Raw genomic sequence first — 72089 nt, 5'->3', positions numbered from 1 at the left:
AGTATCATGCCCCAAATTAAGCAACTTGGAAAAGGCAAAGACTAAAAGCAAACAGGATTTTTCCGTTACTCAATATCCATGGTTAAAAAGATGCACATATATCTATCCATAAAAGTGAATATGATGGTTATAGCTAATTTCAAATTTAAGCTTAATTTCTGATATCCTAAAAGAATATAAGTACTATTATAAGATTATTAATTGCAAAGTAATAATTACAGCTAAAATAAAAATTGAAAAATATGTTACTGTTGTATAAATTTTAAGTTTTCCTGGTGTTTTCTATATCTTGATCAGAATTTAATATGTCTGAAATTTGGTACCGATGCAATGTCTAGGTTTTATGTTTTGTGTTATAAATGATAAATCTGAATCATTTTCTGTGGGAAGAAATGTTAGCTAATTTGGTAAATAGCTGTTCAATTAATGCTTAAAGATGCATTTGCAATTTAGTGGATAACAAACTTTAACAAAAAGCTTATTGTAAAATAGCCTCAAGTTCTAGTATTTCCATTTAAAATGAATCACATCTTCTTTGAACATACTATCTTGTTAGTTTATTCAATGGAAAAGAATATATTTTTTGCCAAAACTTTATATATATGTGCACAATTAGGTAAAATACTTGTGCTTATATTTGTAGCATGCTTTATAGTTTCCAAAGAACTAGTTTAATTACAAATATCCTTTATTCTAAGATTTTAGAAAGGTGAATTTCATATTGAAACAATTAATGGGAATGGAATGAGTGGAAAAATAAAGATTTTTTTTCCAGGCTTTTTGCCATTTGGTTAATTTCCTTGCTTTGCTGCATAAGACAGTGTGGATATTCTTATATTATCTTTGGAGGTAGGTGTTTGAGACCTACACAAAGTGAGGAGAAGTGTAATCACTTTTTTGGCCCATGGGTTAATTTAGGAGGATCCCTTTGAGCAGGTCTATGAGTGTAGTACTCTGAGAAAAATCACTGAAATCATGGTTGGGGCAGGACACCTGGCTCCGTCATTACATTTGCCCTCAGTCAAGTTATTCATCTTCATTACACAGTTCCCTCCTCTTCCATCTGGAGATACTGAACCTACGTTTCAGTGTGATTATGAGAACTAAATGAGCTATTGCTTATAACACAGAATGCTTGGTACAAATTTATAGTTTTGTGAAATTTTAGCAGAAGTGGTAGTTGCGACTGAGTTATATAGAGGTTGGCAATAGGATTAGGCCAGGACAACTTCAGAAACCAAAGCACCAAGGCAGCTTCCTTTGGAGGGAGAAGAAAAGATACATCAGGCTCTCATTCTTTCATGTGGTATAGAGGGCTGAACACTAGTTTCGGCAAAGTCAGCATGGGGCAGGAAGGAGTAAGCAGGAATAGGAGTGCAGATGGTCAGAAAGTGGAGAATGAGATTAGAGACCTCTAGAGAAAATAGTGAGGTCGGCCCAAATTCCAGGACAGAGAACGTTTTACTCTGTGCTCTGTTTTATACACTCTTCTTGTCTTGTCATGAGTGCCCCTTGACACACAGGTACTCAACAAAACCAGAAGGATGTCAGAGGGCTCAACGTCAACCACTGCAGCTGCAGGCAGACAAACAAGGGCCACCAACTCTCTTGCAACCTGTTGAGACACAATGATCTAGCCATGAACTAAAAGTAGAGTAGAAAAAAGAAAGAATTAAATATTTTTGGTCTGCTGAGCTACAACAAAATGCACAGTCAAGCCACTGGTAAAACAGTAAGAGAACTAAAGATTGCCTTTTTGGAAACACTTATTAAAACAAACGGATAGAAACAGGCTGTAAAGCTAACACAACAATTTGGGCACCTTTAGAAATCTGTTGTGTGAGTGGTTGAATTCTACCTTAAGATTGTCTTTTGTTGAATCAAACCAGGTTCTGTTTGATGTCCAAAGCCATGAATGCAATGGAATAACTGATTTCCAACACCTCCTGTTTCATATTGACTTGTCCATTGCTTACTTCACTGAGGAACTCTTCTAGTATGCTAATGCTGCCAGAATGCAAAACACCAGAAATGGACTGGCTTTTATAAAGGGGGTTTATTTGGGTGAAAAGTTACAGTCTGAAGGCCATAGAATGTCCAAGGTAAGACATCAACAATCGGGTACCTTCAATGAAGGATGGCCAATGGTGTCCTGAAAACCTCTGTTAGCTGGGAAGGCACATGGCTGGTGTCTGCTCCAAGTTCTGGTTCCAAAATGGCTTTCTCCCAGGACATTCCTCTCTAGGTTGCAGCTCCTCTTCAAAATGTCACTCTCAGTTGCTCTTGGGGAATTTGTCCTCTCTTAGCTTCTCCAGAGCAAGAGTCTGCTTTCAATGGCCGTCTTCAAACTGTCTCTCATCTGTAGCTCCTGTGCATTCTTCAAAGTGTCCCTCTTGGCTGTAGCAAGCTCACTTCTTCTGTCTGAGCTTATATAGTGCTCTAGTAAACTAATCAAGGCCCATGCTGAATGGGCGGGGCCACACCTCCATTGAAATTATCCAGAGTTACCACCCACAGTTGGAATTTCCATGGAAACAACCTAATCCAAACATTCCAACTTAATCCCCATTAGTATGTCTGCCCCCACAAGATTGCGTCAAAGAACATGGCTTTTTCTGAGGGACATAATATCTACAAACCGGTACAGGAACCAATTTTCTTTGCTCATTCCCCATTAGAATTCCTAGTACCATGAAGTCTTCAATGCATACGTTAATCAAGTTTTGAGTCCTTATAGTTCAAATATATATACATATGTATTTATATTTCTTTGCTTAGCCAATATATTGGGAAACCTGTGTTATATTCCTCCAAAGATATATTTGTTTGTAAGCCTATTTTGCTCACTGGGTTATATATTATGGAATTTCTCTTAGCATACGTGAAGGTTTTATATAAGGAGGAGAACCTTTACCTGTGAACAGCTTAGGTCAAGAAAGGCAGTAAGTTCATATATTTGAAATTCCAAAGTTTCAATATATTATTGATCACTAATGCCATCTCTTGGAAAGAAGCCAAGATTGGGAAGAATACAAACATTATTCAAACTCTGAAGATTCATAAGCTACCATGGGGTGAATTTCCTGGCCACGTGTTCTCGTTCAGTGATCTGGGTGTTTGTGCATGCACCATACTTTTAACTGTCTTTGCTTTAGAATATATTTTAGTGTATTGTAAGAAAAGTCAGCCACCTTACTTTTATTTTCATCTGTAGGATTAGTTTTTTTTCTTTGTCTGTTTGTTTGTTTGTTTGTTTTTTTGGGTGAAGTTTTGAAAAATGAAATTCAGGCTCCAGAAAATAACCCCCTTGGGGTTGTTATACAAACTGTAATATATCTATACATAATTGATTCCAGGCATTTAAAATTTTCAATTTTGAAAGTTTTAAAAATTGTACCTTCTCAATTTTAGCTTCAAATGACAGCCAACATTTTGTTGATGATAGAAATAATGTAATTTATATGTTTGACCAATTTGGCATTTAAATTCTAAACTTATCAAGTTTCTGGACACTAGGTGCAATGTCCATGTATCTAAGCAAAACATTCTTTCTTGGAACTCAAGACCAATAATCTTAAACTTTTGTCAAGTTATTCATTGATACACCCACATTGGCTATCTTCCTTTCTTTATTAGCCTTTAATTACACACTAAATTATTTCCACCTAACCCAACAATTTTTAGGCATTCCGGGAAATGGGTTCTGAACTTCCTTTGTTGTCACTTGCTCAAATATTGAACAGACTTCATGCAGTTATTCAATCATTGAAACATGCACTCCCTCCATAATGAAGTAATAGGAAGTCTTGTTTCTCTTTGATGTTTGAACTTTCTGCATATTCAGGGCCTGTGTGGGTCTCTTTACACCCAAATCCCAATTGAGTCCTTCAAATCCCTTCTGCCCATGTAACTCACAGATGCCTATAGCCAGTGGGGCCACCAGGGCATGTATAACTCAGATATTATTGGGGCTTTCTTGTTAAAAATCAGCAAGATTTAGAAAGTATTTCCTTTTATAATTTGTATTAAAACAAGTTTTCCTTAGAAGCAGCATATTATTTCTGAGCAAATTAAGATTAGAATGCTTTGGAATTCTGCTTTGCCTTGGAAGTGGAACATTTTTGTTCTTACTATTAAGGAATCTTTTTCAGGAAATCTGACATTGCAGTTGTTTATTATGTATGTATTTATGCTAACTGTATTCTTTTCTCTGTCTTTCCTAAAACTCCATATTCTAGGCTCTGGAGTATGGGAAAAAAAATTTTCCCAATATTCTTTTTCAGTTATTTACCTCTGAGATTGCCAATAAAGAAGGCTTGTAAATAAAGGGAAAGCAATGGGAGTGGAATAAAATATTCAGATGCTCCACTGCTGAGAGGAATGCAAATGTTTCCTTTGGCACCTGGTAACAAAATATATTGTGCCCCCTCCTGTGGGAAATTTGGGACTGCCCACCATTTCTGAAGGTCACATGTATTTTTAGATGGTCTGATTGACTAGTCCTTGACCAAATTTTAAGTCCTTGGCCAAATTTTAATTGTTCTTTTTACATGATGGATTTTTCCTTTCACCTGACATCTGTGTAGAATTTAAAAACATTTTAAGGACATATCTAGTTTTTTTGGTTTTTTTTTTTTCAGCCATACTTTCTCTCAAGCCAACTAGTTGGGTTTTGAGGTAAATAGAGACATATATTAATAGACTTCATTTCAAACTGGAGGTAACTTAGGTGGAGACATTTTCTTAATGCTATGCAGACAGTCAGTAGCAGAGCCAAGGCCAAAGCCCTGACGCTTGTGCGGGGAATGTCTTATGAATTTTGTTAATATTTAAAAACTGGAAATAAGCATACATTTGTTTTTTACTTTCATTTCTGTAACAGGTATTCTTTTCATATTTAATATATTCCAGGCACTCTTGTACGCAAGAGAAATGAGAATCTCTTCCTTTTCAGAATATGTGATGTGGCTGAAAATTTAATATGGAAGAGAAGTTAACTAGCAATAACCAGCAATAACTGAATGATACGGAGATCATGCCACAGGACTTCAAAAATGCAGCTAGAATGTTTTGTTCTGTCTTAATCCACAGAGCTTTGTGGAAGACACCAAAGGAAAGTTGAGTGTGAAGGATGGCCAGAATCTGGATGGGAAGGCAGACAGTGTTTTCCAGTGAAATGCCATGAATAAGGATATATCATAATTAGATGTGCTTGCAGAAATAAACTTGTTGACAGCATTACTGAGCATTATAGTGTTAGGCAAGGGCCAAATTATGGAGAAGGTGAAATGTCTGACTGAAGATTATGGAAAGGGTTCTGCAAGCATTTGGGAGCCAAGCAAGTCCTATGAGCACAACAGAGACACAAACCATTATATATAAGCCTTTGGAGGTTGAAGATTGCAACAAGGAGGGACAGCAGGTGTTAAAATATGACAACCCCACCTTCAATTCTGCTTTAAATTTTTTTGTGTGTGGTGGTAGTGTTTTGGGGGGAGGTATGGAAGGACAATGCTCTGAAATAGATAATTATAAATAAGGAACACCTACACAACTTCTCCACCACTGATAGTAGGGATATGGGTATACAAATAGCCCCCATTTGAGATGATTTCAGTGAAAGTGTCCTCATGGTAGAGACAGGTTTCAGATAGGGCAAGAAGGAGAAGAGTTCTGTCGAAGAAATTAAGGATAAAGAGTTTTTCTTTTGTGAGACCATGTATTCCACCAGAGGTTCTGGGGAAATTGTTTTGAAAGATGAGAAGAGGCGGGAGATGTATCATATTATTAGACACAGAAAGCTGTATTTTTGGGGAATAGAGAAAGGGGCTACAGTTTCTTACTTGTTCTGTGAGGCCAGCATAACTCTGAAACCAAAGCCTGTCAAGTAAATTACGAGAAAAGAAAATGGCAGAAAAATATGTCTCATGAACATAGATGCAAATCTATTTACATTGTTAGATGAAATACAGTAAAATATAAGAAAGATTATACAACACAACCAAAAGCTCAGTTGAACAGTCAGAAACTCAATGTAATCACTACATTAACAGAATAAAATTTTTCCTCCTTGGTATTATCTTGACTCTTAAACATTTGCTATTCCATGGAACTTCTAGAATTAGATTGACAAGTCTACACTAAACAAACAAAAACCAAACAAAACATAATCATGTTGAAATTTTGATTGGGTTGGTGTTGAGTTTATAGACTAATTTTGGGAGCCGTGTCATCTTTACAATATTGAGTTTTCCAATCTGTGACCATGGAATACCTCTGTATTTATTTGGGCCTTTTAAATGTTTTTCAGTAAAGTTATATAATTTCCTCCATAAAAAATAATCTCAGTAGATACAGAAGAAAGTATCTGATAAAATTCAACTACTGTGTATGACAAAAACCTTCAGCAAACCAGGAATAGAAGGAAATATTATTTTTATTAAAAAAACCAGCTACTAAAAACCAAAAAAGCCATGGCTAACAACATATGAAATGATGAAAAATTAAATGCTTTCTCCCTGAAGTTAGGAATAGTAAAAGCACATTTATTTCTACTTCTATCAAGCCTTTTACTAGAGGTGAGTGCAACAGGGAAGAAAAATGTAAAAAGATTGGAATGGAAAAATAAAAATGTATTTATTCACAGTTGACATGATTGGGTAAGTAGAAAATCCAAAAGAATATACAAAGTAATGATTAGAATCTATAAGAAAGCTTAGTAAGTTTGTGACATACTAGGTCAATATTTCAAAATTTGTTGTATTATTGTACAGCAAAAATAAAACATTAGAAAATGAAATTTTAAAACCATACTATTTACAGTGACATAAAAGAAAAAAAAAATCAATACCTAGCCTTAACTTGAATAAACTGTGTTCAAGATTACAAAATGTTCCTGAAGGAAATTAAAGACGACTTAAATAAATGGAGAAATATGGTGTATGGAAGACTCAGTATTGTTAAGCTAGAAATTCTTCTCAGAGTTGTCATTGGGATTCAATGAAATCTCATTTAAAATCTTAGTTGTTTTATGTGTGTGTGTGTGGAAATTGACAAGCTGAATTCTAAATTTTAATGGAAATGTAAAAGACCTAGAAGAGCCAAAACAATCTTAAAGAATGATAACAATTTTGAGGACTAAGAGTACAGTTTTTCAGGACATTTGTACAATCACCATAACAAAACAGCATTGTATTGGTGCAAAGATAGGTACATAGACCAATGGGACAGACTAGAGAGGCCAGAAATAGATCTACACTTATGGGGTCACTTGATTTATGCACAGTGTGTCACTGCAATTGTGTCAGGGAAAAGACTATCTTTTAATAATTGGTGCTGGAACACCATAAAACAAAATAAACTTTTTATACCTGGGTGCAAAAGATAAAACACTAAAAATCCAAAGAATGTCCTCACAATCTTGAAGAAGGCAAATATTTTTAGACAGAATAAAAATGAATAAATGACTAAAACAGTAACCCCAAAAGTTAAAAAAAAAAGATATAAAAATTTTGTTAAAATTAGGAATCCCTTTATCAAAAGACCAAAGTAAAAAGAATTGAAAACATGATCCACAAATGAAAAGACAACTCAACAATGCAAGTATCTGCAAAATACATGTGTTTTAGTTTGCCAGGTCTATTATGACAAATGACACACACTGGTTGGCTGAAGCAACAAGAATTTATTGTCTCATCCTTTTGGAGGCCAGAAGTCTAAAATCAGGGTCTTGACAGGTGATGCTTTCTTCCAGAGTGGGTGGGCATTCTGGTGGTGGTTTGCCACAATATTTGGGTTCCTTGACTTGAATCTCAGCCTCTGTCCCATGGAGAGCAGCTTCATTCCCTTGCTTTTTTCTGTCTCCTGGCTTCTACAAATGTCTGGCTTCTACTGGTTAACTGGGTCCAAATTTCTGTTTTTAATGTCTTAAGTCACATGGATTAAAGCCCACCTGATTCAGTTGGGCTACATCTAGATTGGATCTTCAAAGATCCCACTTGCAAATGTTTCTACAGCTTAACCAATAATAAGAGCTTCAAAGGTCAGAGTTACAAATGGCTTTTCACTCCCAGGAATGTGGATTTACACATGTGTTTTGTTGGGGGGTACAGGTTTCAATCTGCAACAACCAGTATGCAGAACTTTTTTAAAGACATAAATAAATAAAAAAAATATAAATAATAGGGTTTTTTTAAAGGCACAAAATTCTTGAATAGTGCACCCTACAAAAAGCAAATAAGTGACTAAAGAGATGTTCAGAATTGTCACTCATCAGAAAAATTCAAATTAAAACCATAATGAAATATCTCTTCACGTATACTGGAACAGCTGAAATTAAAAATGTAATCGTTCCAAGCATTGGAGTAGATGTAGCCTAATAGGGTCTCTCGTACTTTGCCGGTGGTAGTGTAAATTGATACGGACATTTTGGAAATCTATTTTGCTGGTCTCATAAAGCTACATATAATCCCGTTCTAAGACCCAGTATTCGTACTCCTTGGAATATACTGAAGAGAAATGTACATATTCCACAAAACACATGCACAAGCAGTTTTATTCATAATAGCCCCAAATTGAACACAGCCTAATAGCCATCAACAGAAGAACAAATATATAAATGTTGGCATATTTATAAAAGGAAATATCATACAGTAATAGAGTGAACCAATGATACAGACAAAAATGTGTACGAATCATACAGACATTACATGAAGTGAAGCGAGACACACATAAAACAAACTGTGAGTTTTCCATTTGTAGAAATTCAAGAACGCAAATCTAATCTGTGGTGATGAAAGTCAGAGCAGCGGTTATCTTGTTGAATGGAGATATTGGTTGGGAAGGAGAATGAAGGAGCCTCCTGGTGTTCAGGGCTTATTCTGTATCTTGATCTCTGTATCTTGATCTCTGCAGGGTTACATGGATAAATATAAATGCAAAAGTTCCTCAAGCTGAGCACTTAAATACTTTATGTACTTTATTTTATGTATGTTTTAAATTCATATTAAAGTATGTGCCTCCGATTCTTAGAAAATAATTTCTATTCACAGATTTCAAGAAGTCCTTCTAGCATAAAAATTCAGTTTTCTTTTAAAGAGTAGAGGCAGATATGAAAATAATATATTGAATTATTTGAGGAACATGACATGTCACTAATGTAAAACAAAAACTGGAAGCATTCAAGAGGTCAAATTTGTAAACTCTTTCTCCCAGAGGGAATATCAGAGCTCAGTTCTTATGGGAGATTTTAAGAATTTCTCTCTTATCAAAATCGCCTGCTGTTCCCAGCTCCATATAGTTAGCTTCAAAACTAAGGCACAGGCAGTAGTAAGAGTTCATCACCTCACAGCAAGCTGTCAGCTGCGAAGAGCTGGTGGCATCTATTACACAGGCGTATTGCAGTTGGTTAGGGAAAATATAGAGAAAGAAGCAGATGGTGCCAACATCAGATTTTCCTTGAGAGAGGAGAATGTTTCACTGGTTCTCGAAGCACCTCCTTTCTTAATACTGTTAAATGGTACACATCTGGGCAGATTCCTTTTGTCCTTCGTAAGCCTCATAAAAGTTCTGCTGCTTCCCGTTGGCAGAAAAGCCTACCCTAATTTTTTTTTTTCCTAATCACCGGGCTTTTGAAAAATACTGTCAATCTAGAGTTCTCCCTGACAATCTTCCAAGGTGCCTAAAAGCCTTTATTGAAGATGGTATCATTCAATTTCTTTCACATTAATTTAAATGTACTAATATAAAAATACCCCAAAGCAGGATTCTAGACTACATACTTTTCTAGCATTATCCACCTAGTAACCAACATGGAAACTCCTGGAAAAGATCCAAATGAAAATACATGTTACCTTGGCATAAATGGGGATAAAATGATGTAGAGACAAAGCACCTAAGGGGAATGGTCTTCAGTGGAGTAACGCAACTCTTGGCAGTTGCGAACTGAATATCGTTCCTGGGCTTTTGGGGACGGGGAACCACAAATGTGAAGGAATTGAGGAACAGGGCATCATTTCCATATTTTTGTTTGTTTGTTTGTTTGTTTGCTTAGTGCTGAACTAACAAACACATGCACCTAAACTTGAGTTTTCAAAGACAGCTGAATAGAACACCAGTGTCTCTGAAGCTCTATTATATGGCCAGCCAAAAAGAGATCCCATGGTCAAATGAGTTTGCTGACTATAAACCTCATCATGGCAATGAGTATGGTAATGCTTACAGTGATCATTTAAATTATATTTCAAATTGGAACAATTTTAAAGAGTAAAAGGGGGCATTACCATTGATTATGCTGGGACAATAGATGTAAACCAGGACTGTCCTGAGCAAACTAGTATGTATAGTAACCATACTACTGCTTCAATTGAAATATCCAAAATAGATACACAATATGCAGCATTACCCATGTTAAGTTCATTTGTTTACTTCTATATACTGGGCACATACAATGCACCAGGAAATATCTGAGACCTTGGAGTGTGGTAGCCAGCCCCCAAGATGCCTCTCAGTGAGCCCCAAATCCAGGCATTCATATCAAATCTGTACAGTCCCCTTGTACAGAGTATGAAGGTTGGCCTGTGCAATAATAGAAACATGGCAGAAATCTCACTTCAAAGGTTAGTCTGTAAAAGACGTGGTGCCTCTGTGTTGGAGGTCCCCAGGACCTCATACCAGCTTTGGTGATTTGCTAGAAGATTTCAAAACACTCAGCATATGGTCTGACTCATGGCTAAGACTTATTACAGTAAAATGAATGCTGAGCAAAATCAACAAAGGTAAAAGGTACATAGAGCGAAATCCAAAGAGAAATGAGGCACAAGCTTTCGAGAGTCCTCTCTTGGTGCCATCACACAGAATGCCCGTAATTCTTCCTGCAGTGAGTTGTGACAACACATGTGAGTGTTGTGCAGCAGATGAGCTCATTAGAGAGTCAGTGGCAAGTTTATTGGGAACCAGTGACACAGGCACTCTCTGCTTACCATGTACCAGAATTCCAGTTATGTGGAAGGAAAATGCATGTTAAGCATAAACCATATTGTTTGTACAAATAGGTTAGGCAAGGTGAGCCACCTGATCAGTTAAGGAAAGTGTCATATCAATGTAGGGAACACTTTGTCATTCCTGTTCCCAGATGCCAGCCAAGGGCGAGTCTTGCAAACAGGCCTCTCCAAGAGATTGTAATCTCAGACCGGTTAGATTAACACTTTTCTGTAAAGTCACTTTTTCTCTCTCTTCAGTTACTTGGGAGAGAGCCAGCTGTCATGTGGTTAACCTCCCTGTGACATTCAAGGAACTGAGGCCTGCCAAGAACCACATGATTGAGCTTTGAGCATGGATCCTGCAGCCCCAGCTGAGTTTCAGATGACCGAAGCCTCAACCAGCAGTTTGTGACATCAAGAGAGACCCTGTGCCATCCCAGAGCTTTCCATCTAGGTTATGCCCAGATTCCTAACTCTCAGAAAATGTGTGAGGTAATAACTATGTATTGTTTCAAACTATGAAGTCTTAGGGTGACTTGGTGTGCAGTGTGGTGGGCTGAGTAATGTTCCCACCCCCAGTGATGTCTATGTCTGAATCCCTGGGCCCACTGAATATGGTACGTGACATGCTGAAAGGACTTCTGCAGGTGTGATTGAATTAAGACCTTGGAGATGAGATTATCCTTCATTATCCTCTTAGGCCCAATGTAATTGTAAGGGTCCTTTAAAAAGGGAGGCAGGAGGATCGGAGCCAGGGGTAGGACATTTGACCAATGAAGAGGAGCGTTGGTGCCTGTGCCTGAGAAACCCTTCACCGCTTACTACCGACTGTGGAAACAGAGGAAGTGGCCATGAGCCAAGGAATATGGGCTTCCTGTAGAATCTGGAAAAAGAAGGAATACAGACCTGCTGACATTTTGATTTTAGCCCAATGAAACTGATTTCAGACTTATGACCTCCAGCATTGCAAGGTAATAAATTTGTGCTTTTTTAAGCCTCGAAGCATGTGGTAATTTTTTTTATAGCAGCAATAGGGAACTAATACACAAAGTAATAGATAACTAATTCATGGGGATACATCAATGAACAAAATTCATAAAGTCCCTACCCCCAAGGAACTGCATTCTAATGGAGAAGCAAAGAATAAACAAATAAATGGGGAAATATATATCAGATGACAGTTAATGCTAATAGGAAAAAATGAAGGTAGGTAGAATGGGGAATGCCTTATAAAAGCTGGTCATCAAAGACCTTGAAAATGAGAGGACACAAATAGAAAACTGAAGGAAGTGAAGGAACAAGACTTGTGTGTCTCTGGAGGAAGACTGTTCGTAGCAGAGGGGACATCAAGAATAGATAACTTGTCTGGTGCAGTTTGGGTATGTTCTAAGAACTTCCAGGAGGAAAGTATGGCTGGAAACGAGGGAGCAAGATAGGAAATGGCAGAAGATGAGATCAGAAGGGGAGCCAGAGGGTCCCGGGGGACCACTGTAAGGATTCGGTCTTTACTCTGTGTTAGGTGATCAGATCTATAACCATCATTTATTGAGAAATATTTGGAGAAATGTTGCATTAAGGAATGCAAAGTTACCCACTGCCTCAAATGCACAGAAAATCCTTCATGCTCCTTTTAGGGAGCTATAACTGAATTGGAGGAGGGAATGCAGAGAAGAGAGGAAGGATATAAATCATATACCTGCCTTTGCTATTTGAAAACAGGGGAAAAATTAATGTTGAAATTATCTACATGTCTTGATTACCGTTTTATTTTCTGGTTTTTTTTCTCATCATTCCTTTAGTGTGTTTGTCCTATCACTACCAGTCATAACACTGCAGTGAAGGGAGTTTATAGGGAAAAGGAAATAAAAAATGAGACCTTTTTTCTTAGTTTATAAGAAGAATCTTCACATATACATGGGATTACATAAAGTGTATATTGCTGTGGGGTAACAAATTACCCCCAAAACTTTCCAGCTTAAACAGGGGGCATTTATTATGCCAATTTTTCTGTGGGTCAAAAAAAGACCAAAATAATATATCAGCATTTTTGGACTAATCGAGAAAAAGAGAATAAACAAATGCATAATATTAAAAATGATAAAGGAGACTTCAAAAGTCTGTAGGAAATATACATCATTAATAAATTAGAAAATTAGGGTATTAAAAAATCAAAAAGAGAATTGTAGAAAGAAGCAAAATGAATTTTAAAGAGAAACTCGAGTGTTGCAATGTCAGAAAAATAAAATGTGTTGTCTCAATAGAGGGTAATTTGAGGGACTGTTGTGTCTTCTTGCTACTTTTTATAGCACTTGACTCAGGAAAGGGATTAATATATTCACCCCAGAACTGTCTCTGGAACTTTACAAAACTTGGGGAAGGAAGTCAAAACATTGGAATTGGCATGCATGGTCTGGACATCAGAGGATCTGTTTTCTACTCCTCATGACTATAAATAATTGTTCTAAACTGGCTTCATTCACTCATTGATGGAAAAAAGATTTTGGATCTCATGATGTCTGTCATTCTGTTTAGCTGTGTAATTAGGCAGAGAGTCAGTTTCTGTTTTCTAAGATGAAAATTCAAACATCATTGCTAAAAAAAGGAAAGAGTGTGATTTAACTTTATTATTATCCTTTATATGGAGAGGAGTGTTTTTCCCCCCACAGCAAATGCTTTTTCCTATGCAGCTCAATCTTTTGGAAGCATGGAAGAACTAGGGGGAAAATCACTGTACAATTTTAAAACAATTGTTTACACATTCAGATTTCCCCTATCTTACTGTTCTTGCTTGATAAGAAAGACGTAAATCGAGTGAATGTCAGAAAAATTATAATATAGTATGGCTGTTATATATAATACCCTAACTACCCAGAATCACATCCCTTTGTGCATCATATCATATTAAAAATCATAGCCACTGAAGCACAGTTAGCAGGAAAATTGTCTTCATCTTTGTTCATCAAAAGCATTTACATTTGAACTACCTTTTTCAGGGCAAGAAAGACTGGAAATGAATTAATCTGAGAAGATCTCATAGGTATCACAGGATCATCATTCTGAAAAGGTTTCAGTATCATTTACCATATTTTGGCAGTGGGGGAATAAGGCCCTGACTTAAGGTCACCTTGGTAGAGCAAGGGCTTGACTCCAAGGCTCAATCAAGCCTGCAGACCATTGACCTCATCTAGTCCAGTGCCTGCTCATCTTTGACAGTCTGCAGTGTGTCATGCCACTTCTTATTGTTATTTTTATTACACATTGTTAGCATCATGAAAGTTCAGCAGGGCATTGTGCTGGTTTGAATCTACGATGTCCCCCACAAAAGCCATATTCTTTAATGCAATCTTGTGGGAGCAGACTTATTAGTCTTTTGATTAGGGTGGGACATTTGATTAGTTTTTTCCTATTGAACTGTGACCCCATGCAACTGTAGGTGAGACCTTCTGATTAAGACCATTTCCATGGAGTTGTGACCCTTCCCATTCCGGGTGGGTTTTAATTAGTTCACTGGAGTACTTAAGAGTCCTTGGTGAGAGAAGGAGCTAAGAGAAGCTGAGAGAGATATTTTGGAGAGAAGCTAAGATATGTAATCCAGAGTTGCCCCTGGGAGAAGCTACGAGCCGACACAGACCCATACACTTGGAGATACAGTCAGAAAGATGTTTGGAGATGCTAAGCTAAGACATGAAGCCAAGAGTTTGCCCAGAGAAACTAAGAGAGGACTCCCAGATACCTAGGGAGAAATGCCCCAGTAGAACCAAGCAGAGAGCTGAGAGAAGCTAATAGAGATAGAAGCCTAGAGACATTTTGAAAACAGAACCCAGGAGCAAAGGACCAGTAGACACCAGCCAAGTGCTTTCCCAGCTGAGAAGGTATTCCAGATGCCATTGGCCTTAATTTGGACATTTTTATGGCCTTAGAACTTGTGCCAGTTTGAATGTATTGTGTCCCCCAAACACCATTATATTTGATGTAGTCTTGTGGGGCAGATGTTTTGGTGCTGATTAGATTTGCTTGGAATGTGCCCCACCCAGCTGTGGGTGATGACTCTGATGAGAAATTCCTATGGAGGCATGGCCCCACCCATTCAGGGTGGGCCTTGATCAGTGGAGCCATATAAATGAGCTGACTCAAAGAGAAGGAACTCAGTACAGCTGTGAGTGATGTTTTGAAGAGGAGGAAGCTTGCTAGAGAGGAATGTCCTGGGAGAAAGCCATTTTGAAACAAGAACTTTGGAGCAGACACCAGCCACGTGCCTTCCCAGCTAACAGAGGTTTTCCAGACGCCATTGGCCATCCTCCAGTGAAGGCACCCAATTACTGATGTGTTACCTTGGACACTTTATGGCCTTAAGACTGTAACTGTGTAGCCAAATAAACCCCCTTTTTATAAAAGCCAATCCATCTCTGGTGTTTTGCATTCCGCAGCATTAGTGAACTAGAACAGAACTGTACACTTGTAACCTAATAAATCCCTTTATAAAAGCCAGTCCGTTTCTGGTATTTTGCATAATGGCAGCTTTAGCAAACTGGAACAGGCCTCAATTAATAAATACAGAATAAAAACAGTTAGGAAATCACCATTTTGCAATTATTACTGTAGCAAATGATATATGCAAGAATAACCATTTTATGCTAAAACTAATGGGTGAAAATTTAATAAGGAATAGAATGGTTGCATAGCATGAAAATATCTCCTCAGAAGTTAGCCATTAATAGAAAAGGGAAGTAAGTAACCTCATAGAGGACAAACCTGAGAGATTCCACCTTAACTTTGCAGCCCCAAATATGGGGCAAACTCACCTGAGATGCCTTCCAAGATGACGCACTTCCATCATCACTTTCCTGATGTTCGTGACAAAAAATGTGTAGCCTGAATCTAATCATGAGGAAAAATCAGATTAACCCAAATTTAGGGACACTCTAAAAACAAGTGCAATATATCCTTCAAAAATATCAGTGACTCGAAATACGAAGAGAAGCTAAGACTGTTCCAGATTAATGGAGAACACTAGAGACATGACAATTTAATGCAGTTGTGGGATCCTGGAATAGATCCTAGATAGGGAAAAATGTTATAAAAGATAACCTTGGGAGAATTGGTGAATGATCTGATTTTGATCATTGTTGTTGTATAAGAAAACATTATTGTTCAATATATGTGAGTGTATGTGCGTATGCAACTTGGATGAATATATGAAGAATGTCAGCCCAATTTAATACATATAGCCATTACTCATTTCTTTCACTAGTTCAATATTCCGTAGTATGGCATGATTCACTCTTTAGTCAAACATTTCTCTAATTGTTTGAAATTCAAGTTGTTATTTTTTTTTCCACTACAAGCAAATTGCTGCAATAAACATCATTTTACTGGTGCTTCTTTTACTCTTATAACAGAGATTCACAAATCTGATATGGCTGAGTGAAAACACTCGGTACATTTCTAGAGAGGTTGCTATATTATTTTCCAAAATTATTGTAACAGTGCACAATCTCCATGTAAAATACATGAGATTTTGGTTTTCTTGCCCATTGAAATGCATTGGAGCTTTTCAAACATTTTTATTTTCTCCGTATATCATTTTATAAAAATGGAACTTCATGATTAGTTTGTGTGTGTGTGTGTGTGTTATCCTGATTCACATATTTTTAAATACATTTTCCAACTATGGAATAATACATGTTTAGGGCAGAAAAATATTATGTACAATATCACCACAATAGTTGTAAAATTCATCTGTGCAGAAAGTAGTTAGCTTAAACCATGATCTTCTTGCGGTAGGTACCAAATTTTCTTTTCCTTTCCCTCCTTTATTTTAAATTCTCATGTGTATTCTTATATATTTCCTAGCTTATTGTGGATCCCTGCCTGGTCGAATGAATATTTGCATTAGATAATAAATCTTTACTAAATTCTGTAGCACATAGCCTGGGTGACCTATGCAAAAATTCTCTCCATTTCCCTTGATACCAAATGCTTACTGCATTGAGGTCTTCATCTCTTAGTGAAGAGATTAGTTAATCTTGGGAATCCTTTACCAATGATTATTTTAGTGGTGGGCATATAACATACTTATGGCCTATGAATTGTGAGAGAAAGGAAAATGTAAGTATTTTATGGGGTGTCTAAGAAAATTTTATTAACTCTTAAAATGAGACACCTGGGAAGAAGCAGACTCCTTTTCCTCTTGATACTGTCATGTTTGCAAATGATGCCTGTAAGTCTGATAACTGTCTTTTACCCAAGAAGAAATCCACCATATTAAGCATGACAGAAAAGAAGGATGGAAAAAAAGCTAGATTCTTCATGACTTCATTTTGCCATGACTTAAACAACTCTAGAGCTGCCCTGTCTCTGGTCATTGGCTAAGTGAATTAACACATTTTCAATATTGTTTTGGTCATTGTTGGCTAGATTTTAACTAAAATCATATACTATGTAATCATCGTTATGTTAGGCATGAGTAATAAATTATTGAATTTGACATGATGTGGCTCTCCTGCAGTATGAATTCTGGAGGTGTTTCTCAGTATATTCAGAGTTGATAGGATCCATATGTCTTGATGCAAATCCTGGATTACAAATTAGGATCTAACAGTGATTAATAGTGAATGTTACTATTTTCAAACTATGAAAATAGTACAGACTATAGGTCTGTATTTTGGTCAGAAGCTTGATGGCCTGTTTTTGAGAGAACTTTCTTTACAATTTCATCAACAGCTTGTTGCTGAGAGACAGGAAACCTTGGGCAGGTTTCAGCTGTTGTTTCTGATGAATGCATTAGCTCTGTGATGTGATCAAATAACACATCACATCTATACATAATCCCAATAAGTCCTCAGTGGATTTTTGTAATACTTATCAGATAAGCAAATCATAGATTGCTATTGTAAGTCCTTTGGAAATGCCCAGCACTGCCAGAGTTAAGCTGCACTTTGAAAGAGCTTTACTTATAATGTCCTATGATAGGAGTACGTAAATTAAAATAAATATAATGGACCTAGTATACAATTAACATTAATCCAATGTAGTCGGTTACAAAAGACATCATCCACTCCATGCATTGGGCAATGATTTGAAGATTCTAAATCTCAAGATAAGAGATTGAAGGAATTCAAGATTCAAGATGGAAAGATAAGCAAATAAAAGTTAGTGGTTTTGATGTTGTTCCCTTTATTTAGACATACAAAGAGTGTGGATATCCAATCCTGAATGATAGCTAAAGGTAAATTTGTAGTGTTGGGGGAACATAGTTCAGATATTCCATAATATTACCAATTAGGTAGTTTGCCAGGAATTGCAAAGCATAAAACATGGGGGTAGGTAAAAAATTTGGCACTATAAATTGCTTCTTAAAGAGGGCATAACTTAAAAAAAAATTGAAACTCTAAAAATATTAAACATATGTGGTGTGAAATGTGATTTTTAATGAGTTTTCTCCTAGGTAATTAGAATCATGGAATATTGCCAGCTGATACAGCTTCCCTAGTCTCAACACTCAAGGAAAAAAATCTGATACTTCAGGTAAAATTCTTAAACAAATTTATATCACAGTGTTTATTTAACAGAAACTCTGCTTTCACACAAATACAGTTTCAAGCTGAAACAGTACACTTAGTATGTACTTTGGGGTAAATGTAGGTAGTAACAAATATTTAGGGGTGTGTAAGCATTAGCTTCTCCCCCAAAAGCTCCTGTATAGATTATAAACAAAGCAAGTGTCAGGACAAATTCTACTATACAAACAGATACTTTTTAACAGGACAAGCAAAAACAATCTTGCAGTCTCTTATGTAAACTCAGTAACATTCCAGTCTCAGTCTTTCTGATACTCCAAATATGTAAGACTGACCTCAGGAAAACATGTAAGTTTGAGGCAAACATGATGGTTTCATGATGTCAAAACTGGGCTGACCATCAAGTTGGACTGAGGCAGCCAAGGGATTCTATTAGTGGCTCAAAACAGGATCATTTATCAAGAAGTCAATGCTGAAGATTCTCTTGTCATTATATGCCCTATTATTCAAAGTCAGGGAGTATATATAAATGATTTAGTTAATTGTCTTGTCTTGACTAGAAGATTTCATCAAATAAGAGCCTAAATCTAATGATATTAAGCTTGTAATGTCATTTATTTCTCTAATTTTTCCTAGTCTTATGTTAATGAGAAAGTCTTCTGTTAATGATATAGGTAGAAAGAAAAGGTGTCCCAAATGGTCTGGAACAGAACCTTCTAGGGGGTTTTGATTCACAAATTTCTTCTGAAAAAATATGAACACCCCTGATAAAATGCTCAAGTAATTTTTTGAGAACTTTATTTGGAATAAGATTTGTTCTGAAGATATTGGGGAAACTGTCTTCATTCCTACATGGCTGGCTATCGATCAGGAGTCCAGTGATTTTCACCAGACTTTCTTTTCTTTTTCTTTCTGGTCTAATGATGACTAGTTTTCCTGTAAAAATATCCTAACAGGAATGCATCCTTAAGATAGCCTATGAGGGGCTTTTTCCAAGTGATACTATAATAAAAATTTAACATATACTCATAAATAAATTGTCTAAGAAGTTATCTTTTGCAGAGATTATGATGGCTGAAGCACTTTTAGTAGCTTCCCTGGGAGTGTAGCCTTTTTTCTAAAATATTACCCTTGGAGTGTATGTTACTGATTAGAGCTAGGCATGTGGTTTCATCTAGCTAACAAGTACAGAATATTACAATATGTATGCTAACAATTTTTAAATAAATTATATATAATTCTACTTCTAGTAAGAAGGAACAGGCATATTTTCCCCTATACCTCCAGATAAATATAACTAAAAGCCCTGGACATCAAATATAAAACCAACATAAGAAATCTCTAAAAGCTGAAGAGAAGAACGCAGGCTGGCTAGGGATGTTGTGACCCACGGAATGACTGTGGTAGGTTTGCTGGATTTTCTGTTTGCCTCATAGTGTCTACACTTGGTGCTGGAGTAGCCAATAATTCAGAAATATCAACAAGTGTGGATGAAAAAAGCCCCAACAAAAGCCTACTACTTCTATCCAAAGATCCAGGAGAGGGGCCTCCTAGCAGAACAGGAAATGTTAAGAAAATCCTGGCCTTTCTCCAGCCAGACACCTCAGAAAATAACAAGGCACCCCAGAGCTCTGCCATGATGCATCAGTGAAGCCTGAGTGGGTAGCACAGACTTCCACCCCTGCGAGTAGTAATAAGCCCCCCATGTAGTGGCAGTGGGGACAATGTGGAGAGCCTGAACTTCCACCTCCCTGGGTGGTAACAAGTTGCCCCCCTCTCCCTACCTTCTGGGGTGATGTGAGAGGAGACCTACTAGGGAGCCATGACTATTACCCCCACCCAGCAGTGATGAGACCATCCCCTATTTCTCTGTGTTATTGGTGAAGGAGATGTGGGAAGTGGTAATAAGGGCACTGCTCCTACCCTCCCTGCCAAGGTGACAGCAGTGGAGTCATAGTGAGGGCTGGATCTCCCACATCCACCCCTGCTGCTAAGAGAAGGCACATTCCTGGGAGGCAAAAAGGATCAAGTGAGGAGCCTGGACTTCTGCCCCTACTTGCTAGTAAAGAAATGGCTCAACCGCTCCCCCTGTCAGAATGGTGACAGACGCAGCCAGAGAAATCAGAAGGTTTAAATAAGATCAGAGTCTCAAAATACACAATATTCAGATATCATTGAAAATCGTTCATCACATCAAGACCTCAAACCAAGTATAAAAGGGCAGTCAATAGATGCCAACAGCGTGATGACAGAGACGTTAGAATTATCTGACAGAGATTTTAAAGCAGCCATCATAAAAATGCTTCGAAGATCAATTCTAAATATTTTTGAAGCAAATGAAAAAATATATAAAGTCTCAAAGAAATACAAAGGTTGGACTCAACAGCAAAATGGAAGATACAGAGGAAAGAATCGGTGAACTTGAAGGCAAAAGAAATTACTCAAACAACAGAAAAAGTCTCAAGGACCTGTGGGTCTATAACAAAAGATCCGCTACTGGTAGTAATATCACTAGTTCTGGTCTTAATCAGTCTTATTTATTCTCCACCCATGAAACACAAAATCTTGTCTCAGAAGGCAGCTAGGAGGCACCAAAGTTAATTCATCCCAATTATTCCAATCTACCAGGAGGAAAGAGACAAAGATATCATTGTTCATCTGTTCAGAGTTCATTTTTTAAAAATTCAGTTTGTCACGGAGGAGAATGCTAAATGTGTATGTATTCAAGTAGAGGTTCCATAGTGACCTGCAAATGCACAAAGCAGAATTCTTTCCTTAAATATTTAACTATTTGCTAATAGAAGTATCATTAAATACATTAAAATGCATGTTCTTTTTTTTGCTGCATAGGAAATTAGTGCTTTTTAAGCCCAAAAGCCTAGTGGCTAAACCAACAATTTATTATTTTCTGCCACAGTTCTCAGCCCGCTAGGGGTTTTTTTTTTGAAAGAATGAATGAATGACTTCAAGTCAATCCCATAAATTTCCTCTTGATTATATCTTCCATTCTTTTATTTGAAGCCATTTGGTTAAGTATTTGTGGAACGAATAGACACATTCGTGTACCTGAGGATTGATAATTGTTAAAATACAGCAACGTTTCTACCAGAGCCTTCCCTGGTAGTCAGAGTTCACAAATAAACTACTGACATAAAAGTCAAAGTTGCCTGTTGCTGTAAATAAAAGCCCATATGCTTTGCTGAACACCAGGTATTTCAGTTTATCATTGGATAGCATTGTTTGTACCATCCAGAGAAATAAACCTAAGTTCCATGGTACTATCTTTGACTATAACTATTAGTCATTAGTCAATATTTATTTATTTAGGGCTCCAGTTTAAAGACAACATGCCAACTTCGTCGGGAATTTAAAAAAAAAAAAAAAAGGAATACTTAAAGTACTAAAAGAAAGGTTCCTGTCTTCACAAACCCTAAGTGCAATGCATCCTTCCTTGTAACAGAATTATCTTTAATAAAATAGTATAAAATGCTAGTTGATCTTAGTTATTTGTTTTGTTGTAGAACAACTTTGCATAATCTTTTCACATCCAGTATCAAAACTAGTGAATAATTACATCAAATGCTGCAAAACTTGGTAAAATTATATCCGAAGAAAACAGCAAAACCCTACCATCAAATAAAAATAGAAATGGTGTTTGAGGTTTAAGTGCACAGGCAGAAATTCTCCAGTTACTTTCATCTTCAGATGAAAAGTTTGATTAATTTGAAATTAGTATTTAACAATGAAGGACACTTTCCACCAGGCTTTCTAAACCAAATGGTTACATGCAACTTAAATCTTCCTTACCTTCTAGTCTTCGTAAAACTATTAGGCAAATGTTTTTGTCCCAATATTATATTATCACATCAAAGATATCTTATTTCCAGTTTTCTTACAATTCTATGTTCAGTGACTTTTATGTTACTCTTAAGCAAAGTGTTACTTGCATGAGAAATTTTTGCTTTCTTATATCCCCAAAGTAAACTCAAGATCCATTTTGTAGTGTGAAAGAAATTATAGGTAGCATTCTCTGAAATAACATTTGAGTGAATTAATTGCAAATTGATTCATTAAAAAATATTTAAAGTATACCATCTCTTCCCTGACTTTAGAATTCTCATGAGACACCACTTTTACCTTGGCATTCATTATTATTTTGGAAAGATTCATTTTAAAGATCGGAAATAAAAATGAATGATTCAGCAAGAACCATCCTTTTCCTCTTCCTTTTTCTTTTTTTTTTTTAGAACCATCCTTTTATTTGCAGAAAGTGAGACCATGGGAAATGATGTCAGATAATAATTAACTGTAAGCTACTAATTTATATTAGATGAACATCTTAATAGATACCATGAAGTTAATAGAAATTCTAAATTTACCCACAAAGACTGGAGAAATGGTTTTTAATTCCTGTTTTAATATAAATTATAATATATAAGCAAGGACAGTAAAAATCTATAAATTCATAAATGGTTGTAAGAAATGTAAAGAGACATTTCTGATAAATAAATAAAGGAATAATGAACTTTGCAATGTCTGTGAGGTTTGTTTGTCTTCCCATTCATGGGTATGCTTTTTGTTGTTCAATGCTATTGCCCAACAACAATTGAAGTCCATCTGTTCTGGACTTTGGAAGAAATAAGCCCGATGTACTACTGTCATGGCCCAAGTGGGCCTTTGCTGCTGAGAGGCCAAAGAAGATGCCGGGCGTGTTCAGAGGCATGAGCTTTTTATTCAGGGCTTACTTACAAGGAAATGGAAGTCTGTCATATTGCCTTGGATTCACGAGCTGCTCTGAATGGTGGTGGATTCTAAAGGTGGGATATAAATACAATGGGAGATTATTCATCTGGTAAATGGAATGATGTTTCGATACATGTGACAACATGGATGAACGTTGAAGACATCATGTCTTCATGATGCAATAAGCCAGGCAAAAAAGGACAAATATTGTATGAGCTCACAGACATGAGATAATTAGAGTAAGCACATTCATAGGGTCAGGAATCTAAAATATAGTTTACCAGGGGCAGGGGAGGTAGGGAATGTGGATTTAATGCTTAAATTGTACAAAGTTTCATTTGGGAGTGATGGATATGTTTTGGTATTAGATGGTGGAGATGGTAGCACAACATTGTAAACACAGTTAACAGCACTGAAGTATAAATTTGAATGTGGTTAAAAGGGGAAATTTTAGGTTGTATGTATATTAGTAGAATAAAAAATTAAAAGAAAAACATAGGACTGTACAACACAAACAAGATACCCTAATGTAAACCATGTAACACAAACGCAAGATGTGTGGCATATGGGGACTATATTTTATGCATGATTTTTCTGTGAACCTACAACTTCTCTTAAAAAACAAAACAAAAAGCATAAAAAACAAGAAACAACAAAAAGCATGCCACCCTTTGTTTCAAATACAGTTGAGCTCAGACTTAGTTCTGGTCTCTCTCCCTTATTTCAGTAGCCTTGAATAATGTCATCCCTGCCCGTTTAACATTGTCTGGTGTAATTTTTTTTGACACTGTATTAGCTGCCTTACCAAATGACCACTAACTTGGCAGCTTAAGCAACGCAAATTTATTGTCTTGTAGTTCTGTAGGTTAAAAGTCTGGCATGGATTTCACTGGGCTAAAATCAAGTTGTCAGCAGTACCACATTCCTTTCTGGAGGCTCTCGGGGAAAATGTTTCCTTGGTTTTTTCCAGCTTCTAGAGGCCACCGACATTCCTTGTCTTCTGACCTCCTTCCTTCATTTTTAAAACCAGTGATATTACATGTCTCTGACCCTTGTCCGATAATCACAGCTTCCTCCCAAATCCAGACTGGAAAGGTTCTCTGCTTTTAAGGACTCACAGGATTAAATCAAGTCCAGCAATATAAACCAGGCAGTCTTCCCTTCTCAAAGTCTACACTTATAATCCCATCTGCAAAATCCCTTTTTCCATGAAACATATTGACTCACAGGAGCTAGGGATTCGGATGTGGACATATTTGGGGGCCGTTATTCTGCCTAACATGAGCATCAAGCATTTTCATATAGTCAATTAGGAGAGCTATAAACTGAGATCTAAATGCCTTTCTCCCACATTTCTTACACATCGTCTCCCTCTCTTTCAGTCAAATCTCACTCAGCGTCCTCTTTTCTATCCTGATTTCTTCAATTGCAACAACCTTAAACCCACCTGGGCACAAATAATTGTCTGCACGTACAGTCACTAGTTTCATCTTGTGATTCTTTCTCCTCCTCTAAGAAATATTTTCTAAATAATCCCAGGTCTGCGGCCTTCAGTCCTGCCTTCTTCTGCTAGAAAAATCAAAAGAGTGCTCTCAGTGAGCCCATGTCATCTGTTAGATGACAGATTTTTATCCCTCAAGATGCTTAGGAGACAAAAAAAAAATTATAGACACTTCATTTTTAACCTGCTTCAGTGGTGAAACACATTCTCTGCTGCATTCAAAATTTAAATCTCTTCCCCTAAGAATTTCCATGGAACCTCTTTTTCAACTTTGCTGCTTACCTTACATTTCTTATTTTATTAATATTAAATTATAATATATTAATTATGACATGTGAAGTGAAGTGTTTTTATGGACAACACACTTGACTAGTAGATAAAAATATGACCAAGACGTGCCTTGTTATGTGCTGTTTGAAATGGCCCACTGAGTTATACTCCACTCATTCCCAGTTCCCTCTTTACAAAATAGGGTTGATAATACCTTTTCCTTTACTACAGAGTTGGAATATGAGGCTCGGATAAGAATATTAAATATTTAAATACGCATTACTGGAAAGGGCAATCAAATAGTTTAAGATTATTACTGAAAAATAATCATAATTTCAAGTGTAGTTTAATTTATATTTTTAAGCGAAAAGATAAGTCCAAAAAGACAGATATAATTTTAAATTAATACTTCTTCTTTTCCTCATGCAATATATACTTATGAATATGCTACCTGCTGTAAACCATGATTCCTACCATTAGGAAGGTATATATATATATATATATATATATATGTGTGTGTGTATATATATGTAATATTTTGTTTTTATTAAATAAAAGAAACCATGCCCTAGACTGATTCAGCATCTCAATAGGAATGTTAGGTGCTTACAAGTGGAAGTCATGGATACAGAAAGTATAAACTGAAAGGCAATATGAAAAGAACTCTGTTTCTATTAACAGATGCCAAATTTTCCAGGAAATACTAAGAGATGACTAAAAAGAACAATATTTCTCATAAAAATAGTGACTATTTATAGGGGCTTAGATGTGACAGGTGAATTATATACTAAGCAATACATATAAATTATCTTATTAAGACTTACAATGAGCCTGTGCATTAAGTATTGATGACACTATTTTACAGATGACAAAACTGAGACCCAAAAAGATAAGATCCTTGAGGTAACACAGGTAGTAAATGGCCATGCCAAGATTTAAATCAAAGTCTCTCTATTTTAAAGCCCATGTGCTTGTCTACTCTCTATCATGAAGAGGTCTGTGATGGAATGATGAGGTTTAAATTAGGATGGCTAGTTAGTCATTTGAGAATCTATGATGCAAGACCAAAATTGGACACACTGCTCAATATGTGCTTATATGTTCTTAGTGTATTTTACTGTGCTTTTATACCAGGAAGAAATAATTAAATACTTACAATGGTTTGCTAAAAATTATGATTATAGGAAGAAATTGATTTGTTTAATTTCAGAGCAATTCCATTTAAAAATAGGTACTTATATTTTCTCTTAAAATTGAACAAAAAACCATCCTCTTCAGCTATCTCTAAAACAGAAGACAAAAGCCGTAAGACTACACTCAGAATACAGGGGAAAATAGAAAACTCATATGTTGCTGGTAATCAACCTACAGGGTTGCGGTAGCTACACTTTAATTTATATTTGACTGTATTCAATATTAATTGAACTCAGTATTAATTTAGGTGACAACTGTAATATAAATTGTCATTCAGTCTATGGCATGCTTTGCAATAATTAAAATTCTACAGGATAGACTTGAAATGTGAAACCTTATTCTGGCTCACAAACATCAGAAACACATGCCAGAAGCCTGTGTTCAAGGCTTGATGCCTTCAATTTATTTTACATTAAAAAAAAAAATCACACAGTAAGTGTAATTAATGCTTTAGTCATCATAATATTTGCCACCAAATGATATTTTTAACTTTGAAACAATTCTTAATTTTCAAAATTCTATCTTGAGCACTCTCTGCCTATATCGTAGATCTTAACACCATTTCTTGATTAAAATCATTTGAAAAATCACCAAACTCTTAAGTGAAACCCAAAATTCTTATCATGATTCAAAAGACCCTCTGGGATATGGCCCCAGTTTACTTCTCCAACCTGATATCCATTGGGTTTCTAATCCAGCTATTACGGCTTGAATCATGCCCCCCATAAAGACGTGCTCAAGTCTTAACCCCCAGGTCTGTGATGAGGCCAAAACTGATGATAATAAGCCAAATCATGGTGGGTCTTAATCCAATATGATGAGACATCTTGTAAACTGAGGAAACTTGGACATCAGTAGTAGTTTATCCAGTGGGGAGAAAGTTGGCCATGTTATGGAGGCAAAGGTTCAGTTATGGACTGCCATCAAGCCACCATGAGAATGCTTAGACTTCAGAAAAAACACGACCTGCAGACACCTTGATTTTGGACTTCTAGTCCCCAGTACTGTGAGACAATCTATTCCTGTGGTTAACGCTAACTAGCCTGTGGTACTTGGTTGCAGCAGCCTTGGAAAACTAAGACATCACCTATAGGGTCTTCATTTAATTTCATAAACTTTTCAAGCACTTTCTTGCCTCAATGCCTGTATGCACATAATTTCTCTGATTAGAACATTCTTTACTCTATATATGCCTATTTAACTCTCATTTAGTTATAATTCCCAACCTCCATGTAACTTACTCTTAAACAAAATTTAATTTTCAGATGTTTACTCATTCACATCACAACTGTGCATATACTGAGTGTCAAACATGAGCCAGAGACTGTCTATGGGGTAGGAATGTAGCTGTGAGCAAAAGTGATCATAATATCTTATTCATAAGGCTTTGTCACACATACTGTATTTCATTTAGAGTGACAAGCTCTGGTGATAATGAAAGTGGTAGATTGCTTCTGTTTTCATGAATATTTTGTTGGAATTACCCCCAGGGTGTTTTTTTTTTTTTTTTAATTTTAAAAAATAAAGATCTTGGCCAAAATACAAAATTTGCTCAACGTAATTTGCTTAGAGAAAATCACTGATATAATTTTTCATACTATTATAGTCCTTCTAAGCAAAGAGCATATAATCTTGGAACAGTGCAACTGATCAAGTTTACAGTTACTGAGACCTGGGAAAAATGATGATATCTATGGAATCCCCCATTATTTTCCTCAGTTATATCTTCATAGCTATGCAAATTCAGGTTTTCAGACACTGACTATACGAACTTTCATTTTGTGAAGTTCCTTTTGGTTATTGTGCTTTATTGTTAAAGTAATTATCTTCATAATTACTTTTATAATTCACACTTAATAATTATCAGTACACTTATAAATTACTGTTAATAATCACTGCCACTGTATTGGTCACAGTGCCATAGAGCAAACTTCGGTTTTTATGCTTTATTATAGCTACTTATAATTCCATCCCTATGAGACTCTTGCTATGATTAGTTCTGTAAACTCATTGATACTTTTGACTGTCCTAAAACTGTCTCCTCCATGCTTCCAAGGTGTGCATGCATGGTGTTAATGGGAATTGGTGGAATTGGAGACCGGATTGCTATTTCAGTTTTCTGGGACTTGAGAAAAAGTACAGGTTCAAGAATACTCAATAAATCTGCTTTATGAGATCATAGACTTCACACTGATCCTTTTAAAATACATATTACTATTAATGTAAAGGGAATACTTTTTTGTATATGTACATGTAACTTCTGCTCTGCCACTTTGATTTATTTACTTTTCTCTGAGCCTGTTGTGTTAACTACATGTGTGATGGTTTGGAGCTATGTACCCCAGTAAAGTATGTTCTTAAACCTAATCCATTCTTTGGGGTATGAATCCCTTTTCAATAAGACCTTTTGATGAAATTACTTCAGTTACTGTATGGCCCAACTGACTCAAGATGGACCCTAATCTTATTACTGAAGGCCTTATAGGGAAGGCCATAGAGTGAGAGAAAACCAGAGGGAGCAGCCCAAAACTGAGAGTCAACAGAACTTGGAAGACAAAAGAGAAGCCAGGAGAGGCCACCATGTCCATTGTCAGGTGACAGAAAAGCCAAGGACCAAGGATCATTGGCAGTCAGCCCCAGAATGCCAGTTTTCTGGGACAAAGTAGCACGTTGATGATGCCTTACTTTTCGACTTCTCCTATCCTCAAAACCTTGAGCCAATAAATTCCCATTGTTTAAGCCAACCCATTGCATGGTATTTGTTTTGGCATATAGGAAACTATAAAATAACATGTTATTCAGTCCTAAGTACAGATTAATGAATTAATCCATTATTTTGTGAAACAAATGTTTATTGAGTATTCACTATGTGCTTGGCCCTAGAGGTCCAAGTTCATATACTATGCCTTTAAGGAGTTTCTGTCTGTGATGATTAGGTTCATGTGTCAACTTGGCCAGGTGATGGTGTCCAGGTGTCTGGTCAAGCAAGCACGGGCCTGTTACTGCAAGGACATTTCCTGGCTGGTTAATAAACCAGAAGTCTGGCTTATTAAATCATCAGTCAATTGACTGCATCTGAGGCTGATTACATCAGTGAAGGGTGTGTCTTCCGCAACGAGAGAATTCAGTCAGCTAGATTTATTCCAATCAGTTGATTACTTTTAAGGAAGAGAGGGAAAAAACCTTCACTTCTTCTTCGGCTAGCCAGCGAAGCATTTCCTGAGGAGTTCATCGAACACCTTCATCGGAGTTGCCAGTTTGCTACCTGCCCTATGGAATTTGAACTCGTGCATCCCCGCAGTTGCATGAGACACTTTTATAAAATCTCATATTTACAGATATCTCTTATTGATTCTGTTTCCCTAAAGAACCCTAACTAATGTTCAATGGAAAAATCAGAAATTTAACAAATGAATGGTAGAAATGCCACAAGAGTCGTAAATGCAGTTAGGTATGAAGCATAGATGTAGACAAAATAAAACCTTGCCCAGGAGAATGAGAAAAGATGCAAATGAAGAGTGAACAAGAAATAACCATGTGTTATTCAAGCAGAAGAAAGGGCATATTCAAGGTTGTGATGACGTGAACACACGTTCTACCCAAAATAAAATGTGCATTGTAAATGAGCACAGAGTGTGTGTGGTTGAATAATTAATGGGAGGCTGAATCTGAAGTAAAGTTTGACAAATAGATTTGTCAGTTACCCTAAGGAATTTGGAATTAATAGAGTCAGTGACAAAAAACCACAGTTGTATGTACTTTAATTCCAGGGTTAAATTCTAAATCCCCATAAAACCAGAAGCCATAAGGCAGGAATGATGTCAACTTCTTGCCAACAATAACAACAGCAAAAACTCAGAAAAAATAACTATTTCCAGTTTTGTCATTTGCTATTTCACCTTTCTGCAATGAGAATGTACCCTGGCCTCTGTCCAAGTTAATCCCCTTCTTGGACTCTGATTTACATTCCTTCCTACCTCTTTAGTGGCCTTGTTCTCATGATCACATCCCTTGTTCTTATAACTCTAACTCTCCCCAGCTACTGCCTCATTCCGATTAAACTAATATATTTGCTAGGATAAATCAATAAATATGTAATACATTTATATAAACATTTATACATTCATGCATTTATAAATACATGCATACATGCATAAGTAAGTAATAAGTGTTGGAGAGCAGACCCACTCTTGACAAGAGGTTTGGGAAAGAATATATGTGGGCAGACCTCTTGGAATATGCACAGGGTGAACATATTTATGTACATGATTTCTGTGCCTGTGTGCATGATGAAGACTTAAATTCTTAGCAAAACATGAAATTATTATGCATGAAATTTATTATGCAAGCCAAAATAAAAAAATCATAGCAATCGTAACAAAACTTAATGTCTAAATAATAAGATAATCAATAAAAAAGTATTCTAGATAATTTGGGCAAAAGCTCTGGTTACATCTTTCTTAAACACATGAACAGTGTCAGCATTACATGTCAAACCACAGTGTGGTGCCCAAAGCAGCACATGGAGTAAAATTCAGAGCTATACATTATTAAATAGGAAGAGTAAAATGTTCAGCTCATTGTTTAAGAATGAAGGAGAGCAGGAGAAGGAAGTGAACTGAAAAGTAAGTTGGATGCTAATGATTTAGAAAGTAAAAAGAAGCAATAGGTAAAATCACTTGAAAGTTCAAAAGCTTTTTAAAAAACTAGCAAAACAAACATCAAATCAACGTAAATACGGGAGAGTGTGTGTGTGTGTGAGAGAGATATAAATAAATAAATAAATAGATAAATAAATATATAAATGTTATTAGGATCAACAAGGGAAATAAACGAAAATTAGGAAGAAAATAAACTACAAGACAATGCTATATGAAACTGGTAATTTGTGAGAAATGAAATTCCATCATATGCTTCTGGGATAACATGTATTACAAAACGTAAGGAAGAAGCAGTATAAATCTGAATAAACCAACACTCATGAAATATATTCCCATGTTTTCAGAAGACTACATCCAAAAACAGCACTGGACCCAGATGGTGTCTCTGGAGGCTTTTTGTCAAAGTTCTGTTTGAGATTTTTCTGAACTTTCAGTTGTGATAAAGATGCAAAGCTGGTTTGAGCCTGGGTGTGAGGACATTTTTCAGAGCAGATGGTTGTCCTACCTTAGGAAATAGATTCAAAGTCCAAGACTGAAAGTGTGAGTAAGTATGCAGTATGTTTCATGGACTAGAGGAACTTTATACTAGTCAAAGAGCCCAAGCCAGAAGAATGTTTTGATTATCAGACTGTTCTCTCTAATTGAGATTAAGTATTTTAGTCAATAGTAGTCAAACCCCTTCATTTCTGTTTTACTCTTCAGAGAAAATGAACCAGTGAGAGATAGGGAGATAACTGCACCTAACTGTTTGAAATTTAAAAATTACAACAATTTAAAATACGTAATATTACTATAGCATTTGTAGCTTTGACTGAGAAAATAAATTCAGCTTCAATGAGGGGGGGGGAGGGAAACATAATTTGCTTAATAAAATATACAGGAAACAATTTAACCTGATAATATTTTGTTTATAATGATGGATTTGACAGTAATTGTGAATATATATATATATATATATATATATATATCTTTGTCAACATTTTTTATTTAAAATTTCAGTGTTTAATTTCTCACCTGTTACTTAGGAAAAAGCAAAATCTAAATATTTGAATAGAAGGGACGTGAAGTAATCATAAATTTGAACATTTCCAATATGTAAACTTGGTTCTGCCAAGACTTCCCAGGCACACTTTGGTGTAGTAGAAGAAAATGTAATTGTCAGTGGCATTTAATGCTCTCCCACCTCCAGTGCTCCTGCACATCTGTTTCTATTTTAGAAAATGTCTCTGTTAAAGTAACCAAAAGATAAAAATGTTGCTTTTTCTCCTGTAATGGATGAAAGAAGGACTGTGCAATTACCTAGAGATGCTTTCAGTACTCCAGGAGACTTGGGGATCTCAGTAAGCACTAAAATGGCTTTCACAGACTAGTAACCATGGTCTTTCAGTTGAATTTTTAGAGTTTCATAATCCTTATCATTTTGATTAAAATATGTAATAATAATCTTATATCTGGATGCAAGGATGACTTGTAGAAGTTCTGATTCTATCATCAAATCCAGAAGTTATGATATTCTTTTAAAAATCACAGTTTAATTTTAGGAACATAATGTATTAGTTAGGGTTCTCAAGTGAAACAGAATCAACAAGAGATATCTATAAATATAAGATTTTATGAAGTGTCTCAAGCAACTGTGGGTGACAGTCCAAATTCTTTAGGGCAGGAAGCAAACTGGCAACTCCAATGAAGATGTTCAATGAACTCCTCAGCAACGAACTGGCAACTTTGATGAACTCCTCAGGAAATGCTTCACTGGTCAGCCAAAGAAGTAGTGAAGGTCCTCTGTCTGTCTTGCTTAAAAGTCTTCAGTTGATTGGGTTAAATCCAGCTGATTGCATTCTCTCATTGCAGGAGACACGCCCTTCGTTGATGTCATCAGTCACAGCTGCAGCCAATTGACTGATGATTTAATAAACCAGCCTTCTGGTTTATTAACTAGCCACAAATGTTCTTGCAGTAATGGTTAGGCCAGTGCTTGCTTGACCAGACACCTGGGCACCATCACCTGGCCAAGTTGACACATGAACCTAAACATCACACATGAGTAGCTGCAACTATAAGATAATGGCTATTTTAAATTAGTACACTAGATCATACAGGTATGCGAAATGCAGTAGAACCTGCAGATGTGCAGTCAGGACATCACCGATGTTCGTGTATGCATTCATAAAATACTTTATTGAGTTTTTGTTAGGCAGCAGTTTCATTTCATCAAAATAATAGTGTGGGTTATATTGAATTATTCTTTGTAATTTAAATTTTAGAGATTTATAGTTTTGTTTATGTATTTTAGTTGTATAAGAGTTATAAAGAATTATGAAAAGGAGTCTATATGTGCACATAGCCAAGTAATATTGAAATAAAAATTGTTCATGTCAACATAGGAATCCATGAGAATTTTTTTCTCTCTTGAAAAAAAATGTTATGAATTTATACAAGTCTGAGAAACATATATCAAGTGCATGGTGGTATCACCCTTAAGGTTCAATTTCTGACAAACCCAAAGGCTTCTTACTTTCAAGGACCCAGCCTACGTTCTTTCTCTTTCCAGATTAGACAAGAGTGTTGACTGATTGAGAGAATGAGTTGATGACTCAGGACATACATCTCTTGAAGCAGTCCCCATATTGCAAGGTGGTCATTACTATTCCCTTTACCCATGTGAAAATAGAGACTGAGGGATATTCACTATGACGTAAAATTAAGAAGTGAGGGATATGAAAATCTGGAGCCGGAATTCTAAACACTGTTTCCAAAGTCTCTTTAATAATAAATACCCCAAAATGAAAAAAAAAAAGTTAAATATTATCCCACCTTAAGTGAAGTTTCTTATGGCTTTCTTTTTGATCAACACCAGAATTTGTTTTATAGGAACAAAATAGACATACATTAACCTTAAAATACAACAGCATTACCCAAAATGTGAGGCAACAATCGAGCAAATTTCACATTTCAAATTTGGAGTGCATTCTGATTTCCACTGTAATAAAACCCCCTGCTCTAGCAAGCCAGCCTGTATCTTAGCAAAGCATAAGATTTGCTTCATTATCTGGCTCCTAACTCCGTTTCTAGTTTGTCTCCTGACGCTTCCCTTGGGTGCTCTATGGACTGGGCTTGGCCTTATTATTATTTCCTGAAGAAGGCATGCACTTTCACGTCTGCACTTCTTGCATGCATTGTTTTCTTCACCAGGAATCCATTCCCCTTTCACTTTATTCTTGATGAATCCTTACACTTTCTCAATTTTAAACCCTTCTGCAAGCCGATTTGACCTCCCTCACACCTTACTTACTCACTATAATAGAACACAATTTTTGCCTCAAGTATCTAGGTCTATTAACAGTTTTTACAGTGGGATTTTTAAAAGTATAATCTCTATTTTAAACACTTATCTACTTCAAGAAACATGTCTTTCTCATCTTTATGTCTTTAACACCCAATTGAATCAAATAAATCAATGTGAAAGGGTTGATGTAGTTCATGTGAAGTAACTATAATAAGGTCATCAATAGAGAAGAAAATTACAACTTTCTTGTTTTCGGAAGAATAATTAAAGTTTGATCAGAAAGTGTCAATTCATAGATGGGTCCGTTGGTGTAGGAATGGAATTTCATCTTAAAAATGGGGATAGTAGAAGTTGATATGCAAAACAAGGAGTTTGAAGTTGAATTTTGCCTGTGTGGTGCTATGGAATTGATGTGGCTGTTTTAAATGACTCTGTGCTTTTAAAATGTGCTATTTTATTATAAAATTGATAATGGATATTTTAGCAAATGTAGATTATAGAATATTAGTAAGAATACATCAAATAATTTATAATTGTGCCACATAAGGATGTCCAATGTTAACTTTGTGGTGAATTTCTTTTCACTTAAACATATCAGGATATACTTTTAAAAAATAAATGAGTCACATATTTATTAATCACTTAATAGATTCCAGTAACCATCCTAGACCCTGGAAAATTCAGTGATGAGCATAAACAATTTCTTTATTTTTGTGAAACTAAATTAACAATCAAATGACCTCAAAAACAGATATATATTACAAGTGATTATAAAGAATCACAAATAGCATAAGGAGAGCACATGTTAGGGGCTCATGGCCAAAATTGGAATCAAGGGAAATTTTTATAGAGGTAATTACATGTAACCTGGGATTTGAATATTCAACTTTGATCATTTTAATGATCTGTGAAAATCTGGAAATATATTAAATAAAATACATATATGATCATATCATCTTCCCTGGAAAAATAAAATCCTCCAATGGATTTTAATTTTATTGCAACAGAAAGGGCAAACCACTGGGTGTTTTTACACATAGAAGAAACTCATGAGGTGTGGTCTAGATTGTTTGGTATCTGTTAAGAATTAACTGCCAAACCTCATTTTCAGAACAATTTACGTTTCAGTTATGTGAATAGAGACTAAAAGGACATACATCAGAGGCCAAATGTATAGGGTTGGGAAGAGGAAGGAGGGCCTCACATCCTCATGTAGCTTTGTATCACCCAAATAATTGTTACTTCCTCCAAAGATGTTTATTTTATAGTCTGTCAACCATAGGTACACACTGTTTTATGAAAGCCTCTTCAAACATAATTTGGAGCATAAAACTCTTTGGTAAATCTTCTGTTCATGGAAAATAATTATCATAAGCTTTCTTTATATGAAGCGTTCTTGTTATGCATTTAGGATGAAGTTTATAAATGTATGTTTATACTCAATTTCCTTTTCAGGAGCACATTTTCTGGAGAAAGTATATCCTTTTTTACTTAGATCAAGGAAGTTTCTAAATCAACTTAGACTTTTCTGATTCTGATGGAGTAACTAGAATGGAAGAGAACCTGTAAGCATTTCTGTAATTTCTATGATACAATCCTATGGCACAGTGATATATTATTGAGTTCTATTTGCGAAATGAAAAAAGAAAAGAGAATGATTCATGAGCACAGAGAGTGGTTTTGTGAGACATAAAAATATATATTTATTTATCCTTATCTCAAGCACATTTCAGCAGTGATTGTCATGTGTCTCAGTGCAGAGGGAGGTCACATCACAATGCCTGTCATTACTTACAGGGTAAAAATGAGTCAAGCAAGCTAAGGACGTGCGGACTCCAATCTGAAATCTCTAATGAGTGCTGTGGAGTCTGAAATTCTCATTAGATACATGTCAGGGTCAAGCCCAACATGTTAGGATCAGACTGACAGTTTTTTTTCCTGTTTCTGTTAGGTACTTGTTCGCTGTGTGAATTCGGAAAATTACTTAATGTCTCTGATCTGTAAAATGAGTGTAATAGCATATGCCTTACAGGTTGAGAGAAGATGAGGTATTGCAGGTAAAATACCTGTCATATAGAGGCTTAGAAGGATTGTATCTGAAGCAAGAGAAAAATTATAATTCAAAGGATTATAGTTTAGTAAATCCAAAAGAGCCTACTAAAACCAATATTTGCATAACTACTAGTCAGTTATATATTTATTTAATGAATATATGTAAATATATATATTCATATCTATACATATATATAGAATAGACTCATAGAGCTCATATTTAGTATATAAATAGTATAGTGAAGCTAATTCCTTGCAGTTTTTCCCAGGTCAATATTTTTCTATGACCTTTCATTAATTAGTTTTTCCTCCCTCTAGAATGTCCATGAAGTTATCAATATCTATCTGCTTTACCCCTCCATTTTTCCATAGTTCACAACCCTTTAAACCAAGCACATTCTACAGGTTTCTCTACCATGTATGTGTTGCTGCTTTTATACTTGATTATAGTCATTGATTTTTTTTATAGTCTCATGGCGTAGACTGTTTGGCAGAATTATATCAACTCTTTAAATTATTCTGTTTCTATATTTTTGTTTGTTTGACTATTTAAAGCTGTGGTCAATATACTGAGAGACCTGCCTATAACCAAGGTGGGCTCTGAAAGAGAGAAAAGGGTCTGGAACAAAGAAAAAGTAAAAGTGCACACCCAGATGGTGTCATTCAAGGGCATACCGCAGTAGTTAGAATAAAAATCAAACTCATCAAAAACCTCAGCTGGCAAAAGATCCAAATGCCCCATGTGTGGCGGACGGACTCCAGGGTGGCCCCGTGATCTCCACCTTCTGGTGTTCACACCTGCGTGTAAGTCTGGATGGGACTGTGACTTGCTTCCAACCAAGAAGATAAGGCAAAAGCAATATAAGATATAAGACTCCATCTTGCTAGCAGACTGACTCTAGAGCTTTCCCCTCCTGACTTGAAATAAGCTTACTTTTGGGGGAAACTTGCATGTTAAGGAACCAAAGGCAACCTGTAGGCTCTATAGGCAATGTTTAGGAGCTGAGGGTGGCCTCTGGCTGACAGCAGACAAATGCTTGAAAATCAATCCTAGAACCACAAGAACTGCATGTTGCTAATGTCCAGATGAGGAGTAAACAGATGTTTCTTCAGTCGAGCCTTCAGGCTACAACCCAGGCCTGTTCAATACCTTGATTGCAGCCTTGTAAGGCCCTAAGCAGAGGAAAGAGGTATGCTGTGTCCAGATTGCTGAATAACAGAAACTGTGAGATAAGAAATGCGTGTGCTGTTTTAAGTTCCTAAATTCATGGCAACTTGTTATGCAAAATTAATACAGATTTTGATACCTGGAAGTGGAGGGCTGTTATAACAATGATTTTAAAAATGCAGGTGAGGCCTTGGAAGCGAGCAGTGGGTAAAGGCTGGAGGGATTTTGAGTAGCAGATATAGAAAAACTAACTTGTCTCAGACAGACTGTAGAAATGTGAACTTGAGAACACTGCCACTGAGGGATCAAAAGGGAATAAAGAAATTCTGATTGGAAACTGAAGGAAGAATGATCTTTGCCACATAAAGGCAGAAAGTTTAAAGAGATTGTCTCCTGTAGTTAGGCAGAAGCAGAATTGAGAGTGATGAACCTGGTTATCTAGCTAAGATTTCCAAAAGTGTTGATGGTGGCATCTGATTTCTTCTTGTTGAGAAGGAGGGGGATAAATTAAGGGAAGAACTGCTAAATCAAAAGGAATCAGGACTTGATGATTTTGAAAATTCTTAGCCTCTCCACATGGTGAAGATATTAAAATTAAATGATGACTTGCAAGAATCTCAGGAAAGCATGCTCCAGAGAAAAAAGCTGAGGGTATATAGTTATATATACTTTTTTTCAACTTTTTGATTAAACTTCAGAAAGCTCAAAAGGCCAGAGTAATTGAGTCACACAAAGTGTCCTATTATGTGATTAGGATGTGCCTTACAGATTCACTAAACCAAACTGGTTATGGGTCCTCTAGAAATGGCAGTCTCACTGTTGTATGTTGGGTGTGTGGGAAAAGATAGCTTGTTTCTTTATTCTTACAGGTCATCAGATTGAGAAAAACCACCTTCAAGGATCCTCACCCACACTTAAAATCGATTTACATGATGAAATTCTGGACTTTGAGCAGATGGTGCAATAGGATGAGATTCTTGAGGACCTTGGGAGAGGGTGAATGTGTTATCCATGTGGGAGCAACACAAATCATTAGGGGCCAGAACATGTGGTGGAAAGACAGAATGACTCTAGAGTGGTCCTCTGTGTTTACCACCTTCTAGAATTCACATTCCTGAATAATCCCCTCCCTTTAAATATGACTTGCTTCTTACCAATAGAATATGGCAAGGATGATGGGATGCTACATCTGTGATTGCACTGCATTATATGAGCCTCTGTCTTTCTTGCTAGCACACTCACTCTGGGGACTCTCCTTGTTGGCTTGATGTGGTAAGCTGTTATGCTGGGGAGGTCCACGTATCAAGGAACTGTGGGCAGCTGCTAGGACCTGCAGGCTGTGTCAAGAAGCTGAAGGTGGCCTCTGGCCAACAGCTAACAAAAACCTGAAGCTTTCAATCCTACAACCTCAAGCTACCGAATGAAGCCAACATCCACATGAGTGGGAAAGTGGATCATTTCTCTGTCAAGTCTCCAAATGAGAACCCATCCCTGTCCAAAACCTTCACTGCAGCCTTATGAGACCTTTAGCATAAGACCCAAATAAAGCCTGCCTGCATTCCTGCCCACAGAAACTGTGAGACAATAAAGAGGCATGTTGTTTAAAGTCACGTTAAAGTTTGTGTTAATTTGTTATTCAGCATTACATAACTAATAGACCATGTGGTCTATGAAATTTTCATTGTGAGAGTATGTGCCTGGAAATGGTACTACACTTTGACATTAACCATGTCAGCCCTCAATCACTAAAGCAATTAAATGGGGTATGTTCCTTAAATAATCCAACTAGAGCTCCATAGATAGGAGCTGTTCAGTGGCTGTATATTGGCTGATTAAATGAGTAAAATGAATTTTTAAAGATAACATCTGTTATTTCATTTTTTGTTCTATGGGAGTGTCAATGCTTGGAGGTTGAACCCTGAGAAACTTTTTCTCAAAGGCGATTAGCATTGAGTAGATAATATAGGGAAACATCTTGTTATAAACAAATTTGCCTATTTTGTTATTTAAAACAATGAAAAAGTTATAAACTTCAGTTCCCTGTTACGTACTTGTGAATTATTTTCACCACATAGTGCCTCATCATAGCTTATGTTTCTGATCAAACCCTGATTTCACCCCTTTACCTGATATTCTGGAAATGTAATGTCACACTTAACCAAAAAGTATGGTGTGTTGACTAGGCATTAGTCATGAAAGAGCTTTGCGGAGTTGGGAAATTAATAAATTCTTGTTAAATTTGAAAAATAAAACTCTATCTTCCTCCATTGTTTAGATAATTGAGTTAATTAGGTGAGACTGCCTTGGTAATGGCACTCTGAAATCAGAGATTTTACTTGAAGAACTTTTGGGTCAAGAGGTATTTAGGTGTCGGTATTACAGATGCTTCAACAGACAAAAGTATCTGAAAAACATCTATCAAGGGAAATTGTGAAATGGCGTAGGGAAATGACTCTTGATGCTCTAACAGGAAAGTGTAGATGAAATATGGGATTTTAGTGTTTCTGTGGTTAAGATTAGGAAATCTGTGGTCTCCTAATTGTATGTTTTCTTTCATTCTTTCATATTCCTTCCTTCCATTTATTCAGGTAGTTTCCATCTAGTTTCATCTGGATACCTCATCAAAGGTTAAAATTACTTTTCACACATCAACTGACACTCAGATGAACCTATCTCAACACAAAAATCTACATTTATTCCTTAATTGACATATTTTCTGACTGTCTATCTATCTATCTATCTACCTACCTATCTATCTATCTATCTATCTATCTATCTATCTATCTCCATCAATACAGTTTAGAGGTAGCACAGGTAGGAACTCTTCTCAAGTAGGATCCATTTTCTTTTCACACACACACAAACACACACACATACATCTGGAAGAATTATGTTACTTTTGAGATGTGAAATTAAGTATGATCTTTTTTACCATCAGCCGTTTTGACAATGAATGTACCTGAGATATTTTAAATAATCTAATTTGTTATTGATTTGACCTATAGGTCTGAATTTTATTGTGAGTACTCACATGAGTAAAAATGTAATAAATCAAATCATAATGTGTAGTGAATAAAAAATTTTTGAAGATGAGAAAGATATTTATGGATGAAACACACCAATGCAGACTTGGGAGCACAGATTTATGCATAATGAAAATCTGTGTCTTCCCATTATCTCTTACTACTGTGAAATATGCTCATTTTTAAGTTTATAACTAAAAGCCAGCAGATGGTAAAGGCAAATATAAAAGGAATAGGTCATCAAAAGACTATGTGTTCTTTTCTCAAAATTCTAGTAAAAAAGATGCATTCTGCATTAATTCACAAGACAATTCTCAGAATAAAATACTCAAGCAAAACTAAAAGTGTTTCTACTGATTCATGTGTCAATCTGAATGTCCTCTATTCTCTACCAATCATTGCTTGCTTTTTTAGAATAATGTTTAAAATGTCATTTTATTAATTATTAATATTATAAACTAAAATTTTTCTGTCACGTGCTACATATTTTGCATTTATCTAAATTTTTCTTTCCTGATATTAGCCATTATTTAGGAGCTATTAGTATTAATATGATAAACACATTAAGATAATATTTGTTCAAAAGCTTTAGCCATGTAAACAAAAAGAGAAGAACTATTTTATGAGCACCTGCTGCAAATGATTCAGGAAACAATACTTGATTTTACTAAGAGAAATAAAATTAAAAATATGTTTTCTGATTAGAAAAATAGCTTGACTTCAAAATAAGTTTTAAAATACTGAATCTCTCCTCTCTCTCTCTCTGTCTCAGTTTTTAGCATTTTTCTATGTATTGCAATAGAACATTATTTTTAGAGAAAATAAATCAATTTGAATCTTAACATAGATTCTAAGGCAAGAAAATTCCTTTCTTTGTTCACAGTTTACCAGAAGAGCTAAATCATTTTTTAGCAGTGACAAAACTCTTGCTCCACTGGAAAAAAAAAAAAAGAGAGAGAGAGAGACTTCATTTAGGACTATCTTGGTAAATTACATATTGCTACTTAAAACCTGCAGTGCCATTATGACTTATAAAGTGACTGCAATTGTATGAACACTAAGGATTCTATGACTGTTGTCAAAATTTCTTTAATTTTTTAATAGAGAAGTTGTAAATGTATAGAAAAAATCATTCAGAAAATAGAGTTCCCATATACAAATCTATTATTAACACCTTGCATTAATGTTGTAACTTTGTTACAGGTAATAAAATAATACCATAGTTGTACTATTAACTCTATTCCATAGTTTACTTTAGGAATCACTGTTTGGTCTGTACAGTCCTATGTTGTTGTTCTTGTTTTTTTTTTTTTTGATTTTATTCTAGCAATATAATACATCCTAAAATTTCCCCTTTTAACCACATTCAAATACATAATTCAGTGCTGTTAATAACATTCACAATGCTGTGGTGCTATCACCACCATCCATTACCAAAACTTTTCCATTACCCCAAATGGAAATTCTGGATCTATTATGCATTAGCTCCCCATTCCCTACACCTCCACGAGATCCTGGTAATCTATATCCATTTTCTACCTCTATGAATTTGCTTATTCTAATTATTTCATATCAGTGAGATCAATATTTGTCCCTTTGTGTCTGGTTTCTTGTACTTAATATGATGTCTTCAAGTTTCATCCACGTTGTTGCATGTAACAGAACTTCATTCCTTTATATGGCTGCATAATATTCCATTATATGTATATACCGCAATTTGTTTATCCATTCATTGGTTGATGGACACTTGGGTTACTTCCATCTTTTGGGAACTGTGAATAATGCCGCTACATACATCGATGAGCAAATATCTATTCAAGTTGCCTCTTTCAGTTATTTGGGGTAGATACCTAGAATTGGGATTGCCTGGCCATATGGTAATTATATGTTTAATTTTCTGAGGAACTGCCAATCTGTCTTCCACAGCAGCTGTACCATTTTATATTTCCATATCAATGAACAAAAGTTGCAATTTCTCCACATCCTACCCATCATTTGTTTTGTTTTTGTTTGTAGTAGCCATTCTAATGTGGTTTTGGTTTGCATTTCCCTAGTAGCTAATTATGTTGTACATCTTCTCATGTGCTTATTGACCATTTATCTCCTTTGGAAAAATGTCTAGTCAAGTGTTTTTCCCATTTTTAATTGCTTTTTTTTTTGGTCGTTTTGTTGTTGAGTTGTAGTATTCTTTATAGATTCTGATATTATGCCCTTATTGGATATGTGGTTTCCAAATATTTTCTCCCATTCTGTACTTGTTTTTTACTTTCATGATTAAGTCCATTGATACACAAACATTTTTAATTTTGATGCTGTCTCGTTTATCTATTTTTCTTTCATTGTTTGCGGTTTGATGTAAAGAATCCATTGCCTAAAGTAAGGTCCTGAAAATGCTTCCCTAGGTTTTCTTCTAGCAGTTGTAGGGTTTTTGTTGTTATTTTTAGGTCATTCATCCATTTTGAGTTAATATTGTATATAGTGTTAGGTAGGGGTCCATCTTCATTCTTTTGCATATGGATATACAGTTTCCCTAGCACCATTTGTCGAAGAGACTGTTCTTTCCCCATTGAGTGGACTTCACACCCTTGATGAAAATCATGGATGTAAGAGTTTACTTCTGAACTCCAAGTTGGATTCCACTGGTCTGTATGTCTGTCCTTGTTTCAGTACTCTGCTGTTTTCTTTATTGTAGTTTTGCAATAAGTTTTAAAATCAGGAAGTGTGTATCCTTCAACTTTGTTCTTTTTAAGATGGCTTTGGCTATTCTGGGCCAATTACCTCTCCATATAAATTTTTTTTATTCACTTTTCAATTTCTGAGAAGAAAGCTGTTGGAATTTTGATTGAAATTGTGCTGAATCTGAATCACTTTGGATATATTTGAAATGTTAACAATATTTAGTCTACCAATTCACAGACATGTAATGCCCTTCCATCTTAGGTCTTCTTTGATATCTTTCAGCAATATTTTGTAGTTTTCTGTGTACAAGTCCTTTATATCCTTGGTTAGATTTATTCCTTGATGTTTACCTCTGTGCTACCATTGTAAATGGAATCTTTTTGTTGATTTTCTCTTCAATTTGTTGATTAGAAATGTATAGAAACACTACTGATTTTTGCATATTGACCTTCCACCCTGAATTCATTTATTAGGTCTGGTAGCTTTGTTGTGAATTTTTCAGGATTTCCTGCATAGAGGATCATGGCATCTGCAAATAGGGAAAGTTTTACTCCTTTCTTTGCAATTTGGATGCCTTTTATTCCTTTTTCTTGCTTAATTATTGTGGTTAGACCGTCCCATACAACACTGAATAACAGTGTGACAGACAGCATACTTGTCTTGTTCCTGATCTTAACATGAAAGCTCTCAATCTTTCACCATTGATTATGATGTTAGAGGTAAGTTTTTAATATATACTCCACTGTGTTGAGGAAGTGTCTTTCTAGTCCTAGTTTTCTAAGTGTTTTTATTATGAAGAGATGCTGATTTTGTTAAATAACTTTTCTGCATTACTTGATATAACCATGTACTATTTTCCTCCATTCTGTTAATGTGATGCATTATATTAATTTATTTCCTTATGTTGAACCACCTTTGCATATGTGGGGTAATCCCACTTGATCAGGGTGTAAAATTCTTTTAATGTGCGGTTGGTTCAGTTTGCTAGTATTTTGTTGAGAATTTTTGCATCTATATTCATAAGGTATATTGGCTTGTAGTTTTCTTTTCTGGTTGTATCTGTATTGAGCTTTGATTTTAGGGTGATATTGGCCTCATAGAATGGCTTAGAGAATATTCTCTCCTCTACAATTTTTTTTTTTTTTTTTTGAGAAAAGTTTGAGCAGTATTGTTATTCATTTTTTCTTAGAATTCTTGGTAAAATTCTTCAGAGAAGTGGACTGTTTCTGGGCTTTTTTTTGATGGGAGGTTTTTGGTTACTGATTCAGTTATTCTGAAATCTTCTTTTTCTTCTTGAATCAGTGTAGGTAGACTGTGTTTTCCTAGGAATTTGTCCATTTTATCTAGGTTTTCTAATTTGTTGTGCAGTTGTTCACAGTATCTGCTTATAATCCTTGCTATTTCTTTGGGGTTGGTGCTAATGTTCCCCTTTCATTCCTTATTTTAGTTATTTGCATCTTCTCTCTTTTTTCGTTTTCAGTCTAGCTAAAGTTGCATCAATTTTATTGATTATTTCAAAGAACCAACTTTTGGTTTAATTCTCTGCTCCCACTGGAGCAGACCCACAATGGGAGAGCAGGCTGACTCGACACTGCATGATGGAGGGCTCAGGGGTGCCACAGACTTCACCTACTGTTTTTCAAACTCTGCTTTCTTGATTCAGCACTTGCCCAGTTATTGTAATCTTTTTTTAATTCATTTTTATTGAGATATATTCACATACCATGCAGTCATACAAAGCATACATTCATTTGTTGACAGTACCATTATATAGTTGTGCATTCATCACCAAAATTAACATTTTCATTATCACACATACAAAAATAATAAGATAAAAATTAAAGTGAAAAAGAACAATTAAAGTAAAAAAGAACACTGGGTGCCTTTTTTTTTTTTTTTTTTTTTTTTGCCCCCATTTTTGTACTCGTTCATCTTTTAACTGTTTTCTGGAGGTTTGAGTAATGTGGCTTTTCTAGTTTTTGCTAGTTGTTCAAAGATTCAGTTGTGCACCCTGGAACTTCTGCTGCTGCAATCTTTTCCACCTGGAAGTAAGTCAACATTTTAATAAAGAATATATTGAGCTTCTGAACAATTTGTATCTCATCACATTGATGATTTGATAGTGAAGAGTTGCATAATTAATAATTCTTAATATTTCACTTAAGTATAAATTTTATGTACAACAAAATCTTGCAAATGCAAAAGCAAATCCTGTTCAAAAGCAACTCTGGAAAAATGTGGTTGTAAATATTCTGCATAATATGGAAAACTGGAGCCATGTCTTTAGAAAAATTATTTTATTTTGTTCCTGTTGGTAATTTATACTGGGAAAATTGAAATAGGACAGGAAGACCCCTGGTCTGTATAGACAATGCCGGGACATTGGTGGAAAATTTTCATGCTTAGTACTTTGTCATCAGGACAAATGCTGGAGATTTGATAAAATTCCATTTTTCTAAAACAGAATTCAGTCAGAGTTAGTCATTGACTTGTATAAATACAATAGGACCAGGAATGCTTCTTTGTTCAATACTGATGACAGGAAAGAACAATATATTTGGTAACCACTGCTTACAAGTCAGCGAAGTAAGTTATCTTTAAAAACTTCTTCCCACCCTCTATTTGACATTGGCATGCTGATTAACTGGGAAATGTTGCAATAAAGTGGATATAGTTCTCTCTTGGGAGTTATGGAAAGACTGCAATATATAGCTCTTTTACTACCAACTAAATTTACAATTACATTTGAGTATATTTGCTTTAAAACGTAGTCTATCTTTCTATTCATATTTCTATATATCCATCAGTCAAGACTGAAGTTTAACTACTCTATTCTGCTATCTTGCATTTGTTGTTAAATTCTGTGAGGTACATGGGGATTATTCTAGAATATAGGCCCCTTAATTGTCCAATTAAGTTAGAACCCTTTTCATCCTATAATTGGCATTCAGAGCTGGTCCTTAAATAGCCATGTTAGCATGGATGGATGGATGGATATATGGATGGATGGATGGAAAGTAGGGCACATGGAAGGATAAAAAGGCTGGATGAAACTGAGGAGAATGCAACTAAAATCAAGGTCTTTAGAATCCTTTCTTATCTACTTTACTTCATCCTGTAAATTTCTTACCTTGCCAAGTTTTGGCAATGCTAAAATGGAATAAAAGAAATAAAAATATTGAATATTTTGAAACGCTTAAATGATTATACACAGGCAATTAAATCAACATCATCATCATCATCATAGATAAGACTGAACAACTAACTTATTTAATCCTCACAAAGACCCTATGAGTTAACAGCCCCAAATTGAACAGGAGGAAATAAAAATATTGAATATTTTGAAATACTTAAATGCTTACACACAGGCAATTAAATCAACGTCATCATCATTGTAGATAAGACTGAGAAACTAACTTATTTAATTCTCACAAATACCCTGAGTTAACAGCCCCAAATTGTACAGGAGGAAATCAAGGCACAGTGAGATTAAGCAATTTGCATATCTCATGCTCCTAAGAATGTACATAAGTTCCTCTTCTGATAATCTAGAGATAATATCTTTATGAAAGACTTAGAAATCCCTCCTGTTCAGGAATGGCAGTCTCCAGGCCCATAATCTTTTACAGTAACCCAAGTGTATCCATGGCTAATTTTTACTTGTGAATATACAGTGATTTTTTTTTCCTTGGAAATTAAATTCTAGCAGTATTAGCGACTTAAGATGTCCAACTGATGATTCTTCACAAATTGTATCATTACCTAAAACACAGCTGATTTCAGCATGCTCTGTATTCCAAACATGAATCTTCACCCAGCATGGGGATGACTTCTTGTGTAATTTATTTAACCTTACTTAACTTAGAGCCAAAACTCAGTGCAGGTTAACTTTTTTTACAAGGAAAAAAAAAAAAGGGTGGGGGGGGGGGGGGAGAAAAAAGGAAAAAAAACAGAGCCTGTTGGGAATAAGAAAAGAAATTATGATATGCTGAATGAACAAGTTGTTCTCTTTTGGCTTGAATCAAAGAACAAATTTGTCATATATCCCTGAGGAAATTAATCTTAAATTTTGTACCTTTCAGTTACTAGAATATTAATGGTACTGAATTATAATAAAGGAGTCACTTCCTTGAACTTAATAGTTCTTACTCTTACTCTTATTCTAACTACCTGCCTTCAGATATTTAAGGAATCAGATTTAAGAAAAAAAAGTAAAAGAGCTTGTGTGACAGAGAAAGTAGTGAGAAAAGCCTAAAACATGAATTAAAAGTAAAAGATCCCTGTGTGAATTTCTTAAGGTTTTTAATCTTTTTGGACCAATTAGGTAATTTTTATTTATAGTTTCACTATCCGAATACATAAAAATATAAAGGAAGAAATCCATTATCGAGGAAATAAATAGCCTGGAACACTTGGATTTATTGTGTAGCTGACAAAAGAAGCAAACAAAATGTATGAACTGTGTTGGAAGTGTGGATGAAGTTGAATGGGTTCATATTATTTTTCCAGCTCACAGGAGATGTAATGTGATGTTAATGGCATATTAAATAGCTCCTTTCCTACTTCTTGGGCAAGACTGATGTGAAACCATCTCCTTACCTCTTTGTGGTTTTCATTCTTCAGCCTCCACCTCCAATACCCGGGAACACTCCTTCATATCAATCCCTCTTGTGTTACTGTGACTTTGCCATGGCTCGTTTTTCCTTCCTAGAGTGCCCGTAGTATTCACATGAATAATACTTGCTTATCAAACAAGACTCAGCTAAAGGACTACTTCCTTTTGTCACCAGCTCCTAAAATCCCCACTCCTATGGCACTTATCACGTGTCCTGCATCTGGGGTTGTCCTCTGCAATCCCATGGCACTCGATGATTGGTATGGTCTGACTTCCGAATTGTTGTCAATAGAGTAGATATAAAATGGTATGCCATTCTGGTTGTAATTTGCATTTTTTTTTTTTTTTGCATTTTTCTTCTTTGAAGTCTGTATATCTTCTCTCCCAGGATTATCTTTATGATAGCATTAATCACATAGTAATTTCACACTTAATTCTTGTTTCTAATATTGGGCTATGTGCTCCTTGAGGTCCCAGATTTGCTCATCTTTATCTCTCCATCCTTAATGTCTGCACAGAGCCATTTCTTTTCAGGGCATTTCATCAACTGCAAATGATAATTACTAGCTGCCACGTTTTCCCATATATATATTTAGATTAATGGAAAATGATCAAAATCTAAGCATTTCAAGTAACATTTATTTCCTGTTAACGTTCAATTCATTTCAGTCTATAAGCTCGACTGTTATTTTTCCATATTGGCTTGTTTTACTGTGCCAAAATATGTGTAGAGTCTGGCAAGTTCCATTAAGATAAGAACACATGAATGCTACTGTCCTGTCAAGCAAATGGCTTTTGATTTTTTTTTTTTTTCAGGTGAGGGAGGATGTCTATTTGTATTTTTGTTTATTTTTGTATGTTCTTGTTTTCCTTTCAGCAAAATTGTCCATATAAACCAGAATCATTGTGTTATAACCAACTGAAATTCCAGAAAATACATTTTACTTCTTTGTAGCCCAATCATTTGTTTCAACAAAATCTAGCATAAGGCAACAAATAAAAATGAAATAAAGAAAGCCTATTTTAGTTGAACAAGAAAATAATGACAATAGCCAATATTCTCACCAATTCTAACCCTAGTTCCTGAAAGAGGGTCTTAAATATTATATTTTAGTAATAAACATATATTGAGATACACACACAACTACACACATAAGACATGAGGTTATTCATCCATCAAGAGTGAGGCAGGGTGGATAGAGAGTTGGTGAGAGAATGAAGTGGTGTTAGATGTTGAGTGATAGAATTTTATGATGTTTATCATAGTATCCTAAGTATCTGGCAAAGTGCCTGAAAAATAAAGGGAACACAACAAATGTTGACTACCTTCCTCTTTATTATTCTGTAGGTGGTCTCACCACAATTGCTGATCACAGATGATTGTTTAATATCACTATTATTGAAGAAATCAACTCACCGGAGGATATATTGGGTATTTTCTTTTGAGGTTTTCACTCAAAATGACTCACAGTATCCCATCCCCTTTCTTATTTCTCCATTAATATTATTGAACACCAACTCATGTCTGTCACTTTATTTAACAACATGAGAACCATGCCCTAGATATTTCTCTTTTCCTAAGTGCTTTGTGAAAAAAGAAGATGAATAAAGGAGAAGAATGAGAGGAAGAGATGAATTTGTGTGATATTAGGTATAAAAGCACAGAATTGGCAAAAGGGTGAAATAATAAATGAATAAACAAAGGGAGAGTAGCAATGTGGGGACAGAGCATAAAGAATAATCTTCAAGTAAATAAATACTGATAAAGGTAGATTCCTTTATGACAATCAGATCCAAATATGGGGGAAAGAGGGCCGAGAACCCTTCCTCCACTCCATCACCTTTAACCCCATAGCCACAACCCATTTGGCACTTTAAGGATGAAGTAGGCACAAATGGATGGAAAAGAGGTAAAATATTATACATGAGTAGCTCTTTGGTGGTAGATATTATTGGAGGTATTTTCAATAAGAGAAAAAGAAAGAGAGACAGTTAGATAAAAGTGACCAAGAGGATTCCACATTCACAATATTTAAGGTCTTCATTACCTTCTTTAGTTAACTTTAATCAAGTATTTTTAAATTTCTAAAGCAACATTATAAAACCATTTGACATTCATCCATGAATTTAAGATAACTGTCTTCCTTTGAATGCCAAATTTATATCCGAATTTCTTTGTTTAAAACAGTAGGAAAAGGCACAAAAAATGTTCCATATAATATTCTTTTAAAATATGCAGGCTAGACCAATGTGTTCCATATTTATAGGCCTGGCTATAGTTGATTATATTGCATTTAGTTTCTTGGAAGAGAGCAAGGCAATTGATTATGTTATTGTTTAAATAAAATGCCAGTGAAAATAATACTTTAAAAACCAGTTTAAACCACCTCTACAATATTGTACATAAAAAGACAATCCAAGAAGAAATCAATATAATTGAGTAAAAAGACAAATCTGTATTGCCAGTAACCATATAAATAACACCCATTGCAAGCTGCTTGCCATCATTAACTAAAGCCCTATGTACCTCGCTGCAGCCAAATATGGAAGTAGGTGTGCATACAAATGTCTGACTGATGGAGATACTACTTTTCTCTATTTCCTAGGGAAATACAGCTTATATGTATCTCTCTCTCAGACTTGTATTCTGAAGGCAAATGTGTTTTGAACTAAGTTTTCTGAAAGATGCTGATTTTAAATTGGTGAAAAGGAGAGGGAAATTTTTTAAATTTTTTTTTTTATTGGAGCAGTTGCAGGTTTACAGAAAAATGCAGGAAGTAAAGAGTTCCCATATACCCCACCCCCCACTGCACACACAGTTTTCCTTATGAACATTTTGCATTAGTGTGGTATTTTTGTTACAGTCAAGAAATAATTTATTATAATTACGCTGTCAACTTCAGCCCACTGTTTACATCAGGGTTCACCCTACATGTGTGAAGCACTTCTAGACTTGCTTCTGCCATCCCATTCCTCCGCCTGGTGGCCATAACCTCCCACCGTCCTGGGAATTGTATGGTGGGTGTATTGGGGTAAAAAGTGGGTGGATCACCTGACAGTGACTGAAAAGAAGAGTCCCAAGTGGTGTGTCCTTGTTCCCTCTTTCGGGGCTAGTCCTCATCTTGAGGGGTGTAAGGGTGGATGTGAAGCAAAGCCTGGGCTCCTCCTCCACCCTCCTCCCTCCCTGTGCTAGGAAGCAGGATGAGGCCATGTTTCCCTTCCAGGGAACTGCAAGTTCAGCTTCCAGAGGACCCAAGTAAGGCAAACAGTCCATCTGGTAAGAGAGTTCTCAGGGTGTAGAAATCAAAGCTCCTTTTTCAGGTGGCCTTTAAAGTCCTACACAATGTGGTTCCTGTGGGTGTGGGTGATGTGGAAGGTCCATGTAATTCCATTGAGTCTTGGCCCATCACTGAGTGGATGGTGCAGTAAAGTGGTGACCTTGGTCAGAGGAGAGCCCATCTGGGTCCCCAAAGGGCTGGCAGAGCCTCTCTTCCCAGGTATCCTGTGAATTACTGAATCTGCACAACAAATCCAAAAGACAAGGCCATAGCCTGACGAGGTGTCTATGGAGACTAAGGTGTAGAACACACCTTGGGATAGTGGGAGAGGCCTGATGTCGTCCACTTGCCATAAGCAACCTGGTACAGCCCCTCTGACAATAGCTCCCAAATGCCCTTTTTATTTGGCTCTGACTTGTTAACATCCCTCACATTGGCACATGGCAGATTGGGCCTCTTTTAATGAGAAAGGTGCCCCATGTTCCTGGGCCCATGATTTCATGGTGTCTGAATTTCCATGTCCAGTTCAGTGGTGGATCTACCCAGCAGCAGAAGCAGCCATTGGAAACTCAGCTATTCCATGGGTGTCACTGAGGGTAGGTTCATTGTCCTCAGCCCCCTGCAGGGCTCATCCTCTCCTCTCTTCCAGGACAATCTGCAGCCTCATCAGGGGTGAAAAGCAGCTCAGTGCATCCTTTATGGACAAGGCCATTCCAGTGATGTTCCTCGTGATATGAGCCCTTGCTGTGCACCAACGTGGGCGACACAGATGGTGCCCTTCCAGGTGCCAAGTGTTTCTGAAGTTCCTTCCCAACACTGGGAATCTTGGATTCTCCAATCACATCCCTTCTGTGAACCTAACCAGACTGCTAAGCCACTGGCGATGCCACATGAATCAGTAAAAGGTACATGGGGGTACTTGGGTCCAAGTGTTCCAGGGCTAGGAGATCTGCTTGCAGTTAAGCCCATTGGGCATTTTTTTCCAGTGCCAGAGGTGGTAAATAGTTTCTCCAAGGGAAGGGAAACAGTGGCTGCTGCCCAGTGGACACCAGATGACTTCAGCTTGGCCGATCCATCAGTGAACCAGAGCTGAGCATCTAGTGGGGCATCTTTATAGCCAGGTTCTTAATGCAGGGTTCGACAGGACTGTTTTTGAGGGGGTGGTCTCCATCACCTGCTCATGCGAGCATACCTCTCCCTGGGGTCCAAGTGAGCAAGATCTTGAATGCAACACTTCCATTTGATGACACTTTATTTCTGGGCACTGCTGGGGGGAGCACTCTGACCACCCAAGACCCAGGGCACAATGGGGAATTCTGACTTCACAGGAGCTCTTGCCAATCCCCTCTGCTTCCACCAAGTCCTAACGGCTTGCCAGAAGCTGCCTGTTGGAGGGTGAGCAGTGCCGGACTATGTCTGGGAAACTCTTGGTCCAAATGCAGGCGTCTGCAAATGTTCAAGATGCTCCTGTACAAAAAGAATGCAACAGCAACAAAAAGAATGGCTGAAAAATCAATGCAGCCTATGCTTTCCCATGCTCTCTGCTCGGTGCACCAAAATCTGTGGAGTGAGTTGCTACAGGATGCATAGTGAGAACACAGTCTCAGGCACTACAGAAACTTTCAGCAAATGACTGCTTTATTAATTACACATCACAAATGGTCCAAAAGAGGAGGAGAAGACATCCAGTCATGGCCAGTCACCCCGGAAGGCCAAACTACTCAGGTCAGAGTCAGTGGCCAGCAGCTCCACATTCCCCACTTTGCATCAGACAGGATAGACCAAACTATGCTGCTAAGGTGAAATACTTATATGGGCTTGGGGAGAGGGACCCTGCCATTGAGTTTTCCCAACCCGTAGGCATCTAGGGCTACTTGTCCCCTACATCCAGGTTCAAGGCATGGTCAGGCCTTTCATTAGGCCTAACATCTTCCCCCACGCTGTGGACTGGAAACATATTGAAACATCTACACACAGTAGAAAAGGGTGGGAGGGTAGGTGAGGGCTGGGAAATGTGGCCGTAACTTCCCCACCAGTGGGCTATAAGGAAAGTTTTTTTCTCACAGAGGGAGTGACATTTGAAACCATACTGTGAAGAAGTAGGATGCATTGATTCATACATACCTACACTTACACACACACACACACACACACACAGAATCATTTGCTTTTGTGTTTCTATGTTTACATCTTTATCCCATCTATAAACTGGCAGCTGCTGGAGACATAGACTGAGGAGAAGGGCCTTTTTCTTCTGTATTCCAGTATAACACAATACCAAGCACAGAGTAAATATTCTGTGTGTCTTGTGCTTGTTTCAGTCCACATGGGCTGGTCCAGCAGGAAGGCCAAAGGAAACTCCAGGGAGCATGACATAAACTTTATTATGGGAACTTACTTACAGGAGTGAAGTGGGAAGTCGGTCAAGATGCTCTGACGGCAGCCAGTGCAGAGCCCAATGTGAAGTACTCCACAATTAGGCAGGGATTAGCAAGGCCAGTTATAGAGGCCAGAAACAAAGAAGTTCCAAAGAGCATGAGGACATAGATACGTGAAAGGGGGTCTTGTGACATAGGGGAAAGATTAACTATTTTCAGAGTGTCAGATATCACCTCAAAGACTCTGGAGAAATAAGTGCAAGGCACGTGCTGCCATCCTACACAGAGGGGAGCCTGGTGCCTAGCTTATGTTGAACATCTGCACATCCCTCCCTCCTTAGGAAGCTTAAACATTAGCTGACCTAGATCGCACAGGCTGCTGTGTGCTTTTTGGATTTCGCAGCATCAGGGAGAGGCCTGGGCCCTGGGCTCCCACAGTGCTCAAATGAAAAATAAGGATAACTTGGTTATAGATGTGTGTTCATGCATTATTGCCCAACGTCACCAAACTGTTAAGTGATCATGTGCTCAGGGTTCTTGGAGATAACACATCTACTGCTTGCAGCTGCACCATTTATACCAATGCATCTCTTAGCCACTCTGGTTCTTCCAGAGTTTCTCACCCCACAAGTTTCAGTTCGTCCAGTGCCATTGTACTTGCCTCCAGGACTGGAAAGGCTTCCATACATACTCACAGGTGGTTCTCAACATGTGGCCCCAACCAGCATCATCAGCATCCACTGAGAACTTGTTAGAATGCAAATTCATAGGCACATTCCAAAACTACTGAATTATAACCCAGCAATCCATATTGAGAACCACTGGTATATACTCAATTCTTAGCAAGGACAATCACTGTGGTTTTTTTTCTTGCTTGTTTTTGTTTTGTTTTGTTTTGTTTTGCTTTGCTTTGCTTTGATTATTTTCAGCCTGTTTTTCTGTATTCATGCCCTGCCCTCAATCATTTGTCTTTTATAAACAGTAGCTGATTCTTCTTCTCCCCACTTTATTTTAGGTCTCTTGGCATATTTCAATATTTGTTGTTTCAAGAAGCTATTTCATCTATTTTTAACTTACAGAAATGATGAAAAGGGGATAGAAGAGCCTTGCATGCTATTACAAGATGTCCTTATTGAGATGATCACAAAGAACTACAAATGAAATTGACGATACTCGTTTTCAGTGAAAAGTAAAGAATGTAACTGGATTGGGAATGTGCTGTTTCTTACATGGGGAAATCTGTGCCAATTGCTCCTTTTTACTTGTTGCTCAAAATGAAGGGACATTTGAAAAGGTAAATCAAAATGATAAATACATTATTGTACCAGAACACTCATGAGTTAAAACAAATTTAAAGAATTCTGCATTTCCTACTCCCTTACCACCCCCCACCACCCTCACCACACATAGTCCATTAGCCTGCAAAGAAATCTTACGCAATTAGTCCTACTAATGACCTTCTGGCCCACAGTGTCCTATTTGAAGAAATAGAATGAATATGTATCCTTTTTTTTGTTTGAGAAAGGGAAAACTGTGAAGGGCAGAGATTCTGAGCTATGTATATATCCACATCTAATCTGAATCCGTAATTCAAGAAGTTGTAAACAGACCCTCTTGTCACTTCTTTTGGCTATCTTGAGGAGTGTTTAGGACCATAAACATGCAACTGAGAGTCAGAGAGGCACTTGTGGAGGCAGCTTGCTTACCATCCTGCTCCTTGCAAATCATTTCTATGTATAGTTTAATGATAACATGGATGAGTTAAGTACATCATTGAATGATATTTTGATATCATGTACAACTGAAGGAATAAGAAGGCACTGTAGGGTTCTGAATAAGGGGGATTTCATGATAAGCAGAGCCTTGCAGTAGAAAAAAGGTGGTAAATTGGAAATCAGGAGATTTGAGTCCTCTTCAGATGTCACTAATATGTGATCTTGGAACTATAATTTTGCATCTAACTTTTTCTTGTCTGTTGTAATGCATTAAATATAAGGTTATTCTCAAATACATCATTCTAATTTTATGGACTCTTACCTATACTATCTGGTTTTAGTGTGTCTTACTTGTGCCACAGAATATGTAGTGGTATAATAACAAATTATGACTTTATTTCAGGAAATCTGAGAACCAAGCATTAAGAAATGAAGCTCTGATAGCATTATCCCATTACTCTTAATAACATCTCGTCTACGAGACAGACTAGTGTGATTTTCATTGCTTTTAATTTGAAGTCCATCTGATTACAAGCACCAGTAAAAGACCTGGCATTAGAGTCGTCAGTGCAAGGCTGAGAGAATCTAAATAATGAAATCCCTTGCAAGGTTTATCAGTTACTAACACCAGGTAAAATGCTAAGTAGCACCTAGTCAGGAAATCAATACCTATTCATGTAGACTTTTTTCTCCTACAATTGAAAGATAACATTAACATTCTGACATATTAAAACACTGTATTTTGTACTGCTTCGGGTATGGAACTAGATAATAAAGACATTTCAATCTCTCAAGATTTACAGGATCTTTCAGATTCATTGAAGCCACATGATGTCAGAATACTTATCTGAATGTATTCAGCACAGACCTTTGGAGGTTTGTTCCTTTCACTTGCTGTTTTCTCCAGTCTCTTCTCCTTTTATTATTAAAATTTAGTCCCTGTGCTTCGATTCCATGCGATGATATTTTTGGAAATATTAAGCCTTTGCCTGTCTTCTGCCATTCCTATATTCAGGCAGAAACGAGGTTTTCCTAAACAAGATATATCTCTGTGTCTTGGACCTGAAATTCCCACCTTTGGATATGCTTGATAAACATTATCTTAAGAAGGTCCTTGTTGAAACTAAAATATATTACTTGCGAAAAGATACCTTATTGAGTTAATCATGGACTTGTTTTATCAGATCAGCCAGTAACCAGTCAAGGCTCTCAGTTGATGGATTCCAGCACAGTTTGGTTAAATAATAATTTGGTCCAGGGCAAATATGTGTCTTCATGGACACTGGAAATGTCAGACTGACAAACTAGAATGCTGGAAATTCAATACCCCTTGTTAGACATTTTTATGACCCGCAGTAATACCAATAAGTATCCCTACTAATAATTTATTTTCTCCAAGACAAATGGTTTCCAACCATCCAGATAATTTAAACTCAGTATCAACTTACTAACCCTGAAATTACTTATTCAGAAACTCACCACTGTGGAATAGGACTGATAATGTGTGCATGTGTGTGCGTGCGTGTGTGTGTGCACATGGACAGTGGAGGGCTCCTTCGGGCTATCCAATAAAAAATTGAAACTTTTTTTTCATTGCATACCCTCCAGGCATTTATCCCCCTCCTCCATTTCATATTGACAGGGAGTAAAAACAAATCTATATTGACTTTGTTCACTATCACCTATTTCCAGAAACACTAGAGAGCTATTAAAAATATTCTTATTGATATAGAGCTTGTGGTAAACTATTGACTGTTCCTTTTAACTCAAAGAAGCTGCAGGGTAATGGCTCTCAGTGTGAGAAGACAGTGCTATAATGTGGGTGGCTGCAATGAATTGCCCTCCTATAACTTGAAGTGAGAGAGAAAGAAGAAAGTTAAAATGATTAAGTATAGTTGTACAAATCACCTACAGAATTATTTAAAATGCTAACAGTTTCTGGTGCCTTAGGAATATATTTCCATATTATTGTTGCAGATCAACTGCCTCTAAGCTGATATATGATAGCTATTGCAGAAAAAACTTAGAGAAACTATTTGAATTTGCTATGCTTTGGCAGAATGATATTTTGGGTAGAGCCAAATTTCCAGAATCCAATATGTTCAATGCAGGTAGGGCAATTTTTGCTTAAATCACCAAAATTGTTCCTTTATTTGTTCTCTAGAAGCATCCAAGTCATTCCAGTGTCCCAAAGAAATCACACTTAAATGAAGAGGTACACCCTCTCATCCTTATATGATGACATCTTGGCAGCTATCTTTTTACATCCCAGAAATAAATACAGGGATGGAGCTGTAATGATGAAAATAATAATCATAGCTCTTTAACTCAGGAATCCTTCTACAGTCTTTACATATCATGTTATTTTGTGTAATCCTCACTATGACTCTGTAAGATAGATATGTTATTGCTTCTATATTACAAGTGAGGAAATTGAGGATAATAAAGGTTAAATAACTTAATTGAGGTCACGCAGATTCTGCTCAGTGATAGAACTCACACCTTGATTGGTCTGAACCACAGTGGTAATTTTAATTCACCATAGATAAAATTAAAATATAGCAAAACCTGTTCAATGAACAGGTGGATAGGGCTAACTATATGCTAGAGTAAGGTTCAAACAACAACAAGAACAAGAATCCTAACAATAAGGAAGAGGAGGAGGGGTTGTAGAAAAAGTAGAAATAGGCATTCATTGTTGATTCCCAGACACTTCTGTAATTGTTTCATATACTTCAGAAGATTTAATCATCATGGCAATCTTAAAGATTAAGTATTTGTATCCATTTTTATGAGTAAGGAAATTGGAGCTCCAGAGGTTAAGTCCCTTGTACAAGTTCACGCAGCGATTTGCTGACCCAGGATCTCAACTCAGCCAAAGTGATGAGAAACTATGAAACACTTGTACACTGTTCGTAATGAAATACTTGAAGTGATATGGGTATAAATTAAAGGACTTCTATGTAATGCTAATTTCTCAGATATTACTCGGCTAAGAACTTCTTTTTTCCATAAAGAATTGAAAAGGCCTTAAAGTTCTTTAGCATCTTCAACTTGTCATTGCACCACATCTTCCTAAGCAGGTCATTTCTAATCTTATGCTTTATCAATTATGCCACCAATTACAAGATTTCAGACTCACTAATGCTCTAATAGAAAACATCTGTGGATGTGTTAGTCACATCAAATACTGTATGTTCAAAACAGCAGTCCCATCGCTACCTTTTTCTTACCTCTATCAGCCCTATCGCAGATTTGTCTTTATCCTTGTATTTCTGACTTTATTGATGATGCCACAATCTACCGTGGCTCCCAAGCCAAAAATAGGAAGCAAACATGGCCCTCTCCCTTTTTCTCATTTCTCACATTCTATCTATGTAGAGTCTTCCTCAAGTACCATTTTCCCGGCCTTTGATTTAGTCTACGTTTTCTTTATCTCTTGTTCAGATGAGAGAAGAACCCTATGAGTTTCTCCATCTGTGGCATAGATGGTCCCTACAAAGAGCTACAGTGGTGGATTGACTCTTTATTTACCACAGACGCTCAGTCTCCAGTAGATCCACATTTATCTATTAAAGCCTTATTATGATCAGATCTGAATCCAATCCAGTTTTCCCTCTTCTCCTCTTGGAATGATTTCAAGTGTCTTATGAAATTATCTGTTCCTGAAATCTGGGTTAAATTCTGATCTCTAGCCTGAGATTCCAAGACGTTTTTAGATTTTCTCAATCAGGGGCCCTAATCCAATGCTATGTACATCTGGTGTTCTACTCCACACATCCAGTCTTGAAAGCTCATTATCCAAAAGTCATAATTCCAACTGGTAGAGTGGTTTGCACAATTTTTACTCATTTTGAGGTGGATTAAAAGAAACACCATGGGTTATATGGAGTTGACCTCTTCTTCTTTGTACCTTAAACCCAATCAATAATCTTGTGGTTATGTTGAAATGTATATTTGATGCAGTTGAGCTAGACAATGCTTGTTTGATCTAAAATTCCTAGATGCCAATCCTCCAAAGTTAACAGAAATAAAAATGGGTGAACTTGAGGTCAGTTAACAGCTTAGTGTGTGAGACAAAGCAATGCAATTCAAACTCAAAAATAAAAACTGAAAAATGTTTAGACTATACAAAGTCACCAAAATATGTGGAAAAGAGTTATTGCAAAATACACTGAAAGATTAAATTTTTTTAAATGTTTCTCCTTACAGCCACCTTCTTCATATAATTGGTCATATAATCTTCCCTGTCTACAAGAGAAGCTTCAAGCCCAGCTGTTCTCCACTCTTCTGCTGTTTATTACCACATCATAAGCAGCCTCTGTTCCCTCTGTATCTATTCTTAAGGAGAACCATTTGGCCAGCTCTCATCCTCTGCCTTTCTCCTCTCCTCTACCTAATAAAACAAAGAAGGCTGTTCATGACTGAAAAAACCTTCCCTTTTATGAGACAGAGGGGAAGGAGCAGCCTGCAAATACTGACCATCTACCTATTATTGTGTTTCTTTAGCTCACTCAGAAATGGTTTCAATATTCTATTTTGTACTGATTTTATGCTTTAGCTTATCAAACTGTATCTATATGGCTACAGTTTTATTTGAATTATAAACATATGAACTAAATATACATCAACTTTATATATATAATATTTCTTTCACTTGAAGTAAAAGGCATAAACACACACACACACACACACACACACACACACACACACACACCTTTTATTGGTAGGGAAAGAAGCCCAGCATTTTTCAATGTAACTGGAGATGAGATCCTCAGTGGTAAATAGGAAATTCACAAAATTATCATATAGAGAATATTTCTGTTTTGGTGCATCACCCCAGAGAACAACAGTCAAATTTTAGATTGAAAGGGGAATGGATGGCATTTCAAATCTAGACTTTTCACCAAAATGTGGTCAATTGAATGATTTTTAATCAGTTAAATGAATGCCTGGGACCACTCCTCGCCCAATCTCCACAGCCTCTTCTTCAGATAGATACACAGCTATGTGTATTGGGCCAATTCAGTGTGCTCGTTTTTGGGAAAATATAGAGCACAGATATAAATCTACCATGTAAACTTGGCAAGGGTCTGTAGTGTACTTTCTCAGGGAAAGTTAATGGTTTTAGCATAGCCTTTTATTTAATAAATACTGATTAGCACAATTGAAACTCTCTTTTTTGTGAATCTGAGGTCAGAAGGATATATTTCAACCTGGTAGTGAATTACATAATCTTGTTTTATCACTCCATAGTACCGGAACTTATGGCAGGTAACATGGTATAGAGGAAAAAGGAAGGGAATCACACACACCTGCCTTTACAGTGCAGACTTGAAACTGTGTGATCCTGGCTTAGTCTCTTAAAATCTTTATGCCTCTGTTTCTACATCTACATGGAGATTATGATATTTAATTTCAGACTTCTTATTGATACCAGATAAAGGGTATGCAAATGTGCATGGAACTATTTACCTATCTATTTACCATCTATCTAGGTAATTTAGACGACAATCTATCCATATAATCTATACAAAGCTTCTTTAAATGGAGGCCATCTGCTTTGTAGTTTAATAACGTGAAATTTATCAAAATGTATGGAGAGAGGGCCCATATACACTATTTTTTTAAAACTAGGGAATGGGAGAAATTATTAAGAAATCGTTAAATGTTTTCTAAAATTCAGTCTTTTCTAACATCTGAACTTGAGGTGACCCATTCACAAAGTAGGCTAATATTTCCCCATTTCAGCCTACTGCTTCAGCATTGAGGTGCTGTAACCCCTGTATTATCTCCAAAGAATGACAAAAAAATAATAACCTAAAATACGTTATAATTCTACAAGAGCCAGCTTGTTTATTTACAAGGCAATCAAATGTCCAAACTCTCTGTATAGCACCATCTGCTTTTTATTTATTGTCATCTCACTGCAGCCATTGGAAACTGAAAAGGAAGTATAATTGCTCACAGAAACAATATGTCAATAAGGGTATCTCTGTCTCTACAGTGTTTCGGGAACAGTTAGATATCGACCAAAGTAAATATAGATTTGCCATTACCTTCCCAAATGTGAAATGGATACAAAAGGCCCAATCGGTTAAAGTGTCAATGAACACACGGTTCTACCTGGAGTGAGGTCATTCAGATGGTTTATTCTGGTGTGTCGCTGTCGTTCTATCAGTTCAATTCAGTGTGTAATGTATAGGGGATATAAAACTAAACAATATGGCAGCCCTACATTCCCAGTTTAATAGGGAAAATGGGAATGTAAACAAATAATTTCCAGTGTGACAGGCCTAAAGATAGACAATTCAAAGGAAAATGGTGGCACAAAGATAGGAGAAGCAACTAACCTCGGGATGGTTCTGGGGTTCATAATATAAGTGAAACACTAACACATAATGATATTCGTTGCTCCACTAGTAATTAAAATCCATTGGGTGGAGCTAAAACCTAATTTTGGATTTTCCTTAATTGAAAACCTGTTGCACTGGAAGCCAATCTATTTTGAATCAAAAACAATAACAATTCTGCGATTTTACCCTTTGAAGTGAATAACTTGTTAAATTGGCAAATTCAAGATATGGGCAAAAAATCCTCTGCTCATCTAACCAGTAAACTGAAACAGAATTTATGTATTATAATGTAAGCAAAATGCATACTATGGCAGCTGGGCCCAGTTCAAATTTTACTGGTTATGTTTGTACTATTAAAGCTATCAGAATGTTAATAAAATTCTAAATACATTGAGATTTAATTTTGGTAAAGTCCCAATGTTATCATATTTTACATTTTGCAAACATGCTGAAATTAATGTACATATTTTAATCCATTCTGCAGAAAGGTTGATGAGTTCTTCTTCCACTGTCTATATATATCCTGTAGAGGACTATAGAGGTATTCTATAATTTTTATTTAATGCCATATTCTCTTTCATTTGAAATGAAGTCCTTACTGTTGACAGTCTCCTAGAGAAGTTGGAGGTGATTAACCATTTCCTATTTTGAATTTAGGATGATGCCATAATCTTTTACACCCAGAATCCTACCTTATTTCTGGGAGCTTTCCTCTTTCACTTTCTAGTGCCTGTTGGAGCATACCAAGAAACTTCATATAATAAATGCAGAGATTCTTGGGAGCAGTACAACTCTGGATGTATAAACGTAGAATTGCATTCATATGCAGGATTCTGAGATATGATGCCAGGCCCAATTCCATTTTTATCACAGTACATCTTTCTTAACACCCCATTTGGACATGAATATTTCAATTTCACCCATTCTTGTATCTTTTCTTCTGGTTTGAAGGTATGGAAATAATCACATTTCTATCTGTTATATGCTAGATCTGAGTGATAATCTGATTTTTATAACATATAATATCTTTGCATGTTCTCCCCATCTTGCTTTGTTCTCTGAGCACCTTTTCTAAGCCATCTATTCAGACTCAGACTCTACTTTTTCATTTGGCTTAGGAACTGATCATTAACCTCAGTTTCAAATTTGGCATTGATAGAAAGTGTGCCGTTTGCACCCTTAACTCAGTGTTATTTTGTTCACTTAATTAGTATTTTCTTTTCAATAAATATTATATTTGTATGGGAGGAGCATTTGATGAGAAGAGAATAAATGAACAGCTATGATGGAAAGAGAAAAATGGGTTATTTTATTTCCTTAACTCACTTGTTATGAGAATAACACAAAGCTTGAGGCACTATACTAGACATGGATAACAAAATAAGCATTATAAATACCCTTCAAAGTTAAAAATTAAACTAAAATATTAGAATTCTAGACTCCTATGAAAATAAATACAGGAACGAATCTACATATAAATAGACCCAGATGCCACAGCCTAATTATCTCTCAGATCAGGGCACTTCATATCAGCTTTGGTAGAGAACTTCAGAATTTCCACATTTGAGTAGTCAGAAGACTTTACAATTTGTGATGTTAACGTGAATATCAATTTTATTTTGTTCTATTGACTATCTTCTAGTCCATAATCCAAGTTTATGGCACAGGATACAAATCTATAATTTTCTGAATTCATTTTAAAACTTGTGAAGGACTAATGTGTGCTCAGGGCCTTTATTAATTGTAAGAGACACAATTTTGTGTTCTGAAGGATATGTGGTGCTAAGATTCAAACACATGAAAAAATTAACTGCTTTTCTTGATTCTTATTTAATATAAAGTAATTGTTTCTGTCTATGGTTATCGTGTTTGGTGGAGACAGTTCCTGTTCTACAAATATTCCATGGGCGCTCTTTCATTTCCTTACAGTTAGCTGAGATTATGTGGCCAGTTCTGCTCAGTGAGCTTTGAATGAAAGTGACAGGATTCATATGCAGGCTGAAGCCCGTGTGCCTTTTTCCTCTTGCTTCCTTTGCCCTGATAATCTTGGGGCCAAGTGTTCCAGATGGTGTAGCTAGATGATAGAGGATGATCATCTGCCTGCACCAGACAGTACATAAGGACCACAAAATCCTTTACTGTGTTAAGTCACTGAGGCTTAGAGATTTCACCTTTGTAGGAAGCAAAATTAATGACCTGTACATTATTTTAGTCATATAATCGATGTAAACGATTACTCCATATGTGACAGGGAAAAGACATCTGAAGAGTCCTCACACCGTATTTTAGAGATGAGAAAGCTGATAAACAATGATCAATAGTACTAGATTTTAATTTGATTTTTCTCTCTCCTTTAGCTCTTTATAGGACACCAAATGATACAACATCTTAAGGCTTGGTATCTTTGTAAAATAGAATAAAATATTTGCTTTTCAAGATTACTATGAGAATGAAATATTATAATGTAGGTGAATTATATAGTACAGACTGGCATAGATTTGCTATTGAATAAATAAATATTTTAGCTTATGGGGTAATCTCCATGTATTTTCCATTAGCCATTCACTAAACATGTTCCAAATGAGGAAAATCCACCAAGATTGGATGGCTTTCAAACATGTAAAGGAAGGATCATTTTGCTTGTGTCTGGACTGTCTCTACCTGAAGGCTTTCAGCTTGAGTAGCCCTGTGATGGAAATGAGCAGTAACATAAAAGCAAAGTTACGGAGCATTTCCAGGATGAAATATTACATTATTGATCACAGAGATAGAATTGAAAGGCAAGTGATCAGTCTTACACAAGCAATTATATTGTGTGTTGGCGTGTGTGGTAGATTTTTATTATTGTTCCCAGTTATTCATTGCCTTCCCTCTAAGAAGATGAGACACCCCTGCCCATTGACATCAGACTTGGCCATGTGACCTGCTTTGGCCTATTCAGTATGAGTAGAAATGAAGTATGTGACTTCTGCATAGTCGCTTAAGTGCCAGGTGTGGTTCCAACACCTCCCTTTCCCTTCTGCATAAGAAGATCATTGTCTGAGTTATGGATGCCACTTCAGCCTAGAGCAGAACCATAATGATCTACAGTTGACATCCATAACTTTGTTTGTTCTAAGCCACTGAGGTTTTGGGATTGTTTGTTATTGTAGAACAATCTAGTGAAAGCTGAGTAATTCAAACAATCAATGCCAAATTTGCTCTTTTCTTTTTCTATTCTGAGAGAGAATTCATAAGCCAAGTAATTTATCTCTTTCCTGGTTCCATTTGGATTGGGTAAGTCAGTGGATTCAGGACAAGTGTGAGCAGTTCTGTCTATGGCTGTTTGTACTGGTTTCAGTGGTTTTAACTTTCATCAGGAATTAAGAGCTCACTTATGTGCTCATTGAGTCAAGGCAACATGCTTCAGGTCTGCAGAGGATATCAGTAACTTGGGCAACTGTTAATGAAAAAAAGGAGAGGAGGGAGGGAGGGAGGGAAGAAATCCTAACATTGCTTTACTGGTGAATTGTGAATCCTTTCAGACATTTGAAGGAGAACTGATAACAATTCTGCATAAATACTTCCAGAAAATAAATGAGGAAAAAGGAATATTTCTAAACTCATTATATGAGGTCAACGTTACTCTTTTTCTTTGTTCGTTTGTCCCCAAATTTTATTTATTTATTTATTTGAGCTTTATGAACAGCTTTATTGAGGCTCAATAAATTGTACATATGTATACATTTGTGAACCATCACAAAAATCAAGTTAGTGAACCTCTCCATCACCCTCAGAAGCTTCCTCTTGCCATTTTACTTGCTTATTCGTTAGTAAAGCTGAACAGATTGATGAGATAGGTTGAAGAAATCTAGCATTAAACTGACTTGTACCCTCATGTTTACTTCTCCCAGACTCCTATGAGGTATTTAACAATGCTTAAGGTTTTATTACTAGCCTAAAGTTCTGCCTACTAAACTTTTGAACTTAAGGATTCTGATGAGATTAATTAGAATGTACTTCTACCTAATGCCCCTTGAATTATGAGCTATTCCTCTCTGGCTGGTGACAACACAACGATGCCTAGTCCTATGACAACATCAGACAATTTTCATTCAAATCCTTTAGATGTACAGTCACTTGCCTTGGTTGACTTCTTCACTTGCCTGCAGTAGATCCACGTTCATCTTAAGGCTTGAGCGAGAGCTTCTGCATATTTCCAGAGTTCTTTCTACAAAAAGGTCACTCCTCTCTGTTACTCTGTCCGGCTTGCTCTTGTCATCTTGGGTTCCCTGGGCTCTCAGCTCTGTCTCCTCAAATGAGGGAGGCCACCAGGCTTCACATGGGTTCCCATCACTGTGCCACGGTCTCAGAGCTCTCTCAGGATAGTAAGTTGGGCAATAACAGGCCACACTTCATGTGTTTCTCACCTTGCAGCGATCACTGCCCTTTTCTTCCTGATGTCCAATATCTTGAAAAGTGTTTTCATGTCTATTTTGTATAATTTTTAGTTGTTTCATGCAGGGGGTTATAACCCTTTTTTTGTGGTTCCTTGTGGCCTAAAGAAGAACTATCTGTACAATGGATTTTATTTTATAAAGGCCATTCCTCTATAAGGTAATCCACAACTGCATTACAGTTTTCCCTTAAAAAGTGAATAAAAAGCAGTGCGATGTTTTTTGGGTAATTATTATTTTGGTTGTTTAGATTACTTTGATTTTTGAACTCTGGCATAATTTCTCCATTATCAGAGAAATACTAAATGTAGACTTTACATCCAGTTTCATCATCCCCCTCTTCCTCCTTTCCTACCTTCCTCCCTTTAAAAGCTACACATCATGGAAATTCCTTCTTTGAATGGTATTCATTTCCTAGGACTGCCATAACAAACTACAACAAACGAGGTGGCTTTTAAAAATGCAGATTTATTCTCTCACAGTTCAGGAGACCAAAAGTCCAAAGTTTTTAAGGTGTTGGCAGGGTTTGCTCTTTCTGGAGGCTCTGGGGAGAATCTGTTCCATGCTCTCTCCTAGCTTCGGGTGGTTGCCCAAAATCCTACATGCTCCTTGGCTTGTAGTCATAGCGCTCCAATTTCAGCTTCTGTCTCCCAATAGCTTCCTTCTCTCTCTGTCTCTGGGTCCTCTCCTCTCCTTAGAGGGACACCAGAAATTGGGTTTAATGCAATATGACCCCAACTAACTACGTCTGCAAATATCCTATTTCCAAATAAGGTCATGTTCCAAGTTTTTGGGTGGCCTTGAATTTCTGGGAGACACTAAGTCAGCCCTCCAGAGACTCCAAACAAATCTCGTTATTCCTTGCTATTATACCTTTATTTTTAGTGAAACAGTCTTTTTCATATTGGAGAAGATTCAATAAAGAAGATTCCTGTTATGTTAAATTGAAATGTGTTACCCAATGAAATTCAGGCACTGGTTTTAGCTTTGTCCTTTAGAGTTACAAAAAATAACTCTTCCGGGTGACAGCTGCTCCACAATATGAAGGCAGTTGCATGGGTCTCACACTATCCCATTTGCCTTAATCTTTTCCAAATGCCTTATCATCTTGTTATTATCCGTTGTTCTCAAACTTTTCAGTAGCCATCTTATGTTTTCTAGAAATGAGCACAATACTGAAAGTATAATCTTAATAGGATAGAAAACAGAAGAACTGTTACTTTCTGTGATTTATACTCTCCAAATGTATTAACAGTGTTAAGAGTTTAAAAAGTCACATCATTCTATATAGAGAAATTCACATTTAGCATCTGTGGAACTGAGATCACAAGATAATTTTCATTATTATTATTAAGGATACATGCTATATTTATTTTGATATATTTATTTTGATATATTCTTAATAAGTTAGGGTACAGAAGAACTATTGCATTCTGTGATTCATACTCTCCAAATGTATTAAGAGTGTGTTAAGAGTTTAAACAGTTGCATCACTCTGTATAGAGAAATTCACATCGAGCACCTGTGGAACTGAGGTCACCAAATAATTTTCATTATTATTAAGGATACATGCTATATTTATTTTGACATTAATTTTTATTTTATTTTGGGAAAATGTATATAAACAGATATAAAAGTTACCATAAATTTCTTGAGCTTAAATCTCTGATTCATTGCCTTAAAACTTTCTTTCTTGGAATTTCCATACCTCATGCCAAACCAGCAGAATGACTTTTAAAAATGTATAGTAGACCAATGTCAAAATTAAATTTAAAAATAAATAGTTTAAGTAGGCATATGGATGCACTGAAAAGAATAATTCAGTGAAACTCCCTATGAGTAGATTATCTGTAACAATTATAATCCAATATATGTTCAGATTTTTGTACTTTTTTTAAATTTTTACTTAATATGAGAGCACACTGATATTTCTCATACGTTAATTGTTTTTAAAGCTGTGAAAAGTTGTCATGAGACTATAAACTCCTGTTGATTTTGAACTTGTGGTAGGTTGAATTGTGTACCCTAGAAACAAACAAGTAAATAAACAGAAAACATTTTCTTAATCCCATTCCTCCTGTGGATGTGAATCCATTGTAAATAGGACCTTCTGATGATTTTAGTTAAGGTGAGGCCAACTGACCCAGGATGGTTCTGAGTCCTATTCCTGTGGGCTTTTTAAAGAGAAAAGGCCACCGGGGTTGGGGGGTGGGGGCAGAAGCAGGAAGTCAGTGGGAACCCAGAAGAGAAAGGCGTGGGCATCACCATGTGATGGAAAAGCCAAGGAACCCAAGGATTGCCAGCCAGCCAGAAAGCAGGGAGGGAACAAGCCTTCTAGCCTCTGAAACTGTGAGCCAATAAATTCCTTGTGTTCAGCCAACCCATCGTGTAGTATTTGTCTTAGCAGCATGGAAATTAAGAGAGAACTAAATCCTGTTTATGTCTGCTTTCTTCCTGAGCATCTAGTCCTATACTTGTAGCTGGCATACACCTACAAGTGCTAAAAGAGCAGGTAGGCTTTAGCTTTCCTTGATACAAAGTGGGAGCTTTACAGAGAGCTAGGCTCATTCTGTGTAACAAACAAATTTATAAAATTAAAACTGCCCCACAGGGCTAAGTTTTGAGAGGCTACTGCTCTTCATGTGAACTGTTCAAGTAGAGAGCTGGTGACAATCTGTCAGTGTTCATGCTGTACAGGAATGCACTGTAGTGAGTTCTTGGATTCAGCACTAATTTTATCTAAATAAGCTTTAGAGTTTCTTCAAATATTAAGACTCTGTGGTACTAATTTTCTGCAATACTTGCAGAGTGTAGATACCTCAGTTGTTTTATGTACCAATAATATTAAAGACAGAAAATAAAAAGGAATAAAATGTTTATATATTTTAATATTTCAGCCTAAAAGCTAATAGGGGCATACTATATATATATATATAAATTCTCAATCTGAAGAGGAACAGATTCAAACAAAATATTCTACATCTATGATAGAGAAAACCATCATTTAGCATTTGCTATATTTTAAATTTATTTGGCAAGGGTGTTCTCAGCTTAGCCCTGTTTTGCAGCGTATCCATCTATATATATATATATATATATATATATACACACACACACACACACATATATGTATATGTGTGTGTGTGTGTTTGTGTGTGTGTGTGTGTGTGTGTGTGTGTGTATATATATATATAGCCTGAACTGAATCCTGAAGGCTGAGTGGGAGATGAGCAGTCAAAAGAAGGTCAGAAGAAAGCCTTCTATGCAATGGAAGTAGCATGATTGAACAAATGAAACAGCATGAGTGGCATGGGGGAATACAATCATTTTTATATTAATCAAATGATGAGATGGGGAGTGATTCTGTGGTTAACATGATACACAACAGTGTTTTCAGCTGCTTGTTTCTGAATGATGCTGTTTTTATTGTTTCAAACAAGTATATGGGCAAGTCACTCTGAAGCGCTCTTAGGAGTCTGGAGAATGCTACAACTAAACGAGAGGAGTGTTCCCTAGAACTGGAAGAGAAAATGTTAAAAACAGTGGACAATATCTAAAGAAAAGATTTCAGAGCTTTATCATGTTCATGAACATAATAAGAATATAAAATTATTGTTTAATTTTCATTCACTTTTTTTTTTTTTTTTTAGATCTTGTTAAAGTAAACCCAACTGAAAGAAGATTTAAAGAGAATTTTTTCCTCTGAGAAATATCAGTGTATTCCAGAATACAAGGGGAGCACAGTCTGAAATCAAAGGATTCTTAATCACAATAGCCTCATTTTGTTTTTGTTTCTCAGTTTCGGCAGTGCAGTAATTTTTGTGTATTTGGATGTTGCAGTGGGACTCATTCTGTCTCAGTTTAGCTGAAACGCCAAAGTAAAGGAGAACTAGAATAGGTGCTTAGAGCCCCACATCCTAAAGCAAGCTGTTAGGTAACACGTGTAGTACAAGCTGAGTCTGTAATCACCGTCTGCCAGAATTTGGGATCATTCTCCTCACCTGCAAAATGGTGGGGTAGTAAAGAGTGGGTCAAATCACTCTGGATAGTGTTATTGGAATTCTGTGCCTACTCCAATCTCCGTAACAGCCCACCTTCCCCATGGGCAAGAGACAAAGGCCATTCTCCCACTTAAAACTGCTTGGAACCCTGACCAGTTCCCTAGCATTCTGATGACGAATGTTTAACTCTCACAGGACTATCTAAAGATGAAAATATGTCTGCAGAGGTCCTATTATAGAGAAAAAAGTTTGCAGTGAGAGCAAACTGCACTTAGCTAAAGGTGAGGAAAGAATGGAGTGTTCCGAGGATCACTATTATCAATGACAGGAGAGATCAACCTGAGCTTCCTGAAAGAGATCCTGCCAAGAAGTTGGCAGGGACTGGAGAGGGGAAACCCTGTGAGAGAGGCTGTGGGGGCAGTAGCTGTAGGAAGCGTAGGGTCCGGCTGAGGGAGGGGCTGAAATGCCTGGCCAGAGAAGAAAAGCAGCAGCCTCTGGGTGAGCTCTGAGAACAAACAAAAACAAAAACACACAGGAAAGTACAGGAGAGAAAGAGTGTGCTTTGGTCTTGTGTGTTGGATTGTAACTGACAATGAGCTCTCTCCTCTAAGTGCTAGGGAGGGGGGAAGGCAAAGAGCTCACTGATCCAAGAAACAAATAAGTAAACAAACAAAATCACACTCCATCAGTTCCAAAACATTCAAGTCTAAGCAGGTCCAAGCTGGGGGAGGTGAGCCACTTTAAAAATGAATTGAAACGCGGAGATCTGATTATTACAATGGACAGATATGAATTGCTGATGTAAAAATGTACTCAGGACATTAAGGATTAGAGAAGCTATGGCACATGCCTGAAATTCCACTTAGAGTCAGAAAAAGGCCAAATCCGGAGAGGGATGGTATGAAAAAACATGGCCAAAATAACATTGCTTTATAGAGGTAAAAATTCGAGGGACAAAACTAACAAATAATGTGCCATATTTTTATAAAGAAAACTTTAAAATGCTCTTAAAGGACATGAACAGAGACTTGAACAAATATTCGTGGGGAGGAAGGCTCAATAACATAAAGATGTCACTTCTCTATAAGTTATTATAAATTTAGCACAATCCAAATAAAAATACCAGTAGTTTTTCTCACATGCCTTAAGGAAGAGACATGACCAGATAAACGTTCACTTGGGAAAACTTGCATATAAAAACTCCCAGGAAATTTCAGCAAAAGAAAAGCAGTATCAAGGGACTAGAATTACCAGATTTTAAATCTTAAAGTCTTTATAATCATAACTGTGTATTATTGATATATAAATAGTGTGTTGGCTTGGAGCTAGGTACCCCAGGAAAAAACATGCTCTTGAACTTAATCCATACCTGTGGGTGTGAACCCATTGTAAATAGGACCTTTTGATGAGGTTACTTCGGATAGGTATGACCCAGTTGAACCAGGATGGATCTTCAGCCTATTACTAGAGTCCTTTAGAAGCAGAATGAAATTCTGACACACAGGATAAAACCCCAGACAAAGTCAGAAGTCAGTGGAATCCAGAGAAGCCAGGGGAAGCCCCCAGGTATCCTTCGGGTGACAGAAAAGTCAAGGACCAAGAAAAGCCATCCCCAAAATGTCACAGTCTTCTGGGAGAATGTGTCACTTTGATAATGCCTTGATTTTGAACTTCTCCTAGCCTCAAAACCATTAGCCAATAAATTCCCAGTGTTTAAGCCAGCTCATTGCACGGTATTTGTTAGCAGCCTGGAAACTAACACAAATAGCTAGACAGATCACTAAGTGCAATATGGAGTTAAAAATAAATCCATGCATATATGATAATTTGTTATATTTTAAATATATCCTCTCAAGTCAATGCATAATTGGATGGATCATTCAATCAATGGTTTTGGGAGCAGTGGGGGGAATCTGGAAAAATCTGAAGGTGGATCCATTCTTCCTTCGGAATGAATGTGAATGAATATGAATTCACAATGAACTAAAAGTGCACTGCATATTTCATTGTAAAAAAATTAAATGATAAAAATACAAGAGAAAAACATTGAAGATTTATTTTTTATATCCCCACTAGGGATCCAGACCTCTCTTAAATATGATTGAAAATGCAGAAGATACATTTTTTAAAAAGATGAATTAACATGAAAAATATATTATGCATGTCAAAATACTCTAAGTCTAAAAACAAATGGCCAAGCTAAGAAAAATATTTGCAATTCATATCACAAAGGA

This window comes from Choloepus didactylus, chromosome 9 (assembly GCF_015220235.1).
Source record: "Choloepus didactylus isolate mChoDid1 chromosome 9, mChoDid1.pri, whole genome shotgun sequence".
In the NCBI taxonomy this organism is placed as follows: domain Eukaryota; kingdom Metazoa; phylum Chordata; class Mammalia; order Pilosa; family Megalonychidae; genus Choloepus; species Choloepus didactylus.
The sequence above is the reverse complement of the archived record's forward strand: the minus strand, read 5'-3'. Positions refer to the sequence as shown.